This window comes from Bidens hawaiensis, unplaced genomic scaffold, assembly GCF_021521415.1.
Source record: "Bidens hawaiensis isolate Kalapana, Puna unplaced genomic scaffold, B.hawaiensis_p1.1 tig00021530_1, whole genome shotgun sequence".
Lineage (NCBI taxonomy): Eukaryota > Viridiplantae > Streptophyta > Magnoliopsida > Asterales > Asteraceae > Bidens > Bidens hawaiensis.
Genome location: NW_027493353.1, coordinates 155357 through 227445, shown reverse-complemented (window position 1 = coordinate 227445; position 72089 = coordinate 155357). Strand labels below are relative to the sequence as shown.

Sequence of the window (72089 nt, the reverse complement as noted above, 5' to 3'; positions counted from 1 at the left end):
AAATCTGGGTACTCGTACTCGTACCGAATAGACGGGTATATGTACAGATACGGGTAGTATGGATACTAAATGGGTACACGTATTCGGGGAAAAATCTAATACCTACATTGTTGCGAAACATGATTCCCAAAAGAGCCCATTTAATAACAACACGTTTTCGGGTAGGCTTGTGAACTTGTTTAATAACAGTGGTCGACCCGCCAACCCATTTACTATCCGTTTAACCCACTTCAGCTAGTTTATGACCCAATTAACATGTTTACATCTTGATTACAAATCGCTAACCTGTTTGACTCGTTTAGACAAATGGATAAAACGTGACGTGTTCGAGTTACAATATTTTGTGAGTGCTCGGGTTAAGGTTGACGTCTTTACCACAAATTCGATTTTTGAGTCTTTGAAAGCCGTAGATTTCTTTTAAGTTCTTAACATTTGAGCTTGAAATTTTTGGGCTGGAAAAAAAGTTGGTCAGAAATAATGAATTTAGGCCTAAATCTTTTGTGACTAATGATTAATTGATTATTATACATTTAGCAAATATATTAGGGTTGTACTACTTGTTAAATCCTTATAAATCACTTAGCATTCAAAGCTAAAAAAATCTATAAACTCGGCCCATTCGGAATTTTCAATTTAATTACACGCAAAAACCGAAACCAAACTGAAAATTTAGTTTTCATGAAAATATAAAACCAAACCGTCGGTATTTGTTTGGGTTCGCTTATTTTGGTTCGGTTTCATGTATTGGTGTTGTTGTGGCAGGCAAGGCTCGTTAAGGAAGCGGAAGGGTCCAATCACGTGGAAAAGTATGCTTTTTCATAAGAAGCATTTAATATTAACCCGTTGCCCGATTGCTTATGTCAAAGGGATTGCTTATGTCAAAAGGATCCAACAGTATATGAAAATAGCACCATTGATGCCCTCAATTGGGCCCCTTAAACGGATTGTTTTGTCCTCAAGTGCACTTTAATATTTTTTTACAAAACATATCATGTTATAGGAAATTATATATATATATATATATATATATATAGGTAAATGATGGAATACGAAAATCCTTTATCGTACAATAGGTACGCGACATTCTGAAACGTCCATTTTCAATAACCATCCTAACCTAAAATCACAAATACGCGAGCCGGCCTCCGTCGTCGATTCCGTCCACCTTCACCATCGCCGTTCAACGATTCCGTCCACCATCCACCTTCGCGACCACCATCTTCTTCCGACACAACCATCGATCGTTGCTCACATGTCAGTTGATAAAATTGCCCAATTGAAATTGTTGAACTAATTGATCAATTAAACTTTGAAATTGGTCCAATTAATCATCAATTTGAAGTTCCAATTAATCAAATTTTGAGTTTTTGCAGAAACCAGTTGCAGACGTTCCATATTTTGTTCATATGGTCGAATCAATGATCAAATTAACAATCGATTGATGATTGTTTGATGATTATGAGATTATATAAAGGGATTTCAGTGTTCAATTTTATGTTTACATGTGTTTAATTTTATTTTTTTGTTAGTTTTAGAAGCCATAACTTCTTAGAACTTCTAAACTTTTTATCAGAACTTCTAAACTTTTTTGAACACCCATAACTTCTTAGAACTTCTAAACTTTATCAGAACTTCTAAACTTTATTAAACAACCTGAACTTCTTAGAACGTATTAGAATGTTTAAAGATGTTCATTTTTTTTAACACCCAGAACTTCGTTGAATGTATTAGAACGTTTAAAGATATTCTTTTTGGTCAGAACGTTTAAAGGTATTCAGTTTTGTTTCAGAACGTTTAAACATAATATTTTGAACCCTAATCGGAGCTTTGAGTGCGTTATTTCTGTAATTCCATAATTGATTGATGAATCTAAATGCTTCTACACATCAATTCGATTGATTAAATCATCATTTTGGTGTTTATTTTGGTCAGAACGTTTAAATTTTGAGCAAAACGTTTAAACATGAACCCTAATCAGAGCTCAATTAAGTGTGGTAATCTGTATTTTCATAATCGGTTGATGATTCTAAAGCCTCTTACACATTAATTCAATTGATTAAATCATCAATTTTTGATCAATTTGAAGATTTTTAATGTTCATTGACGTTCTTTTCAATTTTGGGTTTTGACTTTTGAGATTTCATACTGTAAGTTGTGATTAGAGTTTAGAAATTGGATGAGATAGATTAAGGAGTTCTGAATTTGGATCGGAATCGATTTTAATCGATGAATTTGATTGCGAACTACTGTTTGGGTTATTTACCAAACTGCCATCGCGTGAAATTGAAATCGATGACCAGCAGTGTCACGTACCTAATGTACGATAAGTCATTATTGTACAATAACTCACCCCTATATATATATAGGGTTAGTTTTATTTAAGAACTCTAAAAAAGTTAAGAACTCTTAGGAACTCTAAGCAACAAAACATTTTTTTAATTTTTTTACATGTTAACATTATTTAAGATTAGTTTTATTATATTTTATATAAAAATTTTTTATTACATATATTAATCACAAGTTTACATATATGTAAATTTTATGTACTAACAATTTACATAGGTGTAAAACAAAACATGGATTTGTATAAAAACTAATTTTTAAAATTGTAACCGTACATATAAATATAATAAAATGATAAAACTACATTCAAATAAAATCAACATACAAAATTTTTTATAAAAAACGTTAGTTTTCAATGGTTCCTTGAAGTTTTTAAATAATTTAACAGTTCTGTAATGATACTCATCCTATATATATATATAGGAAGGATAATTAGAGAACTTGTTGAGTTTTAAAACTTTAAGAACCTCATTCTTAACCACACGTTAATTAAATAACGTTGATTATGTGGTTGAGATTAAATCTTATTAAAAAAGTAAGTAGGAGAGAGAATAAAAAGGTACAGTGATTACAATAATTTAAACGTCCGTTACACATATGCAAAAAGTAGACTCAGTGCAAAAAAAATGTTGTAATTTTTCTACGTACATGTAACCTACATATATGTAAAAAAAATTAAAAAACATTGTTATGTTGAATTCTTTCGAGTTCTTAAAACTCAAAGCGGTTCTAAAAAAAATCAACTCTCTCTCTCTTTATATATATATGTGTGTGTGTGTGTGTAATGATCTTCAAAGTAGTGTAATCTCTAAGACGAGTAATTTTTAAATTATAAAGCAAACACTAGAATTTAATATGGGTGAGTTCATTGGGAAATTCTAAAAAAATGGTGAACTGAGGAACACCTTTTCCAACCCTTGATCAATTTTCCACAACCTTATGGCGCACATTCAATCACCTATATCACATCATTTTTGTAAGACATAAAAAACCCCTAAAAATCAAAAAATAATTAAAGAAGTTATAAAAGAAAAAAAGCAACAATATCAAAAAAGTAAAAAAAAATCCAAAATGTTTATTTATCATCCTCAGTAAAAAAAACCTTAAAAATCAAAAAATTAATTTAAACAATATAAAAAAGTGAAAAAGTAAAAAAAATAAAAACAAAATGTATATCTAGCATCCTCGGTCCAAAAAAAAAACACTCACACTTAAACTAAGTTTAGCTTTTAGCGGGTTTAGACTTTTTTTAGCTTGGGGGATGGAGACACTTTTCATTAACATTTTACACGTAAAACAACAGATCTCATTAACATTTTACATGTGAAACAACAGTTCATTGAGATTTTACATGTAAAGTAACACTTTTAACTTAAATTTTACACGTAAAACAACAAATCTCATTAACATTTTACATGTAAAAAAACATTTTTTTAAGGTTTTACATGTAAAATAGCAATTTATAAAATAATACTTTGCATTAACATTTTACACGTAAAACAACAAATCTTATTAACATTTTACATGCAAAACAACCATTCTTTAAGATTTTACATGTAAAAAGTAATATTTTGCATATATAATAACACTTTTCATTAACATTTCAAACACCAAATCTCATTAACATTTTACAAGTAAAATAATAGTTCTCAAAAATTTTACATGTAAAAATTAATATTTTACATGTAAAATAACACTTTTCATTAACATTTTACATTTAAAACAACAAAGCTCATTAAAATTTTACATATAAAACTACAATTCTTAAAGAACATGTAAAACAACGGTTTTCGTTATAATTTTATTGTATATTCAACAATATATATATATATATATATATATATATATTAAAAACAACCTACGGTTATCTCATGATATTTAGTGTTCATGAACATTTTCAAGTTATGTTTTTATGCATGTATAAGACAATAGGAGTTTCAATATGGCAGTCGTAATATATTTATGCATTTTTCTTTTCTTGCTATCTTTCCATCGTCACGTGTACAAGAACCCCCCCCCCCCCAACCAAAAAAAAAACTAAAAAACCTCACCTTCAACCCCGAAAACTTAAACCCGCTAAAAACCTATCCCTAAAAGCTAAACTAAACCGAGATTTTTTTTGGGAACGAGGAATGGTATATATTTTTTTGTTATTTTTACATGTTTTTTATTTTTTCATTTTTTTATATTTTCCTAATTAACTTTTCGATTTCTTTAAAAGGGGTTTTTTTTAACCGGGGATGCTAGATAAACATTTTGGTTTTTTACTTTTTTTGTTTTTTTTGTTCTATAGTTTTTTAATTATTTTTTTGATTTTTTAGGTTATTTTTCACTTACAAAAATGATGTGATGTAGTTGATTTAAGAAAATGATCTAAGGATTAGAAAGTGTGTTCCCCAGTTTCTCACTTTTATGGAGTTCTTTTTTGAACTTAAATATCTCTCTCTCTATATATATATATATGATTGGTTTATTCATTTTGAGAACCACTTTGAGTTTTAAGAACTCGAAAGAACTCAACGTAACAATTTTTTTTCGAATTTTTTTCACACATGTGTAATACGTAAGTGTAAGTGATGTACAAAAAATTACGGTATTTATTTACACACCGAACCGACTTTTTACACATGTGTAACTAACGTTTAAACTTGTGTAATTATCAAAAATACTATTCTCTCTCCTGCTTCATTTTTTAATTAAATTTAATCAGCCACATTTCATATCATTTAAATAAATGTGTGGTTAAAAATTGAGTTCTTAAAGTTCTTAAAACTCACCATGGTTCTCAAAATAACTCTTCCATATATATATATACATACATATATATATATATATTTAAATTGACATTAATTGTTTCACACATGTGGTTTAGTCGGCTTGATATTTTTCAAGTTTGGTTCATAATTTACGAGTTGACAAATTGATGGTGGTTTGAAATTTAAAATCGTCACTTACATCTTTATAAAAGAGTAGTTTCTAAGTGCATAACCAATTGGACTATCCTCACTCACACAACATCGTTTTATATTGTAACATCCTAGCAATTGACAGTGAACAAGATGAATTCAAACCATTTTCATTAAAATTAACGTGAATTGAATTGAACCTTGTTACCCTATAAATACCACGTTAAAACATCAATTGAAGAGTCCTACACACTCCTTGATCTATCTCGACGTAAACCCTCTCCTAATTACACCCTGAATCAGCCCTGATTACGAGGGTTGTTTTACAATTTTTGTTTATAATATTTATATATATTTTTTAATTGTATATGTTGTAAGGAAGTTAATAATATATTTAAGGTTTGATGATAAAAGTTTTTTTACAAATAAATGAGATGTTATAACCCGTTTAAAAGTTATCTGAGTTTGATGAGACCCATGTTTCTTAATTATAAACAATATATATTTTTAAAAAATCAGATATTAAATTAATTTGTAGTATATCCCAATTTTATAGGATTTTCATATCAAAATATTTGATGAGATTAATTTATAATTTAATGAGATGTTATAACCCGTTTAAGAGTTATATAAGGTTTGGTGAGACCCATACCCTTGAATTCGGGTCAAATGCATGATAAACCTACATTTACAAATAAAACAATATGGTGGTTTGAGAGAACTTAGAAAGTAAACAGAGAGCTTTCAAATGTTTCATTTATATATATATTTGGTATCATCTAATTAGTACCAAGAGTTCTAAAAGGGTCAAGATTCAAATGCAATACAAATACTTTAATAACAAAATGTTCAAAGTAAAGTATCAAAAGTTTAAATACAAAAATGTTCATAACATGAAAACCAAAAGCTCAAAAAGTAATAAATAGTAAAAGGTTCAAAGAGATGTTGTCAACTTAAAGAGGCAAAGGCCTAGGAACTAGAAATGCATATGTTTTGCCGCGTCTGGAAAATGTGTTTAGACGTAAGAAGCAAAGGCTTTTAATTTAGGTTTTACACACCCCGTATGCTTTATAAAGTGCATTTCACACATTATATAAACAACAATAAATATACAATTTTATTGTCTTTTTATTCTGCTAACCGGTGTATGAAAACCGGATCCCTTTTAAACAGGTTGATATTCCGTTTTTTGGCAAACCAATTATGGCAAGTTTTTAAATTATGAATTATTCAAGACCATAACCAAATGGAGGCATTATAAAGGATGAAGATTATGAATTGTTCAAGGATGAAGTAGTAAGTGAACTGGATGCGTGTGTGATGACTGAGAACAAAGATAATTAAGGTGATTAAACAAGCAACACAAAGCCTAACTATAAGAAAAGAAGTGTGAGTGTGATTTACGACTACCTACCTTATTTCAGACCAATCATGAAAGCATGGAGTTCGAGGTTAAGCCTGGAGTTCAAAGCATGGATGATATAATCGTGAATAATTGAAGAAGTTGTTCACAAGATAAGCATTTCAGAAGAATGAAGACAAAAGGGTTTAAATGGATTAGTCATTAGAGCATTCACATGATCACTCTGGATATTATTAAATTTCATGATAGATAAAACACCATTTTATTTAAATTCAACAAGCTAGTTCACTTAAGAACAAGGAGTTGCGGAAACTAGCAGAGGACACTTCTTATGAACCGTAATACCATTGGTCTCACACATGTTGAAATCCTCTGCACCCACCAAAGCCAAATCAAATTTATACACCAAATTAGCCAAAATAAGCTCGTTAACAACCATAGCAAATTGAATACCCGGACACCCACGTCTTCCAGCACCAAATGGTAATAGCTCGAAATGCAACCCTTTGTAATCGATAGGGCTTTTCAAGAACCTCTCTGGTTCGAACACCTATGGTTCTTCCCAGTTTTAAGGATCTCTTGCTATTGCCCATGCGTTAATCAACACTTGAGTGCCTGATTGGATGTCGTATCCTTGTAGTTTGATGTCTTTTGTTGATTGACGAGGAACAAGCATTGGAAGTGGAATGTGGAGTCGTAGGGCTTCTTTAAAGACGGCTTTTAGATAAGGCATTTTTTCTAAGTCGTCTTCCGTGATGAGTGATCTTCCTTGGCCTACTTCAAGTGCCTCTTGTTTCAATTTTTTCATTACTCGTGGATGTCTTAGCAGCTCGCACATTGTCCACTCTAGGCTTGTAAATGTAGTATCAGTTCCAGCAGTAAATAAGTCCTACATGAAACCATGAATCGGTAACAAGACACTACATTCAAAATCCTTAAGATTTTAAACATGCATGTAGACACGATTCACAAGAAAGTTTGGAAATTTTGGTCAGATGTATATTTTTTAGGATCATAACATGTGAGTATTAAAAATATGAGGGTCCCTAGACTCATCTTATTGTTTGACACAAGCTGCCCTAACAGATATGCATATATCATGATATATAGATGTATAGTTTGGAAACTTAAAGAAAGACAAGTTACCACAATAATAGCCTTGATCATATCTCTTTCAAGACGAAAACCTCTCGTGTTCTCTCTTTGAAAATCTAACAAGATATCGACAAGATCTCGACCTTCAACACCGTCCACATGCTTATTAACATGTTCATCAAGCACAATTTCAAGAAACTCATCAAACTCTTTGGCAACTTTATCGGCTTTCCGATTCAATCCACTCAACCAATCCACCCACCATAGCGACGGAATATAACTCCCGACACTAAAACATCCCAACAATTCCATAAGCCTTTCTAACAAGTCCTTAAACTTCCTCCCTTCATAAGCCCTCCCCAAAGCCACCCTACAAACCACATTATTAGTAAGTGTAATAAGCAACTCGCTCAAGTTAACGGTCGAGCCATTTGCTTTTCGAATCTTTTCCATCATAACAACCATCTCATCCTCCCTCACTTGATGATATGACTGAACCCTCTTGTTGCTTAAAAGGTGGAGTACTGCAATGCTCTTAATCTGCCTCCAATAGTCTCCATATTGAGAAAAGGCTATATCTATGCATGCATAAAATATTCTATTAGGGATGTTTAAATGTGGTATGCTTGAAAAGATTATATCATGGGTATTCATGATGTCTTTGGCTGCATCAACCGAAGATGCTACGAGTACCGGCACCGTGCCAAGGTGAATCAACATGAGTGGACCATAGGTTTGAGCCATGGCCTGAAGGGCACGGTGTGGGCTTGAGCCTAGTTGGTGTAGGTTTCCGATTAATGGTAACTTTGGGGGAGATGGTGGAAGGTTTTTTTGGGATTTAGACGAGCGAAAATATGTTTTTAGAAGAAGTATTGCGAGAATGAAGGGAAGAGAATAAAAGAGAAACGCTTGTAGTGTGAGAGACATTTTGTGTTTTGATGTTCTTTGTGAATCTAGAGAGATTGTATATATAAGACATGCATTGGCTCATGTGGACTCAAGGATGCATGCTAAAATTGTTAATTTAACCTTTTTATTATTCAAAAGAAATTAATCAGGAATCTTTTTAACATGTACGTACAGTCACATAAACAGGACCAATAAGATATCCACTAGAAAGTTAAATTTCCAGTCATATACCAATAAGAGAACCACGTGCGTGGATTTTTAGCGTAAGAGGTGGAAAATTCACATGGGTTAATATGGACATTACACATAACGAGAGGAATAAAACTAAAAGTATAAAACAGAAAACATGTGAATAAAAATAAGATTTGATTTGATTTTTAAATTAGTATATATGCAGGTGCATCAAACATATTAACTAAATAAAAGTAAGACAACTTAAATACGAAATTAAATAATAAACGAAATTCACACGTGATAGAATAGATAGCAAGACATGTGACTAGTGATGAAAATGACCAAAAAATTGTAATATGGACATGACATAAAGGAAGATATGAGTTATTGTCTGTTTTTCTACAGTTTTTTTCAAATCTTTTGATTTTTTTAAAGGAAAATTTGCAACGGTTGAAGAACTTGATCCTTTCATCAATCATGCATCCCAAATGGGTGTTCTAGAGTTTAGAAGTTATAAAATGTTTAAAAAAGTTAAACTTTGTAAGTATATAAGTTATAAGTTACAACTTTGTAACTCATAACTTATGACTTTTATAAGTCATAAGGAGGTAAAATAAGAAATCCTAAACACTTCCTTAATATTTTCATCTATTACTCCTTGTTCGAATTCTTGATAAAATTGCTAATGGCACATTGAATTAATGAAAGAAGGCAAGAAAGCTTTTCAAGTCGGATAATTGAAATGCACAAAAGACGGTACGTTTATCATTTCTATTTTCCCGTGTTAAATCATTGTTGCAGGGGTGAGATCAGTACCGTACCCTTACTTGTACTCGAAAGTACCCATACCGAATTTTATGGTACGTGTACGAGTATGAGTACTTTAGGCGCGATACTTGCTTTGGTATCACTTTGTTCTTTTTTAAAAAAAAAATCTCCACTAAACTCGGTATTGATATCGGTATGGTACCGATAATTGGTTATCTATAATACCAAAATCGTAACACCACAACCAAAACATAATACCAAAACTAAAAAATTGTGGAGCCACATGTTTGATGGTGGCACGTTTGATGGTGGCTGTTACTAGTTATTGACTGGAAGAAGAAGAGAAGAGAACTAGGGTTTGATTAGAACTATTATTCAGTCCTTAATATTTTGATTATCAAAGGTTTTGAAAAGTCCGCTTGAAGCCTTGAGGATATCCTAATAAAATTAGAGTTATGAGTTTTGGAGATCCAAATAAAAACCCCTACATATTCCAAACGGGTACCGATCGAGTGCCCGTACCTGTACCCAAAAGTACCCCTACTTAAAATCAGTAAATCTAGGTACCCGTACTCGTACCGAATAGACGGGTACATATACATATACGTGTATCAGTACGGATACTAAATGGGTACATGTATTCGGGAAAAAATCTCATACCTACATTGTTGCGAAACATGATTCCTAAAAGAGCCCATTTAATAACAACATGTTTTCCGGTAGGCTTGTTAACTTGTTTAATAATAATGGTCGACCCGCCAACCCATTTACTATCCGTTTAACCCACTTCAGCTAACCCGTTTATGACCCAATTAACATGTTTACATCTTGATTACAAACCGCCAACCTGTTTGACTCGTTTAGACAAATGGGTAAAACGTGACGTGTTCGAGTTACAATATTTTGTGAGTGCTCGTGTTACGGTTGATGTCTTTACCACAAATTTGTTTTTTGAGTCTTTGAAAACCGTTAGATTTCTTTTAAGTTCTTAACATTTGAGCTTGGAATTTTTGGGCTGGAAAAAAAGTTTGTCAGAAATAATGAATTTAGGCCTAAATCTTTTATGACTAATTAATAATTGATTATTATACATTTAGCAAAAATATTAGGTTGCACTACTTATTAAATCCTTATAAATCACTTAGCATTCAAAGCTAAAAAAAAATCTATAAACTCGGCCCATTCGGAATTTTCAATTTTAATTACCCGCACAAACCAAAACCAAACTGAAAATTTAGTTTTCATGAAAATATAAAACCAAACCGTCGGTATTTGTTTAGGTTCGCTTATTTTGGTTCAGTTTCATGTATTGGTGCTGTTGTGGCAGGCAAGGCTCGTCAAGGAAGCGAAAGGGTCCAATCACGAGGACAAAAGGAAATGTTTGCTTTTTCATAAGAAGCATTTAATATTAACCCGTTGCCTGATTGCTTATGTTAAAGGGATTGCTTATGTCAAAAGGATCCAACAGTATTTGAAAATAACACCATCGTTGTCCTCAAATAGGCCCCCCTAAATGGATTGTTTTGTCCTCAAGCGCACTGTAATATTTTTTACAAAGCATATCATGTTATAGGAAATTAGATATATATATATATATATATATATATATATATATATATATATATATATATATATATATATATATAAAAGGAAGAGATAATTAGAGAACTTGTTGAGTTTTAAAATTTTAAGAACCTCATTTTTAACCACACATTAAAAATAGCTTTGATTGGTTAAGATTAAATCTTATTAAAAAAGTAAGTAGGAGGGATAATAAAAATGTACAGTGATTACAATAATTTAAACGTCCGTTACACATATGTAAAAAGTAGACTCGGTGCATAAAAAATGTTGTAATTTTTCTACGTACATGTAACCTACATATTATATGTAAAAAAAATTAAAAAAATTTGTTATGTTGGGTTCTTTCAAATAAAATCAACTCTCTCTCTCTCTCTATATATATATATATATGTGTGTGTGTGTGCGCGCGCGCGTGCGTGTGCGTGTGTGTGTGCATGTGCGTGTGTGTGTGCATGTGCGTGTGTGTAATGATCTTCAAAGTAGTGTAATTTCTAAGATGAGTAATTTTTAAATTATTAACGCAAACACTAGAATTTAATATGGGTGAGTTCATTGGGGAATTCTAAAAAAATGGGGAACACCTTTTCCAACCCTTGATCAATTTTTCACATCCTTATGGCGCACCTTCAACCACCAACATCACATCATTTTTGTAAGACAAAAAAAACCCCTAAAAATCAAAAAAATAATTAAAGAAGTTATAAAAGAAAAAATGCAAAAATATAAAAAAGTAAAAAAAAAAAACCAAAATGTTTATCTATCACCCCCGGTCAAGAAAAAACCCTTAAAAATTAAAAAATATAAAAAAGCGTAAAAATAAAAAAAAAAGTTAAAAAAAAAACAAAATGTTTATCTAGCATCCTCGGTCCAAAAAAAAAACTCAAACTTAAACTAAGTTTAGCCTTCGGGTTTAGTTTAGCTTTTAACGGGTTTAGTTTTTTTAGCTTGGGGGGGGGGGGGGGGGGACTTTTGATTAACACTTTACACATAAAACAACAAATCTCATTAACATTTTACATGTGAAACAACAGTTTATTAAGATTTTACGTGTAAAGTTCACTTTTAACTTAAATTTGCACGTAAAACAACAAATCTTATTAACATTTTAAATGTAAAACAACCGTTTTTTTAAGATTTTACATGTGACAAGTAATATTTTACATATATAATAACACTTTTTATTAACATTTTACACGTAAAACAACATATCTCATTAACATTTTACAAGTAAAAATAACAGTTATTGAAAATTTTACATGTAAAATAACACTTTTCATTAATATTTTACAAGTAAAACAACAAATCTTATTAAATTTTACATGTTAAACAACAATTCTTAAAGATTTTACATGTAAAACAACGGTTTTCGTTATAATTTTATTGTATATTCAACAATTATATAAATATATGTATAATTAAAAACCAACCTACGGTTATCTCACGAAATTTAGTGTTAATGAACATTTTCAAGTTATGTTTTTACGCATGTATAAGACAATGCGAGTTTCAATATGACGGTTATAATATATTTATGCATTTTTCTTTACCTGCTATCTTTCCATCGTCACGTGAACAAGAACCCCCCCCCCCCCCCCCCCCCAAACTAAAAAACCTCACCTTCAACCTAAACCCGCTAAAAACCTATACCTAAAAGCTAAACTAAACCGAGATTTTTTTTGGAACGGGGAATGCTAGATTTTTTTTTTTGTTATTTCTACTTTTTTTATTTTTTTTTGTTTTTTTATATTTACTTAATTAACTTTTCTATTTCTTTAAAAGGGGTTTTTTTTAACCGGGGATGCTAGATAAACATTTGCTTTTTTATTTTTTTCATTTTTTTTGTTCTATAGTTTTTTTAATTATTTTTTGGTTTTTTTTTCTCGTACAAAAATGATGTGATGTAGGCGATTGAGAGTGCACCATAAAGATGTAAGGAAATGATCTAAGGGTTAGAAAGGGTGTTCCCCAGTTTCTCACTTTTTTGAAGTTCTCTCTTGAACTTAAATCTCTCTCTCTCTCTCTCTCTCTCTATATATATATATATATATATATATATTTTAATTGACATTAGTTGTTTCTCACATGTGGTTTAGTCGGTTTAATATATTTCAAGTTTGGTTCATAATTTACGAGTTGACAAATTGGTGGTGGTTTGCAATTTAAAATCGTCACTTATATCTTCATAAAAGAGTAGTTTCTAAGTGCATAACCAATTGGAATATCCTCACTCACACACCATCATTTTATATGGTAACATCGTAGCAATTGACAGTGAACAAGACGAATTCAGACCATTTTCATTAAAGTTAACGTGAATTGAATTGAACCTTGTTACCCTATAAATACCACGTTAAAACATCAATTGAAGAGTCCTACACACTCCTTGATCTATCTCGGCGCAAACCCTCTCCTAATTACACTCTGAATCACCCCCGGATTACGAGGGTTGTTTTACAATTTTCGTTTATAATATATATATATATTTTTAATTTTATATGTTGTAAGGAAGTTAATAATATATTTAAGGTTTGATTATAAAAGTTTTTTACAAATAAATGAGATATTATAACTCGTTTAAAAGCTATCTGAGTTTAGTGAGACCCATGTTTCTTAATTATAAACAATATCTATTTTTAATAAATCAGATATTACATTAATTTGTAGTATATCCCAATTTTATAGGATTTTCATATCAAAACATTTGGCGAGATTAATTTATAATTTAATGAGATGTTATAACCCGTTTAAGGGTTATATAAGGTTTGATGAGACCCATACCTGTAAATTCGGGTCAAATGCATGAGAAGCTTACATTTACAAATAAATAAATCTGGTGGTTTGATGAGAACTTAAGAAGCAAACAGAGAGCTTTTAAATGTTTCGTTTTAAATATATATATATATGTGTGTGTGTTTGTGTGTGTGTGGTATCATCTAATTAGTACCAAGAGTTGTAAAAGGGTCAAGATTCAAATGCAATACAAATACTTTAATAACAAAATGTTCAAAGTAAAGTATCAAATAAAAAATACAAAAGTGTTCATAACATGAAAACCAAAAGCTCAAAAAGTAATAAATAGTAAAAGGTTCAAAGAGACGTTGTCAACTTAAAGAGGCAAAGGCCTAGGAACTAGAAATGCATAAGTTTTGCCGCGTCCGGAAAATGTGTTTAGACGTAAGAAGCGAATACTTTTAATAACTATGGTTTAGGTTTTACACACCCAGTATGCTTTGTAAAGTGCATTTCACACATTATATAAACAACAATAAATATACAATTTTATTGTCTTTTTATTCAGCTGGCCAGTGTATGAAAACCGGATCCATTTTTAATAAGTTGATAGTCCGTTTTTTGGCAAACCAATTGTGGCAAGTTTTTAAATTATGAATTACGCAAGACCATAACCAAATGGAGGCATTATAAAGGATGAAGATTATGAATTGTTCAAGGATGAAGTAGTAAGTGAGCTGGATGGGTGTGTGATGACTGAGACCAAAGATAATTAAGGTGATTAAACAAGCAACACAAAGCCTAACTATAAGAAAAGAAGTGTGAGTGTGATTTACGACTACCTACCTTGTAGCGAACCAATCATGAAAACATGGAGTTCGAGGTTAAGCCTGGAGATCAAAGCATGGATGATATAATCGTGAATAATTTGAAGAAGTTGTTCACAAGATAAGCATTTCAGAAGAATGAAGACAAAAGGTTTTAAATGGATTAGTCATTAGAGCATTCACATGATCACTCTGGATATTATTAATTTCATGATAAATAAAACACCATTTTATTTAAATTCAACAAGCTAGTTCACTTAAGAACAATGAGTTGCGGAAACTAGCAAAGGACACTTCTTATGAACCGTAATACCATTGGTCTCACACATGTTGAAATCCTCTTCACCCACCAAAGCCAAATCAAACTTATAGACCAAATTAGCCAAAATAAGCTCGTTAACAACCATAGCAAATTGAATACCCGGACACCCACGTCTTCCAGCACCAAATGGTAATAGCTCGAAATGCAACCCTTTGTAATCGATAGGGCTTTTCAAGAACCTCTCTGGTTCGAACACCTCTGGTTCTTCCCAGTTTGAAGGATCTCTTGCTATTGCCCATGCGTTAATCAACACTTGAGTGCCTGATTGGATGTCGTATCCTTGTAGTTTGATGTCTTCTGTTGATTGACGAGGAACAAGCATTGGAAGTGGAATGTGGAGTCGTAGGGCTTCTTTAAAGACGGCTTTTAGATAAGGCATTTTTTCTAAGTCGTCTTCCGTGATGAGTGATCTTCCTTGGCCTACTTCAAGTGCCTCTTGTTTCAATTTTTTCATTACTCGTGGATGTCTTAGCAGCTCGCACATTGTCCACTCTAGGCTTGTAAATGTAGTATCAGTTCCAGCAGTAAATAAGTCCTACATGAAACCATGAATCGGTAACAAGACACTACATTCAAAATCCTTAAGATTTTAAACATGCATGTAGACACGATTCACAAGAAAGTTTGGAAATTTTGGTCAGATGTATATTTTTTAGGATCATAACATGTGAGTATTAAAAATATGAGGGTCCCTAGACTCATCTTATTGTTTGACACAAGCTGCCCTAACAGATATGCATATATCATGATATATAGATGTATAGTTTGGAAACTTAAAGAAAGACAAGTTACCACAATAATAGCCTTGATCATATCTCTTTCAAGACGAAAACCTCTCGTGTTCTCTCTTTGAAAATCTAACAAGATCTCGACAAGATCTCGACCTTCAACACCGTCCACATGCTTATTAACATGTTCATCAAGCACAATTTCAAGAAACTCATCAAACTCTTTGGCAACTTTATCGGCTTTCCGATTCAATCCACTCAACCAATCCACCCACCATAGCGACGGAATATAACTCCCGACACTAAAACATCCCAACAATTCCATAAGCCTTTCTAACAAGTCCTTAAACTTCCTCCCTTCATAAGCCCTCCCCAAAGCCACCCTACAAACCACATTATTAGTAAGTGTAATAAGCAACTCGCTCAAGTTAACGGTCGAGCCATTCGCTTTTCGAATCTTTTCCATCATAACAACCATCTCATCCTCTCTGACTTGATGATATGACTGAACCCTCTTGTTGCTTAAAAGGTGAAGTACTGCAATGCTCTTAATCTGCCTCCAATAGTCTCCATATTGAGAAAAGGCTATATCTTTGCATGCATAAAATACTCTATCCGGGATGTTCAAATGTGGTCTGCTTGAAAAGATTATATCATGGGTTTTCATGATGTCTTTGGCTGCATCAACCGATGAGGCTATGAGTACTGGTACCGTGCCAAGGTGAATCAACATGAGTGGACCATAGGTCTGAGCCATGGCTTGAAGGGCACGGTGTGGGTTTGAGCCTAGTTGGTGTAGGTTTCCAATTAATGGTAACTTAGGTGGAGATGGTGGTAGGTTTTTTTGGGATTTAGAAGAGCGAAAAGATGATTTCAGAAGAAGTATTGCGAGAATGAAGGGAAGAGAAGAAAAGAGAAAAACTTGTAGTTTGAGAGACATTTTGTGTTTTGATGTTGTTTGAGATCTAGAGAGGTTGTATATAAGACATTGGCTGTGGAACTCAAGGATGCATGTTAATATAACCTTGTTTATATCCGCAAGAAAATAATCAAGTATCTTTTTTAATATGTACAGTCACAAAAACAGGACCACTAAGATTAGTAACCTATACAAGAATTTTAATACAAAAAGAAAATCACCAGTATAAACATTTTGAGAATTTTGCCAAAATAGATAGCCACTAAAAAGTTTATTTTTTAGACATTGACCAATAAGAGAACGCGCGTGGTAAATTCTAGCGAAAGAGGCAAAAAATTCACATGGGATAATATACACATTACACATAGCAAGAGGAATAAAACCGAACAACCTGTGAATGTCTAGTGTCACTTTGTAATGGTTTTTTTTTGTTTTTCAATAAATTTAGTAATTTACCCATTTCACAAAAAGAAGATTAATTTTATTTTTTAAATTAGTATGCAGGTGTATTATAAAACATATTAACTAAAGAAAAATATATAACTTTAATACTAAATTAAATAATAAACGAAATATAAGTAAACGGTTAATTTCCTTGAGACTTTGATCTTTTTGAAGTTTTAACTTTTAACCTGTTTAGCATGTCTTTGTGGCTGGTGTGGTGCACTGCCGGCCGCCCATTGTGCCCTATCATTGTTAAAGAACTCCAAATCTCAAATAAAGTCAATACTGCAAAATTGAAAGATGCATGTTCTCAAAAAAGGCTAATCCATATAGAAATTTAGTTGGTGGCTTAAATTAACCTGCCAGCACCTATTAATTAGAGAGAATTTAGTTAATCATTTATGACTTTAAAGGTTTTATCCAAATTCAAGATTTTTTTTTAAATAATAATTACTATACAAGTATACATCCCTGAAATTCAATTTGCAAAACTGTTTGATACTTGCTAACCACAACCATAGGGTGTTTAGGATTATACTTTAAGTTATCAAAGATTACAATAAGCGAATTCACACACCATAGATGTAACACCCTAGGTGAATCTCACATCGATCGTGGACAAGAATAATTCTTAGTTCATAAGAAATGCTTCGACTCTTAAATCACGAACGCGTTTTGACCTTAATGCTAGTGAACGAGAGGAGAACTCCATAGTTAAGGGTGTATAGGTAGGAGTAGTATTAGGATGGGTAACCTCCTAAAAAGTTTCCGCTTAGGTAACCAAAAACAAATCCGTGAGCTCTTTGTAGGCAAATAAGACAATATTGATGGTACGGGGACGGCAAGTTACAATAAAAACATGTTATATCGAGGTGATGCTACCATAGCTTGCCAATCAAATTAATCACCAATCATTCGATCACAATCGGTTTTGCTCACTCGAGTGATCGAACCAAAGAACTAAGATCTATTGGTCATGGTTTATGGTGAAGTGCCACGGTTGAAAACCATTATTATGATTTTTCATATGAAATACCATTATTATGATTGTCAGGGCTGGCTGGAGGGTAGCGCCGGTCGGACCGTCAGTAGGGGCACGTAAATTTTGGGGGCCAAATTTTTTTATATCTATATTTATTATAAATACACACTACTAGAGAATATACCTTTAATGACATGCAATGCGCGTCATTAAAGGGGTAGATGACATGCAAACACGTGTCAAGGAAGGCCATGTCATAAAAGAAAGATGACGCGTAATTGTGTGTCATCTGTTTATGACACGCATTTATGACACACGTTCATTACATACATTTTTGACATGCAAGTGCGTGTCATGGTTTTAAGTGTTTAAAAAAATATTTGTTTATAGAATTACTATTGTCATATTAGACAATTAACGTCTAATAATACAAATAATAAACATATATAGCAAAAGAAATCCATTTCACACAATATTTTATAAAATACAAATTACAAACATTTCAAAGTTAAAATTACATTAACGCCGATACAAAATTTCATCGAAAATTGAAGTTTGCCACAAAAGTTGACCATTCTTCACGATTTTCAACCATATCAACATCTATGTACTCATCTTTCCTTCTCCTAACATGAGAATTTTTTTTTTGAATCAGTGTAAATAATTAGAACAGAATAAGTAAGAAACCTAACTACTTGATTTTAATTTTTAAGCCTCAATCTCACAAGATGATATTCAGACTATTAATTTCTCAAAATGTTTGGGTTGAAAGTTGAAACTTAACATGTTTGACATCTAAAGTCAAAGCCTAATTATATTCATTTCTAGAGATGCAGTGGTAACAGAACAATAAGAGCTTTGTAGAATACATTAGTCTATTTTGTGAACTTTTGAGGTTAAACCTATATGATTTGTTTCTAAGTTTACCTACACTCAAAGCCTAATTATATTCATTTCTAGAGATGCAATCAATTTAAAGAGCCCTTCAATCTTTAAAGTGGAAAACTACCTAAAAGTCAAAACTAGTTATCAAGTGGTAAGATAAGAGTATCTCTAACCTGCAGAAGCAACCTTAATTTTAAGGGCCAACTTGACTGTAGTATCAAATAACTCTGCAACTTTGATAAAATCATCCTTCAGAAATCTTATGGATGTTGATGAAAGAGTTCCTAAAGCATAAAAAAATAATTATAAACAATAATCTTTCAAATGTGTGATTTCTACTTCATTTGCTTTTATATACACCATTTCAGGCCCAAAATAACCATATGTGTTCTACTAGCATCATAAAACAAGTTTAAAATTTTCATTTCACATGTCTTACCTATATGGGGTAAACATAAAAAAGGCAAAACTGGCAAAACAAATATAAATACTAGTGCATTCAGTAAACTTGACCTGTATGGAATGATTGTGTGGACACCATTGAAGTCCTGGGAACACAACTTGATTGATTTTATCTTCCAAGTCATACATTACCAGAGGGATGAGATTGGGACGGTACCGGTACCGAAAATCCCGATCCCTAAAAATGCAAATATATGGTACCGATCCCATCCCGAAAATAACAGTTCGGTACCGGTTTTCGGTATGTTACCGATTTGGTACCGAATTTCCTCCATTGTTGTAAAATGACTTCTTTTTAATGGTTCCACAAAATGAGATACTTTTGTCATATGAAAGATAGCTTTGTTATATTAATAATTACCTGAAAATTATGAGTATCATCTGATAGAAGAGGGTATTGCTCCAGATCAAAGAAATTTTGAAGTACTTCTGGTGATTACCAGGATCCAGTCCTTTTGGATATCCTGATAAACATACAATTCGGTCAAAGTTCATGGCATGAACCCGAGAAAATGACAAAAATCACTTCGAACACAACACGGCCCTGAAAATCGTGTCAGACGTATAACCTGAACACGAAAATAATGCTCGCGGTTTGACATGAATACGACTCGTTCAACCCGAACTTTATTTTAATTCGTTTAACCCGAACAAAAATTATGACATAAAACATATATTGTAAAAACATAAAATTAAAAACAGTTGGGTTAAGCATGTCAGCCCGTCGAATTGACACGAACACGACCCGTTTAGCTAACCTCAAAGGCTCAAAGTGACCCAAACCCGTTTATACAAAACCCAAACCTGGGAATTTCGTGTCAGAAAATCCAAACCAGTTCAAACGAGTTAAAAGTCAGCACACTAACCTATGGCAAAGCATCTTGGCTTCTGCCAGCTGCATTAATAACCTGAGCAATTTCAGCACGATCAAAGCATCTCGCCTAGACTCTAGCAGCCGAATACCATTAAAAATCAGCAACATGAACTTCACCCTCCCGTCTTATATACTGCTTTTCGGGCCCACAAACACTTTGGATTTCGCGGTACAAACGGCCCTGCATTACATATTTAGACCATTTGAACTCGTTAATTTGATAGATTTTGGTTTTAATTAATTGTATATAGACATGTACATGAACCGAACCAGCACCGTTTAACTTTAACTACAGAGACGATCGAAGTGACTCACCATATCAGTTAACAAAGCACCTTGACAATTACTTCTGATCATGATCACTTAAAAATGTACCACACATGGATACACTTCCTCCACTTCCTGCATTGCCACACTGGATTATTTAAATTTCATCATTAATAATAATAATAATAATAATAATAATAATAATAATAATAATAATAATAATAATAATAATAAAAATGATAATAATAGTATGAAAAAAGTCAGCTGCAAATTGTTGCTGCAAATATTCAGTTGACTTGAAAAAAGTCAGCTGCAACAGTTGAATTGTTGCTGTCACCGCATTAACAGCCACAGTCAGCTCGCTTAACAAATATAATCGCCACATTCATCATTCATGTCATGAATAAACACACAAGCAAACACGTAAAAATTAAAACAAGTAAACATATAAAAATCTTAAGGTTTATACCAAAACACATAATTTGTTACAAATGTTTCAAGCATAAACCTATTAACCTACCAAACCGGGAAATGGCTCGTACCAAAAGATACTAAAGTCAAATATGATAAAAAAAAAAAACAAGTTTAACTCCATGTGATCAAAACTCAAATATGATCAAACTGAGTTTTGTTAAGCACAGGAGGTGGTGTATGAACGTGGTGTATTTGTTAAGCAAACTGAGTTGGTGACGTTTATATAAACTATTAAACTGAATTTGGTATAAAAATTTCGGTACTCAATCGGTACTGCCGAAAAAAACCGGTACCGGTACCGATTTTCCCGATCCCGAATTTTGTCAATATTCGGTACCGATACCGAATGTACATTTAAATATATAAAACTTGTAAAGTATGATTTGATCTTTACCATCGGCCCAAAATTCTTTTTTATTCATAATACATTTAATCAAGTTTAAATTATTGGGCCCAAACTAAATCTAAAAACTATAAAAATTAAATAAGCTCCCAGCGCAAAATTAAAGAAATAGATGTCGACTAAAATTCCTTTTTTGCTTCCTTCATTCTTTGCGAATGTTGAACAAAACCTGAACAATGACTAACCCAGCCGACCACCACTATTGGTTCATTGTTGACCATCAGGCTCCTCTGCGGTTGACCAAGCCAGCCACCAAGGACCAAGCTATTTTTTTTATCCATTGTTAAGAGAGTTTCACGAATCATTGGTTAATCGTTAGTTATTACGGTATTTGATTTTAATAATATAGTTTTCTATGTTTATTGTTATAACATTAAGCGTCATTTAAAAAAATTAGTTTATATATTTCGTTACTTGTTAAGGCTATGGGCCTTTTTATTTCGGCTCGGCTGAGGTATTTAAATTCTCGAAGACGGCCCTGATGATCGTTCATCTCAATACCCCAAAGCCTAGTTATACAATTCTTAAATCTCTTTTCCCCCCTCATAATAATTTCTTTAGTCCCAAGACACTGTGTTAAACTTAACCCGAGTATAATCCTCAAGTTTGCACTCAGATCCCATGGTAAACCAAAATCAGGGTCTACTTATTTTCCTTAGATGCTTTGAAATAACCTCCCTCTTTGACAAACATATACCGGTCTAGCAAATCAACTTCTAACACCATTTGGTAACTTATGTGAAAATGGTTTTTCATTTTGAATTTTAAGAAAATTATGATGAAACCATTTAACCAAATGTTTAAAGTCAACTTTTAGGACTTTCTTAGGTTCTAACAAAATTATGAATATGCAACATGCCTAAAAATTTCACACAAGTCTTCATAGAAGTAATCTTAACAGGGTTACTGGTTCTATTTCCATTTTGATCATCTTTCATCACCACCTCTTCACCTTGATTATTTTGATGATCATAATAGCCCTGGATTTCATAATGGGTTTGGTCATCTAGTTCTTAAAAATTTTCGAAGCAACTTAATTCTAAATCCGACACTAGAAAAACTTTCTTGATATTTATCAAAATCTTCCATATTTTCAATCATCTTTTTCACATAGCAAACATCCCCTACCAGTTTCACTTCATGGCCTTGACTTACTAATTGTTCCATGCTTATGACATTTTTATAATTTTATTCAACTTTGGAACAAAGTGAAGACAAGGAATGGCTAATGAAAATTTTCACATCCTCAACACCATGAATGAAAAGAAGATTCTTTTAATTACTGCTGTTTTCTACCCCAACACTATTTTTCAATTAGTTGAACTAAGTTTTGCTCCCCCGTCATATGCTTTCTAAAGGACAAATTCACTACCCATATTTCTTTTCAGTTTTCGTACTCGGTTCCCTTAACCAAGTAATCTACATAATTTTTAGAATTTAACAAGGTGGGGCTTTTGAACAACTTGCTTGGACATTTCCAGGCGTAATGTCCTAGGTTTTGGCAACGGTAACTTTGAACAAGTTCTATTCCATTAAACCTTCAAGCACCTCTCGCTGCATTGGCTCTATGGCCAAGAGCAACCCCTGCTTTTTGTTTAAAGGCACCGATCTTTTTTACAATACTCTTTGTTTATGAAATACGAACAAATAAACAGAATTTGTATTCGACTAATTAATTAATACAATCCCAATCAACACAGATTTTGCATCCAAACTGAAAACACAAAATTGACTCGGATTTTACATACCGAATTCATGTTCTAAACCGTCGTTGTAACATCACGGAAATTTCGAGCAAAAAATGTCAATATTCAAGAGTCAAGGGACCAAATCTGTCAATTTCCAAACCCAAGGGTTTAAAATAAAAAATCTGTTTTCCTGACCCATCGCGATACGCGATGGATCAGAAGAGACCCCATCGCGTACCGCGATGGGTTGTCTGACACATCGTGACACGTGTGCCATGTGGCGCACGGTGGCACAGTGTGTCGCCACGTGGCAACGCGTCTGCCACGTGCCGCCACACGGCGTAACGCCTGCCACGTGTCGCCACGTGGGTGACTCACCAGACCTACGTCGCGTACCACAACGGGCTCCAAAACCTTGTCTATAAATAGCAAAGTCCGGGTTCTCATTTCCACACATCAAAAATCAGTTTACTACTCTCTCTCTAACTTCTCTCTAAAATATACAAACCCGACCCTCGATCCACCTCGAAAAACGTGCCCGATTCCTCGTTTTCCGTGCCATACCTCGATAATCGTGCCACCTCCCGACGATGTTATAAGCAAGAAGATGTTATTGGTGTGACGTCCCGACAATCATCTTGAAGTGTGTGCCGTGAAGAATGGGTGCCTCGTAAAGCGTGCCGACATGGAAGAAGTATTGAGTTGCGTGCAAGGAAAATGTGTTAATCAAAGGATAAGGAAATCAAGCGGCGACAAGGTGTTGCTCAAGTGAATAGGGTTATTAAGCCAAAAAAACGTAGGCATAATGCCCGAATAAAATAATAATAAAATATTATAAAGGCTAAAACATAAAGTCGAGGTTATACTCGCTACCTCGAGAATAAAAGAAATATATAACAAATAAAAAAAAAGAAAAGAAATAAAAGTGTATATATATGTGTGTGAATATAATATTTGTTATAAGTATTATTTAAGTAATAATGAGTATTCTTAAATAATAAAAGAAAAAGAATACGTTTCTTAAAGAAGAAGAAACGTTGGGTTTTATAAATAAACTTAAAGTTTATAAATATTACTTTTTAACTAAAGGTTTTAAAGTAAATAATAAATAATCGAGGTGGCGATTATAAAACAAGACTAAAGGTCTTAAGCCGGATTATATATCCGACTAACAAAAAGTTATACTCGTACTATTGGTGCGAGATAGCAAGGGAAAGACCCACGGGCGGTGTTTGAAGCCGATCCCAAATTGAAATAGGTGAATACGCCCTATTTTTACAAACTTGATTTCAAAAGAGTCAAACGTGTTATATGAAAAACTTTACATGAGACTAAGTGTCTCTAAAAACATTATAAATAAGAGTATAAGCCTAGCCCTCAGGCCGTAGTATACGTTTTTCTGGATCCTTTCATATGTGGTAAAATGCGGTGGGCACATCGCACCACGCTTGGTCACGACCTCCAGCAACGATGGGCCGGACCTAAGTACGTTCGAGTGAGACTGACCATGTGTATATTTATGGTACCTAAGTAATGTCGAAACGCTGCAGTGTTTTGCTGAGGTGACCTAGTGTAGAGACTCAAGTTTATAATGATGTTTTAACTAGATTATTCCTAAGCAAAGATGGGCCGAGGCTTACGTGGTCTCGAGGGGTGATCTAGTAAAGAAAAATATTTTAGCGTCAGCATATTCACCAGCATTCGTTGCTGACGTATTTTCTAATATTTTGTAGGTAATCAAGAATAGAGCTTGTGAAGACGAAGGGCTCAAGAATCCGATGGCTCGGATATTTAGTTAAAACTTAAAAATATATAAATGGTGGTTTTGTAAACTATAAACAAATAAAATATATGGAACTTTCGTTCCATCTTTTATAATGTAAATATTTACAATTTCGATCCTTATAAGACTTCCACTAATAACCGTAACTCTGATTTATATACAAACATGGTACCAACTGTTGGTCGCACGCCCATGCCTTAGATGGGAGTGTGACAGGTTGGTATCAGAGACATCGATCTTAGCGAATCAGGTATTATAAAACAATACCTAAGCTTCGATCCAAGCATAGGAAATTATTATTTGATTATTTGATTAGGGATAAGATTGGTTGGTAACCCTTTCTTTCCATCTCCTCATTCTAAACCACCTATAAAAGATGTCTTTTGAGAAATTAATGGAGTATTATGACCGTGAAGCAAAAAGAGCAGGAAAGTACTACAAATTCCCAAAGGACATCATGAGCAAGAATTACTATGAGGCACTTTTCAATTCCCACGTGGAGCATGATCAAAACAACTCGTTGCATTATCCCGGTACTGAACAAAACCCAATCCACCTTCCCGATGGTAACCTAAACTATGTATACGAAGCACCAAGTTACTACCCGTCAAGCTTACCCATGTACCAACCATCCGAAGTACCAACATATCATCCTTCCGAGATTCCTACCTACCAACCAACTAAGATTCCACCATATTACCCATCTTGAGGTCCAACCTATCTACTACCAAATCCTCACCCTTCGTATGCCTTCCTCTCAAATCGACCAATCAAGGAGGAACCAAAGTCTCCCTCATCCGATTGGATGTAGTGCCACTCAGATCAGCGAAGGTGGCATACCGGAACTTCAACCATGAATTCTGCCAACTCCTGCCACAACAATGAAGGGCCGTCTTGCAAGCCCAAAATGAGGATGATGACGTCATACGAGAACCTTCGCATGCCCGCAATATCAAAAGAAACTGCCCAATTGATGATGGAGGAAGACCCGGAAGAAGAGGACCCGAAGGAGGAGGATCTAGAAGAAGAGGAGACAGAAGAAGATCCGGAAGAGGAATACCCCGATAACCCGAATGAAGTGATAACACCAGTGGAGGAACCATTTTTTCATCAAACCCCAAGTTATGGTTCTGTTGATCCCTACATGCAATTTCTTCAAGAACTCAAGGGCAAGGCATCATCAAGCTTCCCACCGTACCAGGGCAAGATTCCATCAGTTGAAGATCAAGCGAACGAAATCCAAGAGCAGAATGAGGCTGCTGAAGCTTTCTTGATCAACTATCAATCCGATGTGACAGCGTCCCTATATCCGGACCCAATGAACCATTTCGACGTAGTCATGATGGGATACCGTGATCCACCACCCCGCTACGGATATCCCAATGACATGCCGCAATCATAGGAGGAACACCTGGATCGAGCCTTACACGAGACAGACGATCTGAGAAAGAAGATAGCTGTTGATGGGAAGAAAAAGAAGAAGATAGGAGAGACGCTTCTTCGAAAATGCAACAAGTTAACCAAGGTCGTGAAGAAATTCATGAAGGAGTAAGATGATGGTGATGAAGACAGGGTTTCAAGAAATTAAGTTTATGTGTTAAAATAGTCTGCGTGTTATGTGTAACGTTTATATGTAACATAGAATGTAATAAGTAAGGATAGGTATATATATCGTTTATACGATATATATAAAGATGTTGTAAAAAAATTATATATATATATATATATATATCATTTATTATATATATGTGTGTGTGTGTGAGTGTGTAAAATAAATAAAGGTTGTATTAAAAGAAGAAATTGTTTAATTTCAGATAAAAAGAAAAATTAAAAAGAAAAGATAAAAAGAAAATGTCTCAACAAAGTTACAACTTTGAGGCTTCCAAGAAAGAAGCCGACAAACGAAAAGAAAAGGGGAATGAACCCGAAAATGAAAAGGAGGAGCCGATACCTGAAAAATATATGAATCAAATCCAACAAATGATTAAAAAGGCTGTTAGAGATGAATCCGAAGCTAGATCACAATCTAGGCAATCCAAACATTCTCGATCTATTAATCCTTCCCAAAGATCCGTTAAGTCCCGTCCGAAACCATCTCATATCGAAGAAAGTGTTCACGAATCGAATGTTGATGGAGGTGTTAGACAAGAATTTAAGAAACTCAAGATCGGTGGATGTTCGTTCAAAGATTTCAAATACTATGGACCAAAGAAGTTCCATGGAGACAAAGGAGCCATCACAATCGTAAGGTGGCTTGAAGAAATGGAGACGATTGTGATCACAAGCAAGTGTTCTGATGAAGAGAAGATTCAATATATTGCCCTCATGTTCAAAGGTGAAGCCTAAGAGTGGTGGAACACACTGATTCTGAGTAGAGGAAGGAAGGTGATGTATAGTCTGACTTGGAATGAGTTCAAAGACATGTTGATGGAAAAGTTTAGTCCAATGCACGAAACCAATCAAATCCAAACCAAATTCTTGAACCACAAAGTCATTGGAACGAACCTTCATGAGTACAACACAAAATTTCACGAATACTGTCGATTGGTTCCCTGCTGGTTACCCCTGAATCCAGCAAAGTAACACGTTATATTTGGGGACTGCCACGAGAGATTCATGACATGGTGAGGTCTCACTTGCCACAAACTGCCGACTCCGCGATGGAATTGGCAGGTTACTTGATGGGCGGAATGATCCGCAACAAAGAGGAGGATAAGAAGGTCGTAACAACACACAACTCAAGAAAAGGAGGAGACACCCGTTTCAAGGGTAAGGGAATTGACCAAAGAAGTTCTGGCTTCAACCCCAGCATCCCACAATGCAAAACATGTAAGAAATATCATAGGGGTAGATGCCAGTTTATTCCACGAATCTGTGAATCGTGTCATAGACCCGGTCACGCAACGGCCGATTGTTGGAAAAAGAAGATAACCTGCTATAACTGTAAAGAAATGGGAAATCTAAGCTTTGAATGCCCCAAGAACAAACCCGCAGCTTGTGGTGCGGGTGGAAGCGGTCAAAAGAACGAGCCAAAAAAGGGAAACGCAAGAGTCTTCGTCCTTGACACAAAAAAGGCGGCCGACATACTGGAAACCATTACCGGTACATTCCTAGTTAACAACAATTATGCTAGAGTCTTGTTTGATTCGGGTGCCAACTTAAGTTTTATAGATTATAACTTTTGTAGTCTATTAAACGAACCTTTAATCAAACTTAATAAAACTCTAAACGTCGAGACCGCTAGTGGCGAAACTATTAAAATCTCCGAAGATCTAGAAAACGGAAAAATCTTATTAGCCGGTTATCTTTTGCCTATTCAATTATTGCCTGTGACTCTTGCTGGTTTTGATGTTGTACTGAGTATGGATTGGTTATCCGATAACCATGCTCGTATCCTTTGCAATAGCAAGACCATTGAACTCCGAACCCCTGATAAACGAACCATTCGAATCATAGGGATAAAGACGCTGGCCAAGTTAGCCTAATCATCTCCATGATAAGGGCTAACAAATGTTTAAATCAAGGATGCTTAGCATTCATGGCCTACGTCACCAAAGAATCTAAACCTATAGAAATCAAAGATGTTCCAGTTGTTTCCGATTATGCTGATGTCTTTCCCGACGAACTTCCTGGAATCCCTCCCGATCGTGAAGTAGAGTTTAGGATCGATCTCATTCCTGGTACTGCTCCAATCGCTAAAGCTCCGTATCGCCTCGCACCAACTGAAATTAAGGAATTAAAGAAACAACTTGACGAACTTCTTGAGAAAGGCTTCATACGACCAAGTTCATCACCATGGGGAGCGCCAATTCTTTTCGTCAAGAAAAAAGATGGATCTATGAGCATGTGTATCGATTACCGAGCTCTAAACAAAGTCACCATCAAAAACCGTTATCCACTCCCTCGAATAGATGATTTCTTTAACCAACTTCAAGGCGCAAGTTTCTTTTCAAAAATCGATTTTCGTTCCGGTTATCACCAACTCAAAGTTCATTCCGAAGATATCCCGAAAATCGTCTTTCGAACAAGGTATGGCCATTATGATTTCACCGTTATGCCATTTGGACTTACTAATGCGCGAGCCGCTTTCATGGACATGATGAATCGAATCTGTAAGCCTTACTTAGATAAATTTGTGATCGTATTTATCGACGACATATTAATTTATTCTAAGTCTAAGGATGATCATGAAAACCATTTTCGAACTCTGCTCAAAATTCTTAGAACCGAGAAGTTGTACGCCAAGTTCTCAAAATGCGAAATATGGTTTCTCGAAGTGCAATTTCTTGGTTACATCATTAATGTCAACGGAATTCAAGTCGATCCCGATAAGATTGAAGCTATCTCTAAGTAGGAGATTCCAAAATCGCCAACCGAGATTCGAAGTTTCTTAGGTTTGGCCGGCTATTACCGTAGGTTCATCGAACATTTTTCCCGAATCTTTGTTCCCCTAACTTCTTTGACTCGTACAAATATCAAGTATGAATGGGGAACAAAACAACAAGAGGTATTCGATATACTCAAACAAAAGCTTACCCAAGCACCCATACTGGCCTTGCCAGAAGGTACTGAAGACTTCGTTGTCTTTAGTGATGCGTACTAATGCAACGTAAGAAAGTGATCACTTACGCCTCTCGTCAACTCAAGGTGCATGAAAAGAACTATACGACTCACGATCTAGAGTTAGGCGCCATAATTTTTGCATTGAAGATATGAGGCACTATCTCTATGGAGTAAGATTTACTGTGTACACTGATCATAAAAGCTTGAAGCACATCTTCGATCAAAAAGAACTTAATATGCGCCAACGAAGCTGGATGGAAACTGTCAACGATTACGACTGCGAGATCGTTTATCATGAAGGCAAAGCCAACGTTGTGGCTGACGCCTTGAGTCGTAAAGAACACGAAAAGCCAAAAAGAGTCCGAGCGTTAAGGCTAGAACTTCAAGTTGATCTTTTCAAACAAATCAAATCTGCCCAAACTCAAGTGATCAGTGAAAACCAAATCTCCCATGAAAAACGTAACGGCACTATTCACTCGCTAGTCAAAGGTGATGACGGTATCCTTAGAATGGGAAACCGGATTTGGGTACTAATCGTTGGAGATTTGCGTAAGAAAATCATGAACGAAGCCCATAAGTCCAAATACATGATGCACCCCGGTAGTGACAAAATGTACCAAAATCTCAAACCCAACTACTGGTGGAATTGGATGAAAAAGGACATTGCTTCGCAGGTTGCGAAATGTCTAACTTGTTTAAAAGTCAAGGCTGAACACCAAAGCCTTCTACGACTCACGATCTAGAGTTAGGCGCCATAATTTTTGCATTGAAGATATGAGGCACTATCTCTATGGAGTAAGATTTACTGTGTACACTGATCATAAAAGCTTGAAGCACATCTTCGATCAAAAAGAACTTAATATGCGCCAACGAAGCTGGATGGAAACTGTCAACGATTACGACTGCGAGATCGTTTATCATGAAGGCAAAGCCAACGTTGTGGCTGACGCCTTGAGTCGTAAAGAACACGAAAAGCCAAAAAGAGTCCGAGCGTTAAGGCTAGAACTTCAAGTTGATCTTTTCGAACAAATCAAATCTGCCAAAACTCAAGTGATCAGTGAAAACCAAATCTCCCATGAAAAACGTAACGGCACTATTGACTCGCTAGTCAAATGTGATGATGGTATCCTTAGAATGGGAAACCGGATTTGGGTACTAATCGTTGGAGATTTGCGTAAGAAAATCATAAACGAAGCCCGTAAGTCCAAATACATGATGCACCCCGGTAGTGACAAAATGTACCAAAATCTCAAACCCAACTACTGGTGGAATTGGATGAAAAAGGACATTGCTTCGCAGGTTGCGAAATGTCTAACTTGTTTAAAAGTCAAGGCTGAACACCAAAGCCTTCGGGATTGCTACAGCAACCCGAACTTCCCGTATGGAAATGGGAGTTAATAACCATGGATTTCATAACCAAACTCCCGAAAACGACTCGACAACACAATGCTATTTGGGTGATCGTCGATAGATTAACCAAATCCGCTCACTTTATACCCATCAATGAGTCGTACTCAATGGATAAATTAGCGCTTATATATGTGAACAACATCGTTGCTTTACATGGTGTACCGCTATTTATAATTTCTGATTGAGACAGTCGTTTCACGTCTCACTTTTGGAAAAGCTTCCAACAAGCACTCGGTACAAAGCAAAACCTTAGCACCGCCTATCATCCACAAACCGATGGGAAAAGTGAAAGGACAATTCAACCGTTGGAACATATTCTCCGCGCTCTTTTAATAGACTTAGGTGGAAGTTGGGATGATTACTTACCCCTAATGAAATTTTCGTCTAACAATAGTTATCACACGAGTATTCAAGCCGCACCATTCGAGGCGTTATATGGTTGAAAATGTAGAACGCCCGTGTGTTGGTCTGAAACCGGAGATAATCAATTGTCTGGACCCGAGATAGTCCAAGAAACCACCGACAAAGTTCTTCAAATCCGCGAACCACTTAAGACGGCACGTGACCGCCAAAAGAGTTACGCCGATGTCCGTCGTAAGCCGTTAGAATTCAATGTTGGTGACAAAGTTCTATTAAAAGTCTCGCTATGGAAAGGCGTCGTTTGTTTCGGCAAGAAAGGAAAACTAAGTCCTCGATTCGTTGGACCCTTCGAGGTACTCGAACGTATAGGCACTGTTGCATACCGTTTGCGACTGCCCGAGGAAAATCAAGGAATACACGACACGTTTCATGTTTCTAATCTGCGAAAATGTTTAGCCGATGAATATTTAGAAATGCCCTTGAAAGACGTTGAAATAAATGAAAACTTAAAATTCGTAGAACGTCCAATTCAAATTGAAGATTCAAAACTAAAGAAATTGAAAAGATGAACATTGAAAATTGTAAAGGTTAAATGGGATTCACGAAGAGGACCCGGGTATACTTGGGAACTCGAATCCGAAATGAAGAAGAAATACCCCCACTTATCCTCATGAAACAATCTCGAGGACGAGATTTATTTCAAGGTGGGGAGGATGTAACATCACGGAAATTTCGAGCCAAAAATGTCAATATTCAAGAGTCAAGGGACCAAATCTGTCAATTTCCAAACCCAAGGGTTTAAAATGAAAAATATGTTTTCCTGACCCATCGCGATACGCGATGGATCAGAAAAGACCCCATCGCGTACCGCGATGGGTTGTCTGACACATCGTGACACGTGTGCCACGTGGCGCACGGTGGCACAGTGTATCGCCACGTGTCACCACGTGGCAACGCGTCTGCCACGTGGCCACCTGTCGCCACGTGTGTGACTCACCAGACCTACGTCGCGATACGCGACGGGTGACCAAGAGGCTGTCGCGTACCGCGACGGGCTCCAAAACCTTGTCTATAAATAGCAAGGTCCGGGTTCTCATTTCCACACACCAAAAATCAGTTTACTACTCTCTCTCTAACTTCTCTCTTAAATATACAAACCCGACCCTCGATCCACCTCGAAAAATGTGCCTGATTCCTCGTTTTCCGTGCCATACCTCAATAATCGTGCCACCTCCCGACGATGTTATAAGCAAGAAGATGTTATTGGTGTGACGTCCCGACAATCATCTTGAAGTGCGTGCCGTGAAGAATGGGTGCCTCGTAAAGTGTGCCGACGTGGAAGAAGTATTGAGTTGCGTGCAAGGAAAAGGTGTTAATCAAAGAATAAGGAAATCAAGCGGCGACGAGGTGCTGCTCAAGTGAATAGGGTTATTAAGCCAAGAAAAAGGTAGGCATAATCCCCGAATAAAATAATAATAAAATATTATAAAGGCTTAAACCTAAAGTCGAGGTTATACTCGATACCTCGAGAATAAAAGAAATATATAACAAAGAAAAGAAAAGAAAAGAAATACAAGTGTATATATATGTGTGAATATAATTCTTTGTTATAAGTATTATTTAAGTAATAATGAGTATTCTTAAATAATAAAAGAAAAAGAATACGTTTCTTAAATAAAAGAAGAAACGTAAGGTTTTATAAATAAACTTAAAGTTTATAAATATTACTTTTTAACTAAATGTTTTAAAGTAAAGAATAAATAATCGAGGTGACGATTATAAAACAAGAATAAAGGTCTTAAGCCGGATTGTAAATCTTACTAACAAAAAGTTATACTCGTACTATTGGTGAAAGATAGCAAGGGAAAGACCCACGGGCGGTGTTTGAAGCCGATCCCAAATTGAAATAGGTGAATACGCCCTATTTTTACAAACTTGATTTCAAAAGAGTCAAACGTGTTATATGAAAAACTTTACATGAGACTAAGTGTCTCTAAAAACATTATAAATAAGAGTATAAGCCTAGCCCTCAGGCCGTAGTATACGTTTTTCTGGATCCTTTCATATGTGGTAAAATGCGGTGGGCACATCGCACCACGCTTGGTCACGACCTCCAGCAACGATGGGCCGGACCTAAGTACGTTCGAGTGAGACTGACCATGTGTATATTTATGGTACCTAAGTAATGTGGAAACGCTGCGGTGTTTCGCTGAGGTGACCTAGTGTAGAGACTCAAGTTTATAATGATGTTTTAACTAGGTTATTCCTAAGCGAAGATGGGCCGAGGCTTACGTGGTCTCGAGGGGTGATTTAGTAAAGAAAAATATTTTAGCGTCAGCATATTCACCAGCATTCGTTGCTGACGTATTTTCTAACATTTTGCAGGTAATCAAGAATAGAGCTTGTGAAGACGAATGACTCAAGAATCCGATGGCTCGGATATTTTGTTAGAACTTAAAAATATATAAATGATGGTTTTGTAAACTATAAAAAAATAAACATATATGGAACTTTCGTTCCATCTTTTGTAATGTAAATATTTACAGTTTCGATCCTTGTAAGACTCTCGCTAATAACCGTAACTCTGATTTATATACAAACATGGTACCAACTGTTGATCGCATGCCCAGACCTTAGATTGGGGTGTGACAGTCGCCAAGAATAACGACTTGCAAGAATCTGTGAGTAACCATTTCTCCTCATGTGTACTTACTTGACGCCGATCCATTTGACTCACATATAAGTAATTGTTTTTTGTGACCCAATGACTGGATAATAATGCAGGCCAAGCATGGAAAAAAGTATTAACATTCAATAGCTTTTTAGATTTGGTTCGGATTCAGCTAATAGGTTTTTCACCTCAACTCAATAAGTAAACATATACTAAGTCATTGAAACATGAAACTAAATTTATAAGTTGACAAATAAAGATGGAGAAATAAGATGCCAAATTCTCCTAAACAAAGATAATTAGAATCAGGATGCAAAGCCTCACTGTTGTTGCTGCTCACTTTGCTTTGCACTCGATGCTTCCTTAATTTCATCGCCTCCTCCTTCCTGCATCCAATAATATTTTTATTCATTATTTTGATATCGAATTATGTTAAGTATTATGACAAAATATATATTTTGACTAAAATAATGCAGTTCTATTTATTAAGTATTTTTAATTACTGTTATGTATAATAATATCATTTTGTAATTATGCATTTATTATAATTAATTAAATAGAAGTTTTTATATTTAAACAAATAATAAGCCTGTTTAGGCTCGCGAAACCTAATCAGAATTGGACTGTTAAACGAACTCTAATTTAAAGTCAAGCTCGGTCTCTAATTTGTTTAAGCTGGGATCAATTCAAGCTTTTAGTCAGCTGATCTAGTGAACCGCAACTTACGTCAATTCAACTTATTAATAATAAATGGGACGAACCACTACTAGAAAAATAGATGTTTGTCTGCAACTGAATTGTAGGAAATTTGTTGGAAAATACAGTTTCTAACAGTTTTCCAACAAAAAAGTTGTTGGAAAAACACATGTTTGAAAATCGTTTTCAATCATTTTCCAACAACTTTTCTTACAAAATTGCTACAAAAATATGTGGTTGTAAACTTCCTACAACTTTACTACAAAAACAATTTAACTTAACATAATGTTTTTTAGATAATATTGTAGGAAATATTTGTGGGAAAATGACTTGCTTTCTAGTAGTGAACGCTCGTAACATAGAAAAAACATTTGTACCTGCATATCAGAGGTCCAGAGAGTGAGGTTGTCGCGAAGGAGTTGCATGATCAAGGTGCTATCTTTGTAAGACTCCTCACCCAACGTATCCAACTCCGCAATTGCTTCATCAAAAGCCTGGAAAGGAGATTACAATGACATGATCATGTCACTAGCTTTTGAATAAAAGTAGTTGAAATGATTCATAAATCTGAATTTGTTATCATGTTTTGGTGTTCATACCTGTTTTGCAAGGCCACAAGCTCGGTCTGGAGAGTTCAAAATTTCATAGTAAAAGACGGAGAAATTGAGAGCCAGTCCGAGGCGGATTGGGTGTGTGGGTGCAAGTTCAGCATTTGCAATATCCTGCAAATAATGAAAAACAAATTGATAATATATCATTTTGCAGATAGTTGCAGATGAATAGTGTACAATGCATATAACTTTGAATTTATGATTTTATGCCTAAATGTTGGTAAATTTTCCTAAGACTACAAGAAAAATGGTTTATACGACAAGCTTATGGCGACGGCAATATGTCACCGGCATAGGAGAATGTGTCGTCGCTAACAAATTGTCTATCAGATAGTTTTGTTGTAGGGTAAATGCAATATATCTCAGTCCATATGGATACAAGAATACCAAAGCAAAATTAAATTTCAGAGAACATTCAAGCATGTTGCTAATTTTATTTAATGTAAAGAAGTGGTTAAGATCATTGAAAGACTATAATCACTTAACGGTATGATTTTCAAATTTTTATATGAATGGGTGTTAAACTTTCACTTTTCATTTATTTCATTTAGCAATATCTAATGTTTTCTTAAAACTATCAATACACGGATTTGTTTTATCTTATTTGTCGTTTACGTAAATTTTATTGAAACTGAAATTTATTTTTGAATAAAGCATTTTTTGATATTCCAATACTAAAAACACATTATTACGAACACAACTTGTTTCTTTTGCAGTAACATTTTGAATACAACAAATGAAAATTTAAAAAGTTTGAAAATGTGCATCTTATTTGAAAGTTAATCATGAAACTGGCTATCTAGAAAGTTGAAAGGGTTAACTGAAAGTTTTTAATATGTTTATTTTAATATGGTAAGAATATTATGGGTTATTTAGTTTGTGGTATTGTAATTTGTAATTTGTGTGATATAAATAAGTGGTCAGTGTTATTGTAATTTTTGTGCTTCGTTTTATAATAATAAAAGAGTCGAACAAGTTGTTTAATATCGTGTTTATGTGTTCGATCAAAGGCCTGATTTCCGACACATTTATGAAAACTTTTAATCATCCTGTTAAATGTATAATTTTTTTAAGATGGAATTTGACCTTATAAAACCTAAGGTGAATTATCAATTAATACCTAATCAATTATGGTAGCAATATGCAGAGGGATCATCTATATATACACCATCTCGCATCTAATCTCATACTGTTTCAAATGAGATAGAGGTTGGACAGTTTTCTAACCAAAAGTTTGATTGCCTATGGTCTGGACAGTCGTATGAATATTTGTCAGATCGGCCGTCCGTATATTGTTTAAACATAAATTTCGAAATTTAACTTTTTTTACTGTCTAAGTCTAAGTGTTTTGTGGACTGCCGTTTGAGGCGTAGCATAACCCGTATACAAATATTAAACGAAAAGTTAACCTGAGCGGACTTATACGCAGTGAGAGTACTCTCGGCAGCCTCTTGCCGATCACCACCCGCCTTAAACTCCGCAAGATACCTATGATAATCTCCCTTCATCTTCAAATAAAACACCTTCGAATCACCCGAAGTAGCTGAAGCAATAAGCCTCGAATCAAGCAGCTTCAAAATCCCATCACAAATCCTCGATAGCTCAGCCTCAATCTTCGTCCTATATTCCTTGATCACCTTCACATGATCCTCATTCCCACGCGACTCTTCCTTCTGCTCGATCGATGATATTATTCTCCACGAAGCACGACGAGCCCCGATCACGTTCTTGTACGCAACGGACAAAAGGTTACGCTCCTCGACCGAGAGTTCGTCCGTTTTGGACACTTTTTCAACAAATTCGACCATTTCGTCGTAGCGTTCGGCCTGCTCGGCGAGCTTGGCCATGTAGACGTTCTGTTCACGAGCTGATAATGCCATTTTGCGGTGAGTGGTGGATGAACAAAGAGATGTGAATAGGGTTTGAGTTGAATTTACGCAATGGGTAGAGATTTTTGTGGGGAAAAGATGAGGAGTGGAGTGAATGGTGGAGGAAAATGAACGGTGTTTATATTAATAATCACCAACTTGAGAATTGAGATTCGAGCCATCATATTCATGCATGAATAACTTGTACTTGATTGTATATACAATTTGTGTATTTGCTTTTTGAATATTTTTTCCAATTAACTGTGCATGTTATATATGACCATTAATCCTTTATTTTTCTTCTATTTTGTGTGTATGATAGTGCTCACGTGACACGATGGAATACACCACTTAAAAGGTTGCTGACAAGTCAAGCTAAGTCGAGACGGGTCTAGCTAGAACTTGACTTAAACTTCATACCGAACTAACTAGGGTTAGCTCAAAGTCAAAATCGAGCTAAAATCTTTATCTTGAACTTGTGTTTGACTCGATCAAATATCAAGTTGCCTCGACTTTAAAACTTACTTTATTATATAAATTACTTTTACCAAATAGATTGTAACAAAATTCTATTTAGCCCAATAAAAGTATGTAAGTTATACAATATATGAATTTATTAATTCTCGCATGGATTTACATTGCATGGGTTCGTTTGGAATCCATGCAGCCTTCTGAAAGCAAGTTCGTTTTCATCAAGTAGCAAGCATGTCTATAGCAGAAAAAACATGATTAGCAAGCAGATTAAGGGGGTGTTTGGGTGAGCTTTTAAAACTTGCTTATATGCTATTAGTTTGTTGAAAAGTAAAAAGTGTTTGGTAAAGCAAATCAAAAAACTTTAAAATAGAGTTTTTCAAAAGTTGTTTTTGTTTTTCAAAAAGCAAATAAGCATAAAAGCAATTTAAAAAACTCCTCCAACCACCCCCTTAGCTGATTAGCAAGAAAAGTGGTTAGTAAGTAGGCCATGAGGAGCTAGTTATCAACTTGGTCAGTACAATGTTCGGCAAGTTCCGCAAGAAAGCTGGTCACAAGCAAGAGAAAGAAACATAGTCTGGGTTTTAGCAAGAGCAAGAAAGAATTCGTGAGAATTCAAGCAAAAAATAGAAATTTATTTTTGAGTTGGAATAAGAAAAAAAAAAGTAGTCAATAGCCCGATGCTGAAGAAAGAAAGTAATCAAAAGTCAGATCTTGAAGATAGAAGGTAGAAAGTATCCTAACGTTTTATAAGTCAAAAGAGAAAAATTGTTGTTTTAATAGAAAGTAGCAATAAAAAAAAGGGAAGAAAGAAAGAAGTAAGGGAAAAAAGGAACAAAGAAAGCAAGGAAAAGTAAGAAATCAAGAAGAATCAAGAAAGAACAATCATGATCCACTGGTTTCGATTGGGGAAAAGAGCAAGAGAACGGTCCGTCATTAGGATTAATAGGGAATATTGAAAGTTAATCTTGAAACGGGTTATCAAAAAAGTTGATGAGTTGGTTTTGAAAGAAAGTGAAAGTTGAATGGGTATTTCAAAAGAGTTTAATTAACTAGAATTTAATTAATATTTTGATTGTTTAGAATTATCTATGTTTAAGAAATTGTTTAATATAAATAGCTGGTCAGGTTATGTAATTGGTGTATCAAGAATTATAATAATTGGAAAAAGTCAATCTTGGTTGAGATCATTGTAGTACTAATCAAGCTCTTGAGATACTCTCATAAGTAGAAACTGCATTATAACATCCTTAATAAAAACTCCATACCTTCAATGAAACCCTTGAACTCTACATAACTAACTTTCTTAATTAATGATAACTATCGCTTGAATATGTGACCCGTAAGAACTAATCAATGGTGCCTTCTATTGTTAGGTTGGGTGTCGATAAAGTCTAGGTTCGTTCCTGCCAATTCTCATAGTTGAATGAGTTTGGTCTAGACATGTTCTTAGTTAGTAGGTGCAGAGGCTAGATGTGTAATTTTGCTGTTCTGTTTTGGTTAGTCGTTATAAGACGATTAGACGGATTAGGGTCTGTTACTTTTGTTTAACCCATTCAATTTAGGATTCTTTGAATTCTGTAATCTTGTTTTTAATTCGTTCTAATTCTTCGTTTCAATAATAATTCCAATCTTCGCTATTATCTTTTGAGTATTATTGGAGTGATTGTTCGATCCAATTTTAACAATTGGTATCAGAGCCCTGCTACGACTCGATTGTTCAAAAGGCTCGTTGTTCGTTTCGATTGAAGATCAATTAACGATTCAAGATGGTTTCTACAAAGTTTGAATTGGAGAAATATGATGGAAAGAATGATTTCGGATTGTGGAGAGTTAAAATGAAGGCCATGTTAGATCATCAAGGTCTGGTTGATGCTCTCACCGGAAAAGCTAGATTACCGGCGGATCTTTCTAATAATGAAAAGAAGAATGTATTGGAGAAGGCGCACAGTGCAATAATACTCAGTCTAGGTGATCGTGGGTTGAGAAAATTGGCTAAAGAAACTTTGGCTGCCTGAATTTGGGAGAAGTTGAAAAGTCTGTATATGACGAAGTCTTTGGCCAATCGATTATATCTCAAGAAGAGATTGCACATGTTTCACATGGTGTCCGGCAAATCACTTGAATATCAAACCGATGAATTTAATAAGTTGGTAATTGATCTTGAAAGTATTGATGTTGAACTGGATGAAGAAGACCAAGCCATCATCTTCTTGGCATTGTTACTTGCTTCATACGAACACTTTGTTAGCATTCTCGTGTATGGGAGAGAAACATTGAATATGGAGGAGGTATTGCCAGCTTTGAAATCTAGGGAGTTAAAGTAAAGAAATGATGGACAAGATGATGGAGGAGAGGGTTTGGTTGTTCGTGGAATCTATACAAAGAAATCCAAAGTTTAAAAGTGTAACTAGTTCAAAATCAAACGTTAAAAGGAAGTGTTGTATTTGTAACTCGGAAAAAACACTTAAAGAGAGATTGCCCGGATAGAAAGATGAGCCAAGTTCTTCAAAAAGAGATGGTGAAGGATTAGAAGATGGGTATGAAAGTGCAGATGTTTTGGTTGTTACTAATAAAATGTCTAATAATGAATGGTTAATGGACTCAAGCTGTACTTATCACATGACTTCAAACAAAGATTGTTTTGAAAGATTTGAAGATAGAAGATCTTGGAACAATTAAACTGGGTGATGATAGGACATGCGATATTCAAGGATAAGGTACTGTTACATTGCAGTTAGACAATGGAGCAGATGTTGACTTGAAGAATGTAAGGTTTATTCCTGATTTAACTAAGAATTTGATATCTCTTGGTACTTTTGAAAGTGAAGGTCTTATTGTGAGTTTAAAGGGTGGTAAATCTAGAGTCATTAAGGGTTTCATGGTGATCATGACTGGAAATAGAAGGAGTAACAACATATATTTCTTGGATGGACATGCTATTCAAGGTTCTGCAATGATAGCCGAAGAAAAGGAAATGAATCACACAATGTTATGGCACAAAAAACTTGGCGATATGAGTGAACAAGGCTTGTTTGAGTTGGGTAAACAATAATTGTTGACTGGGTTGAAGCAAAATGAAGTAGAGTTTTGTGAGCATTGTGTGATGGGAAATGCAAAAAGAGTCAGTTTCAAGAAAGGTATTCACACTACCAAAGGAATACTTGACTATACTCGTGCTGACTTATGGGGTCCAGCTAAGGTGGAGTCCTTAGGTGGGGCAAGTTATTTCTAAGCATGGTTGATGATTTCTCTAGAAGAGTATGGGTGTATGTTCTCAAACATAAAGATCATGTTTTTGAAAAATTCAAAGAATGGAAAGCACTTGTAAAGAATCAAACTTAAAAGAAGATTAAAAAGTTGAGAACTGACAATGGGTTGGAATGTAGTGGTTGGTTCAATAAGTTTTGCAAAGATCATGGCATTGCAAGGCACTTATCTGTACATGGAACTCCACAACCAAACAGGTTGGTGGAGAGGATGAATAGGACTCTATTAGAGAAAGTAAGGTGCATGTTACATAGTTCGGGAATGCCTAAAAAGTTTTGGGCAGAAGCAGTAACTACTGCAACTTATCTTGCCAATAGATCTCCATCAGCAGCCATAGACATGATGATTCCAATAGAAAAGTGGTTAGGTACTAAGTCTCACTTTGATAATTTGAAAGTATTTGGTTCTTTGGCTTATACCCATATAAGCCAGGGAAAACTAGAACCAAGATTGATATCCTGAAGGAGTTAAAGGGTATAGGTTGTGAAGAGTTGGTAATGTTACACCTAAGATCATTGTTAGCATGGATGTTATGTTAAGAGAAGAAATAATGTAAAAGGATGTATTAGCTCAAGCTGAGGGTACAGGGCCCAAAAGGTTTTGGGGCCCAAAAGAAAAAAATTCTGGATGTTCAAGAAACTTACTTAAATTCTTTCAGTTAGCCCCTTCAACTTTCTTGATGAACCGTTTCAAGATTAACTTTCAATATTCCCCCTTAATCTTAAAACCGATACGTTCTCTTCCCTTCTTGCTTCTTGCTCATTCTTATCGTTCTTTCTTCCTTGTTTCTTTTGATAAATGCTTGCTAAACTTTCTTGCTTTGAGGTTTCTTGTTTTGTTCTTTCTTTCTTGCTAACAATCTTGCTTTAACTTGAAAAACGAGTTTCTTTCTCTTGCTTAAATTCTTGCGAATTTAATTTTGTTCTTGCTATAACCCGAACTAGGTTTCTTGCTCTTGCTTCTAATTATAGAATCAGTTTACTTACTCCGAACTTGCTCTGGCCAACTTGCTAACCAGTTTTCTTGCTGAACATTATACTGACCAACTTGCTAATCAGTTTCTGGCCTTCTTGCTAACCAGTTTTTCTTGAACCTGGCCCACTTGCTAATCAGGTTTTCTTGCTACAGACCTACTTGCTGATTAGATTTTTCTTTCTTCAAGATCTGACTCTTGACTGCCTTTCTACCTTCTTTCAATAATCGAGTTCTTGATTACCTTCTACTTTCTTTCAAGAAACAAATTCTTGATTTACCTTCTTTCTTACATCAAGAAACTTGTTCTTGACTTACCTACTTCTTACTTTCTTTCTCTCCTTTTAAATCATCAAGAAAAGCATTCTTGATTACCTACTTGACCTTTTTTATGTGCATACTTGTCGCCTGTTACATGGCTTCTTTTTTTTTCTTTCGTGATCACAAACTAAGATCACCTTCTTAACGCTCCTTTCTCACTGATCACAAAAATCGTGACCAACCCTTACTTTCTTCTTGGTTTATTAATTCAAATCTAAGTGGGGACTTTATCTCCACAAAACATCCCGCTTCCTTCTTTGATATACCCTTCGATATCTCTCTCTTCTCACCCTGCACTGCAGCTAACGGGGCTGCACCCCTATATTCCGTCTTTTCGGTCATCAAACGAATTCCTTAGCTCCCCACTCTTTCGTTTCTTCGGCGACACGTCTGTTGGTTTTTCCGCCATAAAAACAAACTCCTTGTTGCGATTTCCTCTCATGGCTAGAAAGAGTGTCCGACAAAATAAAACAAGATCACATACTAGGTTAAACCTCCCGCTTCTACTTGATCATTCCCTGAACACTTTGTTAACTTCAAATCAAATCAACATGACGTTTTGCTTCCATGCAAGCCCATTATAATTGATATTCATGTGGGGTCGGTGAAAAATAATTCTAGTCCACCTGTGAAGTAATTTATTTGCATGGAATTGAAAAGGAAAAACTTTGGATGTGGTTTCATCATGGGTTGATGCATAGTGTTAATTGTTGGAAATCATGCCCAATAACACAATACTTTGATCTCAACCAAGATCGACTCTTTCTGTTTTATTATAATTATTGACTCTTACAAATTACAAAAACTCTAACCATCTATTTATACTAAACTAACAACTTGCAAAACAAGACAACTCATTCTTATAAACTAAATAACTAGTTTATTCTTACCATACTAAATAAACGTACCAAAATAAACTTACTTAAATTCTTTCACTTAGCCCCTTCAACTTTCTTGATGAAACGTTTCAAGATTAACTTTCAATAATGTTTTGATCAATAGTAACTTATTTACTAGTTAGTTTTTTTATCTAACAAACTAGACCAAACACTTGACCCACATGTCACATGTGCAGTCACAAGTTTTGGGTCCAATTTATATGAAAAAGAGAATTTAGTATATTTGTAGGGAAATAAGACAGCTCCTAGACATAAATTAGAAGACATATTCTTGGACCTTTGGCTTTAACCATTTAAGACATATTCTTAGGCCCACACACTTACTTAACATGTCTCCAAACTCAACTTTTAATCCATCTACTTCCTTACTTAATGCAACCTTTGTCACCACTTTCTGATCTTGAACACTTTTTTCAAACAGAGTTTGCTGCATCATCTGTTTATTATTTTTTCCATCTATCAAATTTGGAGATAATTTTCTCCGGTCTTTGTTCATCCAACATTTCAAACCTCCTCTTCTCACCAAGGCATTCTTCCTTTGGCACACATCTTGCAACTTATGCGTTGGACTCACAACCTATGACTAGAGATTCAACTGAACTTTGTTGGGCTTTTCTTACTGACCTCTGGTCTTCTAAACATGCGATCAAAGTCAAAGGTCCAAGCATAAATTAAGGAATGCTAAAATTTAGCCATTGTTATGCCTTTTCTTTTATGCATAGGAATCGTCTTATTTATATATAAGCTGAAAATATATCAAATCCTCTTTTGATTTCTTAAGAAAAACATGTGATGTGTCGACTACTTGATCTCATAGTCTTTTTGGTTTATGTTTGCGAGCCAATTTCTCTAACATAGTCCACAGAATGACGCGAACGTGTCAAGAGATCGAACTAAGTGGTCAACAAATATAGAAACACGAAAACCAACTTACTTTAAAAAGGAAACTATTAATAGAAAATATATACACATATAGACCTCAAGTGTTTTGATTCATATCTATATCGACAACAAAAGGCATCTTAATTGTTTCAACTCTTCTTTTATTTCCTTCATCGTGGGCCTTGTCTTTGCTTTAAGATCAAGGCAGCTAACTGCTATCTTAGCAACACATTTCACCACCTCAGTATACTCATCTCTCTTCAGTTGATCATCAAGAACTTTAACCAATGCATTTTGTTCCAGTAGCGAACCGAAGTATGCTGCTGCACCTTTATGGACTATTAGCGATATCTCTAAGGACTGAATATTTGTTCCCGTAAGTAACTCTACAAGAACAACTCCAAAACTGTAAACATCACTCTTCTCGGTTAACTTACAGGTTCGAAAGTATTCAGGATCCACATACCCTGCGGTTCCTTTAACAAAAGTTGAAAATTGAGTTTGACCAGGAGGAACGAATCTTGATATCCCAAAATCAGACACTTTTGCAGTGAAATCATCATCAACAGTATATTTGATGGTTTCACATCTCTATGGATTATGCGTACCGTTGAATGCAGGTACGAAAGAGCTTCAGCAATGTCTTCAGATATCTTCAGCCGTTTGTCCAATGTCAATATAGGATCCTTTGTATGTATGTGGTGACATAAGGTGTCATTGGTTACATATTCATACACAAGCAAGGGAACATGCGTTTCTAGACAACATCCAAGGAGTTCTACAATATTTGGATGATTGATTTTTGATAGAATGATTACCTCATTCACAAACTGCTTGACTTGGTTTTGGTCAATTACTTTAGACTTCTTGATGGCTACAAGTGTCTTGTCTGTTAAGATTCCTTTGTAAGCCATACCATAACCGCCTTGGCCTATAACATTGGCATCGTTGAAGTTGTCAGTTGCTTTTTTCAGCTCTTCTTCTGTGAAAATTTTTGCTTTGTTTCCCGTATCTTTGCATATAAATAGCATTTCCTGTAACATGATACCACCATTTTGCTTGAAGAAGTCCTTTCTAACCTCGATTTTTCTCCTTTGCTTAACTCTCCAATAAACAAAAAATATTGTCAAAGCTGCACCGATGACACCTTCAATGAAACCTGCATCATAGATCTCAATCTTTTATTATAGTCATCAAAGGGGTACCTAGCCACCTCAACTATTCAATTATCTTGTGTCAGTGTGATTACCTTTAATGAAGGATGTATTTCCTGAGCTATCATTTGTGCACTGTACACCTCTTTTTGTATCACAATGGGGTCGTTTACAGTGAACACAAGAATAACTCCCATATGGGTTCTTACAATGTCCCAGCAAGCAATCATTGAGTTTTGGAGATTCACACTCCCTGACATCTAATTGAAAACATGAGAATAATTCATCATCATCGTACTCAGTATATCTCACCAATAGCAAAGCTATGGTAGGGTCTGAGGAGGGTAAGATGTAGACAGTCTTACCTCTACCTTTAGAAATAGAGAGGCTGCTTCTGGTGAGACCCTGGCTCGATAGTAGTTTTGCATCAAGCCTTGGACATAAGGCATGTAACACTGAACAATCGGGACACTGCCGATTGGTGCATGTACCCTTGTCTTTCGACTATCAACGCCACCACATGATGCCTGATTAACCTTCCGCCACTTTTAACGTTATTTTCACAAGATTAGTAAAATAACGTCAAAATTAGTGCAATTTCACTTTTGCTCACCCGAGGGTTCACACATATATACATTATATGCGTGCACCACAAGCAAACCATGAGAATAACGTTAAAAGTGGCGATTAATTGGTTCTCATAATAATAATGAGTGCTCGCATATATATTATTTAAATGCAAAATATGACGTAGTGTAGACAGTACCTTGACATCCATTCTGGATGTACGGGTTTCCCATGTATCCCTGTGGGCATTTGCAGCGATAGCCATGAAAAATGTCTTCTCTATCAACACATGCATTTTTTTCTTGGTACATATAGGTTCTTTTATCCTTCTGAGCTTCTTCATATGTTGTATTCCCAGCAGACCATTTGTCCGGGAAGGACTTGTTCGAGGAAAAAGTGCTATGATCACCATTGTTAAAGTTAAACAGATGTTTATCCACAAGGAAAGAATAACCACACATGTTAGAATACAATACTTTTGTGTTGTTTTCATTTGGTCTGACAGCAATTTTTGCATATGTCATGTTCAGAGGAATGACAGATTTGCGACACTCATGGTCTAGACATGACCCATTTTTTGTATTTTCCAAGTTATAGAAGTCTGTTAGGCTCTTTGCAGTCACAACAGGCTCTGCAAGTTTAATATGGTCTTCAATGTAGTGCCCTACTCCAAGAAAATTGTTTAGTCTGCTTGAGAATGGGAACCTGGACATATTGTATGAATTTGATGAACCACTAAGTAAACTCCATAATTCGATATAGCAACCATGAGCAATAGGGAGATTAACAGTTAGATGGCCATCTAGTTTTACCTCGAAACCGTCTATAGATATAGTTGATCCTTCAGAAGAGCTGAAAGCTTGGTTCAAGCAGGGAACCTGCCTTGCTGAGTCACATTCTATGTAATAAGACTTGTCCATATGGCAGGCTTCTTTGGTTCCGAATGGGTAACGTATAGTAACATTTCCATGTGTTTTGGGCACTTGTCGGTAACATTGTGTAACATTAATCGCTAACCCGATAATTGAAGTTTGCAGCAGCAGCATTACTAGCTGAGGCAATTTCATTTTGGTTTTAGGGGTTAGTATCATATGGTGCTGGATATATAAGGTACAAATATTGCCTGTAGGTGAGATCAGCTATTGCTTAAGGTTCCTAGGAGATCATGATTTGCCTAGTATTTCTTTCTTTGTATGCACCAGTTGTCTTTTTTGTTTCTATTCTTGCTACATTGTTTTAGCAGTTGCCTTCATTAAAAGATCCATAATTCCATACAAAACATTTGTGACACCTCATACTCAAAAAATCAACTTTGCCCTTGAATCCTTGATTTCACCTCCCTTTCTTTAAAAATATTTTGCTTACAGTAATTCCAAAAAAAAAAAAAACATTTGTTGACTATGAATTCCTAAGCAACCTTGACTAATTTATCTATATGAGACCTCTAGATAATCAACTACCTAGGCCAAGTCATGGTGTATAACTAACTATAAGCATAAAATTACAAAATATAATGGGTGTTTCCAAGGTCCCTTGATTGTTCTTTATTTTTATGATTTCTAGTGACCACCTTCATTAAAAAAACGTTCTCATTTCTGGTGGATTGCATACATCGAAGAAGGCTGCATTCTATTGTTTTATTGTATAGTGTCTTAAAGGTTGTAAATGTCTCTAGATCCGCTTTTAGATCTATAAGTGAAATAACTAGAACTCCTTAACTTAATTAGGGATCACGGACTAGGTTAGGTCGTGTATGTTTCGCTATTGTTAATTTGTTGATTTTGTCTAGGAAATAGTTGTATGTTATTTTTAATTATCTTCTAATTAGTACTATCATAAGTTCAACTTACGTTTAATGGGTCACAATATCCTTACCTTTTGGCTGTTAACACTGAATCCATGTAAGATCGTCACACTGATTCATGCCATATAAACAGGGCATAGCGATCTTTATCAAGTATCAAGTATGTATGTATCATAAATAGTGTCTAGGGAAAACACCCTTAGTCAAGTTTCGAACATGAGACTATAAGATATCAACTTCACACCCTCATTGTAATGCATGAGTAAATGACCTATGCCAAATCTGTTAAATTCCAAGTGATTTGAAAATTAAAGATCAATTAATGCCAGATTAATAAGCATATAATTTGACCCATCATTATTCTTGAAATGATTAATCATATAAAGATCTCAGATGTCTTAAACCATAATAACACTAAATATACACAACAGGATTTATTTATATATAACAGAACACACATAAATAAATAAATAAATAAATAAATTAACTTAAAGCTTAGTTAAATTTTCTCGCGGTAATTCTTCGCTTTTGTAGGCGCTCAGCGATGATAAAGGCTAACTCAAGTGACTGAGAGGCATTAAGCCGCGGGTCACAATGGGTGTGGTAACGTGATCCAAGATCATCAAAGGTCACGGTTCTCGACCCACCGATGCACTCGGTCACGTTTTGTCCAGTCATTTCAAGATGAACCCCTCCCGGGTGGCTACCTTCTTGCTCGTGCACATCAAAGAAAGCTCTCACCTCCGCCTGTTACAAGAATACAACAAATAGTTGTTATAAATTGTTTTTATAATAACTTAAATGATCTAACCAGGTTAATGAATCAATTATGTACTAAATTTATTTAACTGAAATAAAAAGATGGACCAAGGCTAGTCAACTAACTAATCAACAACTAAAATTACTGATTTATCATCCACTCGTTTTAAGACTGGCGTGTTTCAAGATATTTTGCTTAAACGTTACTTAATTAAAACGTGTTTTGTACACAACAATCATTAAGGGTAGTTTCAACATATCGGTCCCCTGATAGCTACACTCTAAAATAAACAGATCGTATACAATCCATTTTGGACCCACTCGAATAATAACACATGGGGTGGTCCGCGATCTAACAAGTGGCACGAGAATATACTAATGAGATGCTCTATTAGTATCACTAATAATGCTCATTGAAGAAAAGTGTATCAACAACCCCGTTGGTGTAAGTTTCGATCCATTTAAATAAAGGAGTGGATATGTGTCACGTTTTATCTTATACAGGTCAAAAATAACATTTAGTTGTAATAATATTGATATTGTAATCATAATTAATTTATTTTTTGTTACAAATTTACAAAAGAGTGTTTGTATACCCATCATTGTGGACCCGTTTCCATGATAAAACATTTTGACCCATTATTCAACCCGTCCAACTCATCCATCTTTCCACTTTTCACTCTCATTGTAAAAGGGCCACGCTCAAACGTGAAGCGAAAGGTAGCCTATTAAGGTCTAAAGCTTGTCTAACAAACACAAAAGGTCTTTTTCATGTCAAAACACGAATAATGCAGGCAATTTAGGACAAAACATCGTGAAAATCCAAACCATATAGATGACAAAGATGAGTGAATTACCCTGATAGCATCGAAGGGACGAGTTTTTAAACCATTTGGAGCCTTAATCGTGTTCCCGTGCATAGGATCCGTGACCCAAGTAACAATTTGACCCGCTCTTCTAACTGCTCTAACAAGATGAGGAAGCTTCACTCGCATGTTCTCTGCTCCCATTCTTGTTATAATAGTAATCCTGCCGGGTTTGTTCTCAGGATTCAAGATGTCAATGATCTTGTTTAACTCATTTGGATCCATTTTGTCACTCACCTTAAGAATAAACTTGTCAATACATTGTCTTCTAACAATGATAAATAAAAAATATAGATTACCTTAATTCCAAGAGGGTTTGCAATTCCTCTTAGGAATTCCACATGGGCACCATCCAATTGACGGGTTCGTTCCCCGACCCAAAGGAAATGGGCCGAACAATCATAGTATAACCCGGAAGTTGAATCTAATCGAGTTAAAGATTGTTCATAAGGCAAGTGTAGACATTCGTGTCACGTCCAGAATTCAGTTGTGGTCATGATGGGATGATCGATCGTAAGGCCAGCAGCCGCCATGAACCCGAGTGCATCATCAACTTGGCTCGCTAGCTCACGGTACCTAACCGAAAAATATCAATTCATTGACCCATCCTTGTAAAAAAATTCCTCAATATTTTATAAACCAAATAATTATAAACCTAAATTACCATACCTGTCACCTTGTTCACTATTTTCTGTAAAATCAAGATTCCACTGGTTAACCCTTTGCAAGGCTGCATAGCCTCCAGTGGCAAAAGCCCTCAAAAGATTAAGTGTAGCTGCAGATTGCGTATACGCTCTGATCAATCGTTGCGGGTCTGGTGTTCTAGATTTCAGATCAAATGCATCACGATTAACATTATCACCTCTGTAACATGGTAGCTTCACACCATCCTTTTCTTCAAAAGAATCCGATCGAGGCTTTGCAAATTGACCCGCCATTCTTCCCACCTGTGATTAAACTTTAATCTATCAAATACCCAGAATCCAAAACAATTCATATTCAAATGCTCTGTAATTTAGGGATGCACATAAAACCGAAATAACTGATCCAAAACTGGAATAACTAACATAAACGAACCCAACTCAACCCAAAACCAACGGTTTTATTTATGTGTTTTCCAAAATTGAATTTCAAATTCGGTTTTGGTTTTGCATGTACAGAATCGTAAAAGACCGAACCGGAATTTATAACCAAACCGAATTTTGTTATAGAATTTATTGCATTAAAAGTTTTCATATTTGAATTTCAAGCAACTAAAAAAATATATTGATTATAATTTTATAATAATAATAATAATAATAATAACAATAATGGTACATTCCAAATATTAAAAAATGATGTAGCTTTCTGTATAACTAACAAAATTTTCATATTTTAATTTTAAGCAACTAACAAAATATATGGATTATTACAACAACAACAATAATAATAATGGTATATTCCAAATATTAAAAAATGATGTAACTTTCTGTATAATTGAAGAAAATGAAATCGGTAATCTAGCCAAAAATTATGTTACAACTTTAAGTAACTAAAAAAAAACTTGTGACTTATAATCTATATTTTCATATATCCAGTAATTTATAAATAAAAATAATGGTATATCTCAAAAACTAACAAAATGGTGTATAGCTTTCTATATAATTAAAGAAACTGAAATAATAACTAACCTTAATAACAGGCATTTGACCACCAAACATCAACACAGCACCCATTTGAAGAATAACTCTAAAGGTGTCACGAATATAATTAGCATTAAACTCCTTGAAGCTTTCAGCACAATCACCACCTTGTAACAAAAACGCATTCCCCATTGCGGCCTCACCGAGCCGGTCCTCCAGGTTTCTAGCTTCTCCCGCGAATACAATAGGCGGGAAAGCTTCAAGCGTCTGGAGGACCGACTCAAGGTCGTTTTGATCGGGGTATTCTGGCAGTTGGAGAGCCTTCTTGGCTTTCCAACTGCTAACGGACCATTTTGGTGATGATGTTGTGATGTTGGACGTGGAGATGGTGGCTGAGGTGGCGGGAGAAGGTGGTTTTGAATTGGATGGGTCCGGGGAGTGTAGGGCGGAGACGAGGCGGAAGGATGAGGTGGTGGTGGTCGGGAAGGATTTGAGTGGTGGTGAAAGAGATTGAGTTTGGAGGTGTGTGTTGGTGTTGTGAAGAGCCATTTGTTGTTGGGTGGTAGAGAAGTGAGACAAGATGGAGTGAGATGTATAAGGGGTTATTATAAGGACGAGAGGTATTTTTGGCTATATATAAGAAGTAGGTTTAGGTGTTAGGTTGGAAAACATAGGGGCATATTAGTAAATTACTAATTTGTTATATAGGTTGAGAAGGGTGGGTGGGGCACTCCACTCGTTACTTGTCCGAGTTGAGCGAGTGACTACCCGTAGCATATCGCTCTGTCATATTCGAGTAGTGATTGGGAGCTTGGTTTTCGGGTTGTGGAACTCAGGGTGAGAAGATGAAATTGGATTGTTGGCAACGGTCATTTGACCGTTTGCCAGTACATAAAAAATTAATTTTTTCAGTTTTTCATTATACATATTTAGTTCATTTCCATTCATTTTATACACAACCAAGTTAAAAACAACTCTACTCATTCTTTTTTCAACCTATTATTGTTTTTTTTTATTCATATGAAAAAATTTTGATTTAAGTGGTGTTGGGTTGTCTTCTGACTTATCTGATTCTAGTGAAATTTCACTACTTTTTGACTCTACTATTTCTAGTGGAATTGAGCTTATGTTCAAAGTGCCTGTGGTAGCAATAGAAGTTAAAGGTATGACATGGTCAACAAAAACATATTACTTCGTTGAACCCCAAAGTACAATGTTGAGACAATTAAGGGCGAGATTTTGTTTGCCGAAAGAATTATTTTTAAAAATTGTTGGGGATATAAACGCAAATTTTGAGTGGTTTCAAGCAGGTTACGACGGGAGGTTTAAAATGAGTTTTGCGTCGTAAAAAAATGCACAACAACGGTTTTGTCGGCTCACAACCTGCCATCCTCATGATGAAAGCAATGAATATTTGGTTATGTTTAGAATATTTTGCAATTCGATTATTCATTTATAAAGTAAAGAGTTCTTATGTACACTGATTAGCCACAACATTGCATTTTTGTGCAAAACACATGAATCTAGATGGGCCTTCAAGGGATGCTCAATAGCGTCGACTTGTACACATATCATTTAGAGGACGTGTCCAACGAGTTTGCATGTCCAATATATGAGAGCTGATGACCAATACCTAACGATCTCACTCGAAGCGATGGTGTCAAATGATTTTATGGTTTTGGCACGCGTACTTTGGGGTTATCTGTTCAAAAATGACATCAATGGCTTCCATCAATCCCCGTTATTCAACACTTTTGTTGTCCATTTCAGGTTAATGGGCGAATATACCCAGTGGATATTATCTAGTTTGATTGGATATACCCGGCTTCTATTTTTATGAAAGCATATGGATGGTCAATCGAAGAAAACGAAAGAAAGTTCAAGAAGGTGCAAGAGTCGGTGAGAAAAGATGTCGAGCGAGGTTTTGACATTCTAACATCTAGATAGGGTATACTTAATCGACCAACACGTGTAACAAAGCCCTAGAAAATAAGGAATCTAATGAACGGGTGTATCATATTGCATAATATGATTTTAGAAGCATGACAGAAATGCAATATCACCAAAGTACGTGATGGACCCATTGAGCGATGGAGTCATTGTCGACGATATCATTTCAGAGTTGCAGAATCAAGAAAGACACTATATACTATGATTAGATCTCGTGGAACACATAGCTAGTCTACAACACTCGAACATTCCCTAATACTTGTTATTTTCATTTCCTAGTGGTGTGGGTTCTTGTGGATTAAGCTAAAAATGCCCCCCCCCCCCCCCCCCCCCCTTCTTCCTCCTCTCAACACACACACACACACACACACAAGAGTATTACATTCTATTTCAATAATTTGTTGCAAGCTTAAAATTTTCAAGCTTAAACGGGCTCAAGCCTCAAATAAAGCAGTGGTGGGGCTAGGACTTTTTTCGACCGAGATAGCTTTATTTTTCGTGCCGGATTTCTATCAACTTGACATTTAAATGTTCGGTTTGGGTCAAGTTTTTATCACTAAAGTTCCAATTAAGAACAACTAAAACCATTACAATTTCACAATTAATTTCAATCAGGTTTAACATTTTAACGGGTGTTTAGGATTCCTTATTTTACCTCCTTATAACTTATTTAAGGCATAAGGTATAAGTTACAAAGTTGTAACTTATACCTTATACACTCATAAAACCTAACTTTCACAAACACCTTATAACTTATAACCCATAAGTTATAAGCTATAAGCAGCTAAAATAAGGAATCTCAAACACCCCTTTAGTAAGATATCAAATTTCTTGTTTATGTTAGATGTCAAGTCTCATTTTTTGATATAGGTTAAAAATATGAAGGAAGCCATAGCTATCTGTTTTGAATAAACATCACTTTATTAGACCATGTGTAGTCAAAACACCTCATCCTTAGGCATTTTGCTCCATATGGCATCCCGTCATCAATTGAGAGTTTTGCAAAAAGTGGCGTAGTGGGTAAAATGTCATAACTCTCCTACAATAATTACATTTATTCCCCTCTATCTCCTCTCCCCACACACAATTTTGTCAAAATTCATACCACCATCGTGTTTTGTAGAAAACGCCCCCCCCCCCCCCCAACGCCTAGGGGGCGGTGTTCCCCAGTGAAAACCCAAAACACCGCAACGCTGTTCCACTACGGATGGTCTTATAGAAATGACTTTCAAATTTTATATTTAATCTGAAAATTCAGCGGTTAACATATATTATCTAGGACGAGCAATATAAGGAACAAAAATCATAACAAATACGCCGGAAGCGGGGATCGAACCCACGACTAGTGAACAAGGAGGGACCAAAATAGGATTATATATGTACCACAATTTTCAGGCATATTGGTCACCGTACCAAAAATATTGGGGTCAATCAAAATTTTTATATTTATACACTATATAAATGTATTGATCAATGGTATTAGTTGACATGTTCCAATATGTGTCCCTCCAGCAATGCAAAGAAAACTTACTTTCGTAATGAGCCCGAGTTTAAGCTTTGTGTATATAGACTGTTTGAACTCACGAGTGGAAACGAGCATTTTACTAAATATAAGTAATCATGAACATGTGTAGCATGTATCAAAGACGACTAGATTAGTGGTAAACGGGTTATTCAGGTACCCGATACCCAAGCCCATCTATCCGGCTAGGGATGAGCTTTTTTTTCCTAAATACACGTACCTATACTTGTACGTGTCTATTTATTATTTAAATAATTCAAAATAAATATGCCTCTTAAACCACACAATGGACGAACTATGTGGGCCATACGACGATCGAAATAATTATGGGTGCACACTTAATATCGAAATCCCCGTATGGAAGCTATAGTGAGTACACTTGTGTGCGATAACTCAGACCCGAGGATGATGGCAGAAACACAATGGTAATGCGAATCGTGATAAAGGCATGGTGGATACGCCGCCGGTACATCCTATATATAAGTGCCTTTATTATGTTCTCATTCGTTGCGTTTTTTGAGTCATGCTAGGATTTGACGTTATTCTTTTGCTTAAAATTAGTTCATGCAATTATCTTACTAAAGATAATATTCGTTAATAATTACTTTTTCTTTAAGTTTATCTTGATTTCGGGACGAAATTTCCAAAAGTTGGGGATACTGTGACATTCGTCAATTTCGGGTCTCGTTTTATATTCGTTTTTTTTTGTAATCATTTTGTAATATGTCGATTTTTCGCGTTTATTTTAATAAATTATACATCGTAGTTGTGGTTAAGCTTGTAAACCCGAACCGGCATTTTATCAAATTATTGATAAAATAACTCTAGCGTGTGTGGGATTTGTCAAATACATTTATTTATAATTTATAAGCTTGGTTAAGTAAACGTTAGGGACTAAAGTGGATTTCTTTAAAGTTATGCAAGTTTTAAATCATTATAAACTAAATACCAAACTTGAGGGGTCATTTTTGAAAATATGTTATGCATATATAAAAGCAAAACCCTAAACCTAACCATATTTTTAAAACAGCCGCCCCATATTATACTCCCATTTTCCGGCGGCCGGAAACCGACTCTGACCATCTCAGCCACCCCACCACCGCCGGCCACCTCTTCCCCCATGTACCTCCGATGCACCACCACCACTCTCCCTTTTCTCTCGGCTTTCCGGAAGCCCCGTAACACCCTCCCCCACCTGCACGATTTTCCGGAGACCGAAAAACCGGCCGCCGGCGCTCCGTCACGTCCGTCTCTCCCTTTCTCTCTCTCTCTCTCTCACTCACTCTCTCTCCGTCTCTCCCTCTCTCTCTTTCTCCCTCCGGTTCTGTTTTTGTTTCCATCTCCGGCAGGTTCGGTTCGTTCACTTCCCGGTATAGAGCCACGACTCGGGGACAGTTAATAGGTAAATTAAAATTGGGGTTTTGGTATTATGAGTTTTCATATATTGATTTCCAGATTTAAATGGTTAATAAGTGGGTTGTGTATCGGTTATAGTCTTTGCTTCGGGTTGGATGGATATGGAGTTATTTTTTATTTGGGGGAAATGGAAATGTTATTTTTATTATGGGTATAAATTAACAATTGTTATTTTGGTTCGGTCGATTGGTATGTTAGTTATTAAACTAGAGGTCTCGGGTTCGGGTTTCATTATAGACCGGTTTTGGTATTATTATTTTTATATACTTAACAAATTTATTGTTACTACTAATATTAATACCACTACATAAAGATTATTATTAGTATTATCATGTTTAAATGTACTATTATATGTATTCATTACTAATATGATTATTATTATCATTTCCTTATAAATATTAAAGTTGTTAATATTATTATTAAAGATCATATTATTATTATTTATTAAAATTATATTTCTTATCATTTATTATTAGGAATAATATTATTATATTTATTTTGTGAACTCTTTTAGAACTCGAACCGACATCGAGTATGGTATCACTTTTTATTATCAATATTATTTACTATTATTATTATGTTTACCAACAACACTTTAATTAATACAAAGGCTTTTATTCTATAACTATTATTACTTGTATTATTAATAATAATTATTTTTATATATACTATACTCTATTAGTATTATTAATAATAATTATTTTTATTATTATTATCATCTTTATCTTATACATATATATATACATATATAAATATATATATATATATATCTAACATATTTTTTTAGAATTATTATTATCATTTCTAGCATTATCATTAATAATATTATTATAAACTTTATTATATTCATTTTCGTAAAACCGAACTCTTGATTTAAACCCGTCTTGTTTCTTTTAACACTGGTTTAACTATTTAAAAGCCCAATAAAATAATATTGCTTTATTTTAATTATCAATTTAGTATGAGTCCCTAATCATTAACAAATTAACCGGTAATCCGATTAACAACCGAATCTTCTTGTCCAATGTTTCAAATGTAGTTTCAACTAAAGTTCAAGTTCATTAATATTTTATTTATTCGTTTTCGATTAGCTTTCAAGTCGGATTCGTTCGTTTCGTTCACAAGCTTTTTATATGTCGATCATTTATTATTTCCCGATTCATCAATCGAGGTGAGTACTTTCATACCCCTTTTTCCATCTTTCGTTTTGGGGTGACATTTCATACTTATCAAACTAAATGCTTTATTTACTTGAATCTTAAACCCACAAACGTGATTGTATGCATTACTTAAATACTTGCTTGATTTGGTGTTCTATGCTATATGTTTATGTGTTTATCGCTTTCGGTTGGTTGAATCTATAAATCCTAGACTACTTGGCATCCCCTTGTAGCAAGGTGTCGTTAACTTAATGCAATTAACGATATTCTATAAAATCCTAGACTACTTGGCAACCCCTTGTAGCTAGGTGGCGCTAACGTAATTCTATTAGCGATTGTCAATTTATCCAAGTTGTTGCTTTTATTTATTGTTTTGTATACAAGTTTTGTGGCTTTTTATTACTGTATACTTATATGCTCAAGCTTATGAATTGCTCACCAACCTTTGTGCTAACAAACTTTATTTTATGAAATGTTACAGGTTTGACTTTTGTTGACTCGAGGACTTGACGAAAACGTTACCAAGACCATTAGGATATTAGTAAAACGAACAGTATAATTGTTACTTGTTTTCAACTTGTTTGTGTGGACGAGACGTGTTGTTTATTTGATTTGTTGAAATAAAATGAGTTAAATAAATATTGTCACTTTAAATAGTATCTTGTGTATTTGTCCAATCACGTTGCACCCCGGCATGTTACGGCGCCTTTGGTCGGGGTGTGACAGATTGGTATCAGAGCCACAAGACTATAGGATAGGTGGTTAGACGTAACGGCCTAGTATAGTCTTTACTTTAGGGTCCTTATACGTGTTGCCTATACGTGTTTACCCTACTTGATTGTTCAATACACTTTCTTATTTATATACTTCTTTATTTTATAAAATCATAAATATACACATACACACACTTTCATAGTACTCCAAGGTATCCTTACCTTAAAACGCAAAAACATTAGTTTTTATTGTGTTTTATGGATCACGAGCTTAACTTGGATTCCGTTGTTTCAAATCTCCTTAAAGATTGTCTCATATGAGATGACCACTTTAAGTTGTCGAGTCGAATGCGAGCGTTCCGGTCGCCTTCCAAATGTTTGGTGTTGAAAACATAAAAGCCTCGGTGGTACGTGGACTAGTTTTTTGACATCCCGTTGTATCTCGATTTATTGCCTTTGTCATTATCGTTATTTAGTCGAAAACATGAAAAAGACGCGGTGGTACGTGCACATGTTTAGACTCCAACAAGGTAATTTTGTAAAAAGGTTTTAGGGTCGGAATATCAAGTCATGGTGGTTCATGCACGATTTTTCCACCTTTAAATCTTAAAGCATTATTATTACGTTTCAAGAATTTAAACCATTTTCCTTCATTTTGTTATAAATTCTTATCATAAGTCTTCATTTATAAATGTTATATTTTTTTTATTATTGTTAATAATTCTTTTATATCTCGATTTTATATGTAAAAGTTTTACACCAATATTCCCATTTTGATTTCACAAGGATTTTTATTTCAAATTCGTTCATAAAAAAAATCTCTTTGATATAAGTCAAAAAAAATAAATATAGGTATATATATAGTTTGATCTATTTATAATGATTTTTAATATGCCATTTATTTTCATTAAGACTATTTACAAAACAAAAATCTTATTATATAAATTTCATCATATTAAGATGGTTGTATGATAAATTTCACCTCAACGTTTCAAGTAAATTTTCCTATTGTATGGACTTTAAATTGTCTTTTAAGTCCTTGTACAAAATTTTATAAGATTTTATATTTATAACTCTTCCGTATATTTTGGACGATCACTTCAAAATTTTAATTATTTAAACTTTTCACGACGTTTTAATTATATTACATAATATTCATGGTTGAATTCTCATTACCTAAAATCTATTTTACAACATTATGCATTTTTCCTTCATTATAAATTTTCACCAATAAAACTTGCATCTTATGATACAACTCGTTTTAAATTTCTTATGATAGTTTCGCGTTGATCTTTTGAGAAAGTCACAAACTTATAGCTTGTAATCTTCTTGAAACTCGCATGTAAAACTTCATAGAAATTTTACTTTAAAGATCAAAAAAATATATCGTTTACTCGTGATCTCTCGATTTACAATGCCGGTCATGCTAACTTACCATGATATTTTCGTTACACGATATTAAATAATGAACTTGGTAAATAAAAATTTCTTTTGGCAAATTTATATTCCCAAAACGACACTCATCATTCAATGTTTGATACCTCATAACAAATTTTGACATTCAATTTACGTATTTTAAATTTTCTCATAAGCAAAAAACAAAAAAAAATTATTGTAATCTAAAAAAAAATATTTTAATCTAAAAAAAATGTGTGATTCACACGCTCGGACCTCAAAAATTCTATTTATATAATATACAGTTATATATATATTAACATGTAATTTTAATTAACAAATTTTTTCATGGATGCTTTAAATATTATTTATAAATTATGATATTTTCAATTTAATACCTATTATTAGTTTAAAAAAAATCTCCCTAAACGCAACCACAAGTTCCCAAACACCCGCATACCGTCTCAAACTACCACCTTAAATCAAACCACCCTTCCATTTCAAAAGTTTCCCGAGCACTCAAATCTTTCCTCAATATGAACGAAACCTAAACACCCAAAAGTATATCCTCACCTACCCAAACCCCATGCAAGTCCAAGATATACGAAATCAACCCAACAAAAGGCCCTAACTACCGACATTCCTGCGCCACAAAAACCTATCAAACTCACCATCCTAATATTTCAAAGACACCGAAAAACACACCCACGAATGCTTTGAACGTATACAAACCAAAGTTTACCCAACTAAGACTTGGAACCCTTCGACCCATGCTATGTCAAATCACAAACCATATCGCCATACCGTTCCCATCCAACATAGAATTTGATATCAAAATAGTAACCCAAACACTCCTTACAAAATATATGTATAAACCAAATCTTCCCCCAAACTAGCCAAGATCAAATTATCCAGCCCATCAACTTAACCTGAGCTCAAATAAGCCAAACCTCATCTATTAGTCCAACCACTACTCACATAAATCATCCAAGCCTAACCCACTCAAAGGACCTAAACTCAACAAACCCCATCGATGCAACTCAAGAAAAATCAACTACTCAAGCAGACCTAAACACTCTCACTTACTACTAAATTTCCAACCCATTCACCGTACGAAGCCTAAGACCCCTCCCTACGCATGCAAGCTTCGTTTTTTCCATGAAATTTTGTTTATATATATATATCTGTATACCTACATACAACTAGTGTATATATAACGACCACATGTGTTCAAATAATCACTTGTAGATTATAAACTTTTTCAAGGTCAACGATTTACGTTGTCACACCCTGCCAATAGGGGGCTGGGAGTTTCAAAGACAAATTGGTACCAAGTGTAAGCAGCAGAATATTATTGATAAAAATAAGTTACAATGTTTGCACTAAGTATATATGACAATGTGTAACTACACAACTCTCTCTTCTCTGGCACTGCTACAATCCCGAGGTTGGTTCTACTAATCTTCTTGGCATCTAATCTTCATAATTCATGTTTGGCATACGCCTCTATCCTTAAGCATTCTCATTACAAAGCTAATCCAAATTGCTAATCCCCATAGTACCTGAATACATGCTAAAAAGTGTCAACTAAAAAGTTGGTGAGTTCATGAGGTTAGCTCACATACACATAAAACAGTTCATTTATAAAAACGCGCAACTTTGCGTGTATGTAAGTACAAAGCATGGTGCACATCAATCAAGTCCACAATCAAACCTGCAACTAGCATAAGCATCCCCAACTCATACTAGAAGTTAAACCGTCCCGAACTATCACCCTGCTAAAAGCAATAGTCAAACACGTAGGTTATATGCCGCAACGATCCGCATATCTCAGTGTGGTTTACCCAACATAGGGTCACTGTGTGTGGGGTATCCCAAGTAGTACTACCCATACAAGCCTCCGACCCATTCCCTCGGGCTAATGATTGTGTAAAAGTTGGGACAAAAATTTAGCAGTAAAACACATCTTGATAAACATCATACCATAAGTAAAACCGGCATGTATCCAGCCCAAAAAGTTTAAGTAAAAAGGGCAGCACGAAACTCACCTCAGTCCGTATGCAATGTGTATATGAAAGATAATCAATGAGCTTGCACTATGCTAGAAATCACCGAGTACGCCTAGTGTATATATTAATCACCAATAAGTTATCGAAGAACAATGTAAAATTCACTATTGGTATTGTGTACTGGTTAAGTGTTTTTCAACGTATTTGGTTCTCGATGAGTAAAGTTTTCTTTTATGGGGGAGTTTGTGCTTAAATAACTTAATAAGATTGATGTGTTTGTGTTTCAGTATATAATTCAACTTCTGGGAGTTTTAGTTACCTTAGTTCATTTGTCGGGTTTCGATAAAGTTTCCATTTTTGGAAAGTTCAGGTTTTCGGGTTACCATATGACCCTAGAAGCTATATATTTATTCATATAAAAGGTCTAATTATTATTGGTTGGAACAACATGTCATGAGATTACGAAAGATAGCAATGCCGGTCATCACTAGTGTTGTCTGTTTTCAACAATATGTCTTTAAAGAAAAGTGTATATAAACGAATACTTTGTTAATTGATATATCTCATTTTCCAGAAAAATATATGTTATAAAAATGAGTTATTTGCAGGCCTGAAAGTTTGGGGTTGTACGGTTTTAGTCCATGTACCTTCGTTTAACGTTTATTTTGGAAAAAACGAGTTAAAGACTTAGATAGTTTTTATAAAATAAGTAAAACTCAAATTGTGATTTTATTGACTCATACTTGCTGCTAAAAATCAAAAACTTCATAATCATAATTTTATATGTTTCAAAATGCTTGTTCGGTTTTACCGTAACTCGCGTATAAACACCATTTCTTTACAAAAAGGGCGTTATAATTAATTAAAACAGTTTATAAGGTTATAATAAAGTATTTTACATATCACTCATGGAAAAATATCCATTTTATATTTTTGAATCATTTTAGTCTTTCAAGGTCGGCTCGTCATCGGTTTTAAACGAAACAATGAGTTTGAACTTGCAAACGGGCCCATTTTGTAAATACATTTTCCCTTTAAACATTTATAGCTTTTATCTAGCTATTTGAACTCATAAGCCTTTGTTTCAAAAACACAATCTTATACTTTCAGTTTTTGAGAAATAACCGGTTTCCAAAAATGCCCTTTCGTTATATTTTTAACAAAAACTTACTTTTCGTCACCTAACGAGTTAGGACCTGTTATAATAAATAAAAATAGGTTGTTTTGACATCTCGTGGGTTTTAAAAGATTGTTCGTAGCTGCAGTTTCGCTAACGGACCCGGTTTTGGCCCATTTGGGTTCTAGTTCGGTTTTAAAGCGATGATTCCCTTAAAATAGTTTCAGGTCATATTGTAAACCATCAAAATATTATGTTTAGGGCTGTAACAAAATGTAATAATGTTATTTAGGTTGCATGACTTGTTTCTCATTAAAACAAGTTACCAAAGTGTCGGTTCAAAAGACTTTTAATACCCGTTTTCAGTGATATCTTTTGGGGCTGGTTTATACCATGTTTCAAGACTTAATTAATTATGTTTAAGGCTGCAAAAAGATGCTATAGTATTATAAAGGTTGCACGACTCATTTCTTAGTTTAACGGGTTACAAAAGTGTTGGTTTAAACGGTTTATAATACACAGTTTATTATTATCGGTTGGGGCTGGTCTTTTCCAGATTTGAGGACTTAAATAAACATGTTTAACTTATGATAATCGTTTTAAACACCCAAAAGTTAATATGGCCGCCTATGGGTTCGGTTTGGCCCGTTAACACCTTTTATTCGGTTTTTATAACGGCATATGAATCTCTCTACAGTTTTTGGACATATTCTTTGCTTACTCTAACCCCATTATAAATATCATTCCTGGACATAAAAATATGTCATACATGGGGGTTGTGTTTTTGGGTCGGTTCTTTGGGTTCTACGGGTTTTTAAAGTGACGGTTTATAAGTTAAATATCAAAGTGTTTATACTATCATTTGAAAGTTTAGCTTTGACATTTTAGGGGCTCCACGTGATGTTATAAGCTTCTCAAAAGTATGGAGAAATTCCAGATTTTATACAGTCTTGGTTTGGGTTCGTTTTTGAATAGTTTTACTCGTGAATTTGGCAGCTAAGGTGGCTCCAATTCGGTCATGGTTTCACCACCGTTTCTGCCCAGACTTTTGGGTTCAAAACAGTTTATACTCTTTATGGGTTCCGGTAAGTTTAACAAGATTAATAAGTTCCGTTTATACCCCGTTTATTCGGTTTAGGAACTGAGTTTTCAGTTAGGATTTGAGGCTTGTAAAAATCAGTTTATAGTGGATAACGAGTTAGGGTTCTGGAATGAATTTGTGACCAGTACATGATTTTTCATGAATAAGCCTCATCATTTTTAGAACACATGGGTCTTAAAATACTTAGAAATAAACAAAAATAATGGTAAACAAGTGCCCGTGGTTACCTCGAACAGGTGGACGGATTCCACAGGTTTGGTTATGTGGGTTCTGGGATAATCCGTGAGCATAGAGAGACAAAGATTTAGGGCCGGTTCTCGCACTGAATCCACGAGCAACAGCAGAAGACTTCTGGCCTGATTTCTTGATATCTTGGTTGGTTCGGATTATACAGAGAGAGGCTAAGATTATGGCAGGTATTCCTCCTGTTCTTGATGAATGGACAGGTTCTTCGATAGAGATCAGAGAGTTGTAGGTGTTTGGATATGAGATGTTGATATTGATTTAAATGAGGAATTATGGGAGAGATGAAGAAGATTTCTAATTGCAGAGGATTTCTTGGGTTATGGGGCATGCAAAAACTTTGATTGGGAGAAGAACTGCTCAAACGTGAGTGGAGCCATGGAGCTGTAGATAATTTTGATAGGGTGCAGGGATTATGATTTGGTTTTGGTAATTTTGTAATATTTCATGATATCTTTTATGATATAAATATCTTTGTTATATTTATAAAATTCAAATAATAAGTTATAAATATATAATAAGGGAACCAGTTTTAGTATATAATATAGGGTTATGTAATTTAGATTATATCTAGAGTGTCACAAATCTCGTTTATCGGTTTTCATTTCCTATGATTCGGTGACCGGACGACAATAAACGAAACTGTTGATGTCCGGGTTAAATATTTTGGATACTCTGTATGATTTAAATAATATTAAATGGTTCGTATGATTTTTGAAATATCCAGGTTTGGATTTGTTTGGGTTAAACAAGTCTCGGTTTCGTTTGCTTAATTCGGGTCGAGCCCATGTTTTAAATCACGGTATTATTATTATTAAGCTTATCCATATCTCTATCGGGTTCTACATAATCATCGGCCGAACCGATACCATTAGTTATTATTTCAACTGTTCAGGCCAAACCCATTGACGTACGATCGCTTTCATTATTCGAATTACATTTCACTCGATATCTAATAATAAGTTTTCTCTCCTTTTGTTTTTAGAAAAAAAAAATTAGCCCCATTTTTGGGGTTGTTACATACGTATTTTGCTCATATTTTATAAATCATCTTTGTAGAACATAAATATTGTCATGACAACAAAATTCTATTATGAGGATTTGTTTTCAAAGAGATTATTAAACGATTATATGCGTGTTTTCAAGGTTTTAAATATTATCACTTAAGGTGATAAATCTCTTAATAATTTTAATACGAGGTTTCATTTTGATTGTTGAATACGCGATTTATTCAATAACAAATTTTAACTTTCACCATCTTGCATAAACTCAATGACCATGGCTTTGCAAATCTTTTGGGACGCGTTTATAAATACTTTATGTTGTTACACAAATTTTTGCTCAATAACGATTTACGCAAATTATTACTTTTTATTATCGCAAGCATAATTTTATAAATATTTTTCATCACAATAACTTTATGTATACATACTCATTTAATAATCTGGGTTACAAGATTTACATTCAATAATGATTTAAATATTTCCCATAGCAATGCGTTACCGTGATGCCTTGTTATTATGTACATTTCTTAGAAACAACAAAACGGCTTTACTTAAGACCTCATTTTCAGTTTTAGCCTATTATATGCTACGCGATTTACATATTTCGTCATTTATTCGAGTCTCATTGTTATTGCGACTTTCTTTTCCATTGATGAGATGTTTCGATGGTAACTTTATGCACATGAGATTTTATTTTTGTGTTTTGAATTTTCGTGACCGAATGCAAATTATTCAATGACAATTTGTGTAATACTTTCAAAACATTATCTTCACCAAAAATCTCGTTTTATCTTTTAAACGATATTTTCATGACTATGTTATTTATATTGGAGCATTTATGTAAACACGATTCTATGCATTATTCTATATCATTTCATCTAATCTATTAACGGCCTATGTGTGGCTGTCTACAAGTTTTGGCGCTATTAGAAACCGTTATTATAATGATGATTATATAAATGGTTTCATAATAGTGGTCGTATTCATGTTTTATCACATTTCATCGATGGTTTTGGTTGTTAACTCACTATTTTAATTATATTGATGCGCGTATGCGTCACCCCAAAGAAACTCACCTCATTCTCGTGTTATCACTTTTCATGTAATCATATCCTCAAATACTTATAACCTCAAGTTTGTTCGCGTGTGAAACTAATTGTACGACATTATTGTTAATTGTAACGTTGTTTACCTCGACCTCATGTACTCACTTATTGGGCTTCTCATTTACATCTATCGGATTTTTTCAATTACACTCATCGGATTTTATACTAGTTTAGTGACCCAACTTTAAACCATGGATTCTAATGATTTACTTATTCCTTCACGCTGAGGACGTTTGACTTCAAATCTCGTTTCATATTGTTTACCCTAAATTTTATATTTCGATCGTCCTTACTTAATTTAAGCCAAATTGTTATTTTCGCCTTGGTTTATATTCTAAGACTGTAAATTGTTTCATTTATGTATCCCATTTTCCTATTTACTCAAAAGTTTATCCCGAAATTCTCAACCGCTAGTACTGTTTTATCAATATTGGTAAAATCCAACAAATTTATTTACACATTTATTATTTAAATAATTCAAAATAAATATGCCTCTTAAACCACACAATGGACGAACCATGTGGGCCATACGACGATCGAAATAATTATGGGTGCACACTTAATTATCGAAATCCCCGTATGGAAGCTATAGTAAGTACACTTGTGTGCGATAACTCAAACCCGAGGATGATGGCAGAAAAACGATGGTAATGCGAATCGTGATAAAGGCATGGTGGATACGCCGCCGGTACATCCTATATATAAGTGCCTTTATTATGTTCTCATTCGTAGCGTTTTTCGAGTCATACTAGGATTTGACGCTATTCTTTTGCTTAAAATTAGTTCATGCAATTATCTTACTAAAGACAATATTCGTTAATAATTACTTTTTCTTTAAGTTTATCTTGATTTCAGGACGAAATTTTTAAAAGTTGGGGATACTGTGACATTCGTCAATTTCGGGTCTCGTTTTATATTCGTTTTTTTTTTTAATCATTTTGTAACATGTCGATTTTTCGCATTTATTTTAATAAATTATACATTGTAGTTGTGGTTAAGCTTGTAAACCCGAACCGGCATTTTATCAAATTATTGATAAATAAATTCTATTAGCGATTGTCAATTTATCCAAGTTGTTGCTTTTATTTATTGTTTTGTATACAAGTTTTGTGGCTTTTTATTACTATATACTTATATGCTCAAGCTTATGAATTGCTCACCAACGTTTGTGTTGAAAAACTTTATTTTATGAAATGTTACAGGTTTGACTTTTGTTGACTCGAGGACTTGACGAAAACGTTACCAAGACCATTAGGATATTAGTAAAACGAACAATATAATTGTTACTTGTTTTCAACTTGTTTGTGTGGACGAGACGTGTCGTTTATTTGATTTGTTGAAATAAAATGAGTTAAATAAATATTGTCACTTTAAATAGTGTCTTGTGTATTTGTCCAATCACGTTGCACCCTGGCATGTTACGCCGCCTTTGGTCGGGGTGTGACAGAAACAATAAACTAAGAAAAGGAAAAGGGAATGGATTTTATATTATGGTTGATTTGTTTCATTTTTAGTTTTGGTATTATGTTTTGGTTGCGATATTATGGTTTTGGTATTATAGATATTGATTGTTTTGGATATTTTTTCTAAAGAACGAGGTACCAAAGCGAGTATCGTACCCAAAGTACCTGTACCCATACCATATAATTCGGATTCCCCAGATACCCGAACTCTATCTCAAAATGGATTCCCCGGATACCCGAACTTTTCAAAAATTTGGGATCAAGTAATTAAGGAGAGTCAGAGAATTTGTCAAGTGCAACAACGAGCGTTTGAGGAGAGAAAAGAGGCCATAAGCGCAATGCGGGTCGTCGCAAATACAATAGTTTATGGCTCTACAAGCTCTTCGTTGCCATGTAGGCGATCGTATATCCATCGGGATCTTATCGAAGCGAACGATCGTTTGATGAAGGACTACTTCAACGATACACCTACATTTAACGACGCTATGTTTCAACGTCGTTCTCAGATGTCTAAGTGTTTATTTTTGCGCAAAAACCCGACGCAAGAGGATATTTAGGATTCACCGCCATCCAAATGTGTACTTCGGCGCTACGCGTCCTCGCATACAGCAACACGACCGACATCAACGATAAGTATTTAAAGATGGCTGAGAAAAGGACGCGAGACGCGTTGGAGAATTTTTGCATCAGTAAAATTTAAATTGTTTACATTAATTACTGTATTTAATATAAATATTTTTTAATAATTTATTTGTAAAGGAATAATACAATTATACGTTGGTCGTTATCTGAGGATTCCAACTTCAAACGACCTGACTCGCATATACGATGTACATGAAAATAAATATTCTTTTCCCGGCATGATCAGGAGTATAGATTGCATGCATTGGGAGTGGGGCAACTGTCCAACCGCATGGCGAGGTCAATAGACTCGTGGTGACCATGGAATGCCAACGGTTAGTCTTCAAGCGAATTGTTCACACGACCTCTGGATTTGGTCGGCCTATTTCGGCTCCGTCGGTTCCAACAACGAAATAAACGTTCTCAACGCGACCGCCGTGCTAGAGTATTACATCAGCCGAAGCATATCGGTCTTACCGTTTTATGCCAACAACACCTTCTATCGTCACGGATACTATCTGGGAGATGAGATATATCCATAGTACTCGATCATCGTCAAAACGTTTCAAGACCCCATCGAAGAAAAAAGAGAATACTTTAAGAAGAAGCAAGAGTTCGCGCGAAAGGATACTGAGAGGTGTTTTGGGGTTCTTAAAATATGTTTGCATTATGTGAAAAACCCATGTCGTGTATGGACGATGGCAAAAATGAGCGATGCCATGTATACGTGTATCATATTGCATAATATGATTTTAGAAGACACTGGCAAAGCAATATGTCAACACTATATACCAGGAAGCGTTCCAGAAAAGTTCTCTCAACCAAGCGCAGAGCAACGAACACAAAACCTTCACAAGCTCACATCAAGTGAGATACATAACAAACTAAAGACGGATTTTGTTCAACACGTGTGGGATAATCGTCCCGTTGAAGTGGAGGACGGATACGAAGACGAGGAGGAGAATGAAGACGAAGATGAAGACGAGAACGAAGACGACGATTAGTATTTTTATATGTATTTTTTATTTTATTTTTTGGTGTGTGTTTTTATTTTGATTATAATTTATATTTCTTTTATTTAGTTAATTTAATAACTTAAATGATTTTTGTTTGTTTACTTTAATTACAAAAATAAAATAATAAAAAGGTGACGTGGCACTGGAGGGGCTACAACAACATTACACCTCAAAAAAAAATTCCTACCCTTTGCTGATTGGGCGCCGCGTGTCGCAATTCGCCTAATTTATAGCCCCTCCACTACGCATAGCCTAATAATCATTACAATCACTTCAATCAGGCTCAAGATGCATAGGTATAATTTTGGCAGTTTTAATAGATAGACCAAGATTGACTTTTCGAAGTTTAATGGTACAAATGTTGAGGGCTTGTTATGCCGTGTGGAACATTTTTTTCACTATTGACTCGACCCTTGAGAATGCAAAGGTGAGATGTGCTATTATACACCTTGAAGATATTGCTTCACTTTGGCACAAATCTTTTGTTAAGTCTAGGGGGGTCTATCGAAGGCATGACTTGGCCAGAGTATAAAGGGTTCATTTCCACCAGATTTGCCTTAGTTATGGATCAAAATGCTATGGCAGCATTGGCATCACTTAGGCAAAATGATGCACACAATGATTCATTGCAAGTGTTGTGTCAAGAGTTTGATTTAGCCCTGACAAGAGTATCCATTTGTGAAGAATACGCTGTAAGCCTCTTTCTTAACGCTCTTAAACCAGAGATTGGAAACCCTCTCAAACTATTAAGACCAAAGAACTTACCTAAAGCTTACATGTTAGCTAGACAACAAAATGATAACCTCAAACTATTACCTTACCATTCCTATAAACCTACCTATAAGCCATCCTATAAACCTACTTATACTTATCCCAAACCTGTCTACAATCCTACTCCTATATCCTCAGCCAACATTCCTTTATTGCCTACACCATCATTTAAACCAAGAACCACTTTCACTAAAAATCTTACATCCAAAGAAATAGTAGAAAAGCGGGCTAAGGGTGAATGTTTTTGGTGTAATGAGAAATTTTCACCTACACATAAATGCAAAAACAAACAATTGTTCTCTATCGAAATTTATGAAGATGAGATAGAAGAAGAGACACACGGGTATGAAGAATTGGATCCTCAAATTTCATTAAATGCTATCATGGGAGTTTCATCTTACTCAACCATGAAAGTACTGGATCCATTGGTACTAAACAGTTGCACATTCTGTTTGATTCCGGATCTACACACAACTTCATTGATGAAAAGTTGGCTCTTAAGATGAACTGCTCTACTAAAGCAATGCCTGATCTCAATATTATTATAGCATATGGGAATAAGATGAGCTGTAATAAGATATGTAATTACAGTGGATGATGCAGGGAATTTGGTTCACTGCAGATGTTTTGTTGATTCCCCTGAGTAACTGTGATATGGTGCTGGGAATTCAGTGGTTACGAGGTTTAGATGATATCACTTGGAACTTTAAAGAGCTCACAATGAGATTCAAAACTGGTAAAAGATTTGTAGAACTTAAAGGGTCTAAAAGTAAAGGATTAAGTTTATGTTCCAGTGAAAAGTTAGATGGATTAAACAGTAACTCTTCCCACATAGCTCAAATGTTCAGCTTACAATTGGTAACCAATGAGGAAATACCTACTTTTCCATCAGTACATGAGCAGAATATAAATCCAAACCTTGATGCCTTATTGAAGAAATATGATAGTGTCTTTGCTACCCTCACTTTTTTGCCTCTTGCAAGAAGCTGTGACCACAAAATTGTCCTCAAAGATGATTCCAAGGTGATTTATCATAAACCATACAGGTATCCAGCTGCCCAAAAAGACATTATTGAAACCATGACACAAGAATTATTAGATATGAGCATAATTAGAGAGAGCACTAGTTCGTTTGCAGCACCAGTTGTGCTAGTAAAAAAGAAAGATGGCTCTTGGCGGATGTGTATTGATTATAGGAAGCTAAATTAAGCCACAATTAAAAAAAGTTTTTCAATCCCTTTAATTGATGAATTGTTGGATGAAATAGGTAATGCATCTGTTTTCTCTAAGCTGGAACTCCGATCCGGTTATCATCAAGTAAGGATGTATGAACCTGATGTCTACAAGACTGCATTTAGAACTAAACCAGGGTCACTATGAGTTCTTGGTACTTCCCTTTGGTCTCACTAATGCTCCAGCCACATTTCAGGCCCTTATGAATGCTACATTCAAACCGTTGTTAAGGAAATGTGCATTAGTTTTTTTTATGACATCCTCATTTACAGTTCATCAATGGAGCAACATTTAAAAGACTTAGAGGTTGTTTTACAATTATTCAAAGCTAACTCTCTGTTAGCTAAGAAATCTAAGTGTACATTTGCGGGTGCAAGAGTAGAGTACATAGGCCATATTATTACTAAAGAGGGGGTTAGTACTGATCCCTAAGATATTGGATGTTGCTAATTGGCCACAACCAACAAATGTTAAATAGTTGAGGGGATTCCTAGGCTTAGCCTAGAGGGTTAATTCAGTCTTTTGGTAGTATTGCTAGGCCATTGACTAATCTTTTAAGAAGGATGCTTTCATGTGGCAAGAAGACAATCAACAAGCCTTTGAACAACTCATACATGCTCTTACTAATGCCCCTGAATTAGCCTTGCCTGATTTCACAAAAACCTTTGTCATTGAAACTGATGTTTCATCTAAAGGTTTAGGGGTTATTTTGATGCAGGGGGTCACCCTTTGGCCTTCCTTAGTAAGGATATTTCGGTCAAGCAACAAGCCATGTATGTATATGAGAAAGAGCTGCTTGCAATATTAATGGATGTCAAACATTGGCACCATTATCTTATTGTTAAGAACTTTATTATCAAAACGGACTAAAGAAGTTTGAAGTATTTGTTGGATCAAAAGGTGAGTACACCTTTACAACAAAAATGGTTAACCAAGCTGCTAGGTCATGACTATGAAATTTTATATAAACAAGGGGTTGACAATTTAGTTGATGATGCTCTTTCTAGAGTGGATGGGTTGGCTCTTTTCCAATTGGGAATTAGTGCAATTGATCCATGTTTATGGCCAAGGATTCAACATAGTTAGTGTAACATCCCGAGTTTTCTAAGAATAATATTTAATATATAATTTATTTTTGAAGGAATAGTTTACTTGAGTTAGTAAATAAATAATAAAATAATAAAGATGGAAGGATAAGTAGGCTATTTAGATGGAATTAATTATGGACCAAACAGAAAAGATGGGCCTTAGTTTTATGGGCTTAAGGGAGTATAAATACCCCTTAAACCCTAATCCTTTCATTTCCATCCATCTACACCATAGCCTACACCTTCAAAAACACACACACAAACACTCCTCTAACATTTCGGCCTATATCCGAATCCAAATAAAGGAGGATTTGTGATTGATCTTTTATTATACAAACAAGATACAAGTCTAGGATCACGTATTGAAGATAACCCGTAGCCGAAGTGAACCCAAAAGGTACGTTTTAGTTTAAAGATTTCGTTTTTAAAATCCGTTTGCCCTAAGGGTTGAAGCGAAGGCATCC

At 34.9% G+C, this 72089-nt stretch overlaps 5 protein-coding genes and 1 pseudogene across 6 annotated transcripts; all 6 read right to left on the bottom strand.

The window, feature by feature from the left end:
* Nucleotides 1-6120: 6120 nt before the first annotated feature.
* On the bottom strand, nucleotides 6121-9069 carry LOC143563808 (cytochrome P450 Tp4149-like; annotated as a pseudogene). The gene is made up of 2 exons (XR_013140728.1): nucleotides 7759-9069; nucleotides 6121-7501 (listed from the first exon to the last, which is right to left on the bottom strand). The product of XR_013140728.1 is annotated as a cytochrome P450 Tp4149-like (transcript).
* A 5046-nt stretch (nucleotides 9070-14115) lies between these two features.
* Nucleotides 14116-17435, bottom strand: LOC143563814 (cytochrome P450 Tp4149-like). Its single transcript, XM_077051272.1, has 2 exons — nucleotides 15814-17435; nucleotides 14116-15556 (listed from the first exon to the last, which is right to left on the bottom strand). The coding sequence occupies exons 1-2, from the start codon at nucleotides 16687-16689 to the stop codon at nucleotides 14957-14959; spliced, it is 1476 nt and encodes a 491-aa protein (XP_076907387.1). The 5' UTR covers nucleotides 16690-17435; the 3' UTR covers nucleotides 14116-14956.
* A 16660-nt stretch (nucleotides 17436-34095) lies between these two features.
* On the bottom strand, nucleotides 34096-37352 carry LOC143563812 (14-3-3-like protein GF14 omega). Its single transcript, XM_077051271.1, has 4 exons — nucleotides 36651-37352; nucleotides 35230-35352; nucleotides 35008-35124; nucleotides 34096-34320 (listed from the first exon to the last, which is right to left on the bottom strand). Exons 1-4 carry the CDS (start codon nucleotides 37119-37121, stop codon nucleotides 34255-34257), a joined length of 777 nt encoding a protein of 258 aa, XP_076907386.1. The 5' UTR covers nucleotides 37122-37352; the 3' UTR covers nucleotides 34096-34254.
* Nucleotides 37353-44041: 6689 nt separating this feature from the next.
* Nucleotides 44042-46712, bottom strand: LOC143563822 (wall-associated receptor kinase 5-like). The gene is made up of 3 exons (XM_077051281.1): nucleotides 45845-46712; nucleotides 44743-45083; nucleotides 44042-44515 (listed from the first exon to the last, which is right to left on the bottom strand). The coding sequence occupies exons 1-3, from the start codon at nucleotides 46710-46712 to the stop codon at nucleotides 44042-44044; spliced, it is 1683 nt and encodes a 560-aa protein (XP_076907396.1).
* A 1158-nt stretch (nucleotides 46713-47870) lies between these two features.
* Nucleotides 47871-51774, bottom strand: LOC143563811 (phospho-2-dehydro-3-deoxyheptonate aldolase 1, chloroplastic-like). The gene is made up of 5 exons (XM_077051270.1): nucleotides 50745-51774; nucleotides 49744-50021; nucleotides 49374-49650; nucleotides 49066-49311; nucleotides 47871-48196 (listed from the first exon to the last, which is right to left on the bottom strand). Exons 1-3 carry the CDS (start codon nucleotides 51243-51245, stop codon nucleotides 49545-49547), a joined length of 885 nt encoding a protein of 294 aa, XP_076907385.1. The 5' UTR covers nucleotides 51246-51774; the 3' UTR covers nucleotides 47871-48196; nucleotides 49066-49311; nucleotides 49374-49544.
* On the bottom strand, nucleotides 47945-49299 carry LOC143563821 (phospho-2-dehydro-3-deoxyheptonate aldolase 1, chloroplastic-like). The gene is made up of 2 exons (XM_077051279.1): nucleotides 49066-49299; nucleotides 47945-48196 (listed from the first exon to the last, which is right to left on the bottom strand). Exons 1-2 carry the CDS (start codon nucleotides 49297-49299, stop codon nucleotides 47945-47947), a joined length of 486 nt encoding a protein of 161 aa, XP_076907394.1.
* Nucleotides 51775-72089: the final 20315 nt, after the last annotated feature.

Bases quoted from the DNA above. Each gene is read 5' to 3' on its own strand.
- LOC143563814 (XM_077051272.1), bottom strand. From the start codon at position 16,689: ATGTCTCTCAAACTACAAGTTTTTCTCTTTTCTTCTCTTCCCTTCATT. The intron at 15,557-15,813 runs GTAACTTGTCTT...GGTTTCATGTAG, and splicing joins TGATCAAGGCTATTATTGTG to GACTTATTTACTGCTGGAAC.
- LOC143563822 (XM_077051281.1), bottom strand. From the start codon at position 46,712: ATGAAATTGCCTCAGCTAGTAATGCTGCTGCTGCAAACTTCAATTATC. The intron at 45,084-45,844 runs GTACTGTCTACA...TCTATGATGCAG, and splicing joins CATCCAGAATGGATGTCAAG to GTTTCATTGAAGGTGTCATC. The intron at 44,516-44,742 runs GTAATCATTCTA...CATAATCCATAG, and splicing joins TCAAGCAGTTTGTGAATGAG to AGATGTGAAACCATCAAATA.
- LOC143563821 (XM_077051279.1), bottom strand. From the start codon at position 49,299: ATGGATCCAAATGAGTTAAACAAGATCATTGACATCTTGAATCCTGAG. The intron at 48,197-49,065 runs GTAATTCACTCA...TTCTTGTAACAG, and splicing joins GTCCCTTCGATGCTATCAGG to GCGGAGGTGAGAGCTTTCTT.
- LOC143563812 (XM_077051271.1), bottom strand. From the start codon at position 37,121: ATGGCATTATCAGCTCGTGAACAGAACGTCTACATGGCCAAGCTCGCC. The intron at 35,125-35,229 runs GTATGAACACCA...TCTCCTTTCCAG, and splicing joins CTTGTGGCCTTGCAAAACAG to GCTTTTGATGAAGCAATTGC. The intron at 34,321-35,007 runs GTACAAATGTTT...TATTGGATGCAG, and splicing joins TCTGGACCTCTGATATGCAG to GAAGGAGGAGGCGATGAAAT.
- LOC143563811 (XM_077051270.1), bottom strand. From the start codon at position 51,245: ATGGCTCTTCACAACACCAACACACACCTCCAAACTCAATCTCTTTCA. The intron at 50,022-50,744 runs GTTAGTTATTAT...GTTTAATCACAG, and splicing joins GTCAAATGCCTGTTATTAAG to GTGGGAAGAATGGCGGGTCA. The intron at 49,651-49,743 runs GTATGGTAATTT...TTTTTCGGTTAG, and splicing joins AATAGTGAACAAGGTGACAG to GTACCGTGAGCTAGCGAGCC.